Consider the following 72,089-nt stretch of genomic DNA (forward strand, 5'->3'; position numbering starts at 1 on the left):
AAAAGTACCAAAGTTTCCATCACAAGGGAGAAACAGACTCGGAACTACGTGCCCGAAGGCACCCTCACATTCAGAGAGAAAGATACTGAGGCCTTATCTCAGCCTCACAACGATACACTGGTAATTTCTATCATTTTAAATAAAGTTCAAGTTAAATGTGTTCTCGTGGATCCAGGTAGCTCGACAAATATAATCAGATCAAGGGTCGTGGAGCATCTCGGGATGCTTGACCAAATCATACCTACCTCTCGAGTCTTGAATGGATTCAACATGTCAAGTGAAATGACGAAGGGGGAAATCATCCTCCCAGTCAACGTGGCCGGAACCATACAAGATACCAAGTTCCATGTCATCGAAGGAGATATGAGGTATAATGCTTTACTTGAAAGGCCGTGGATCCATAGCATGAGGGCAGTGCCATCAACTCTTCATCAAATGATGAAGTTCCCAACAAAGGATGGCGTTAAAACAGTATATGGAGAGCAACACGCAGCTAAGAAGATGTTTGCAGTACACGACTTGGCACCGGTATCGACACTATCTACATCGGAGGAGTCAAAGGACAAACAGGTCGCCAAATAGCAATCACAGTCCATACCTTCAGTTGAGCCCGAGGGACAGGTGATCAACGAACATGTGGTCGATGATGAAGAAGAAGATTTCCTCACCCCCCGAGCCTTCATTGCCCCCGAGGAATCGGATGCAACAAAGTCCATGGTCGAAGAACTCGAGCAGACGATATTGATCGAGCATCTTCCAGAACGAAAGGTATACCTGGGGACGGGGTTAACCCCCAAACTCAGGAAAAAACTTCTTCAATTTCTTATCGATAACATTGATTGCTTTGACTGGTCTCACTTAGATATGACAAGGATCCCACCGGAGGTAACTACCCATCGACTAAGTGTCGATCCCAGATTTAATCCGGTAAAGCCAAAGAGGAGACATGAGTCCGAGGTAAAGCATGCGTTCATCAAAGAAGAGGTATCCAAACTTCTCAAAATAGGATCCATTAGGGAAGTAAAATATCCGAATGGCTAGATAACGTAATGGTAGTCCCTAAAAAGGAGAATAAACTTAGAATGTGTGTAAATTACAAGGATTTGAACAAAGCATGCCCTAAAGATTCTTTCCCACTGCCCAATATCGATCGATTGATCGATGCTACGGCTGGCCACGAGATCCTTACCTTTCTCGACGCTACTCGGGGTACAATCAGATTCAAATGAACCCGAAGGACCAGGAAAAGACTTCGTTCATCACGAAATATGGTACATATTCCTATAATGTAATGCCCTTTCGGGCTAAAAAATGCAGGAGCCACGTATCAGCGCCTAGTTAATAAGATGTTCGAACATCAAATAGGCAAATCTATGGAAGTTTATATTGATGACATGCTAGTTAAGTCTCTGCCCGGAGAGGACCATTTGACTCATTTGCATGTGACGTTCGATATCCTAAGAAAGCACAACATGAAGCCCAACCTGAGAAATGCACTTTCTGAGTCGACTCGGGCAAGTTCTTAGGCTTCATGGTGTCGAACAGGGGGATAGAGATCAACCCCGATAAAATCAAAGCCATCGAGGAGATCACCGTGGTGAACAATGTGAAAGTCGTACAACGGCCGATTTATCTCGAGGTCATCAAATCGGAGCCATCATTTTTTTTCCCTACTCAAGAAGAAGAACAACTTCGTATGGACTCCGGAATGCCAGCAAGCCTTGGAAGAATTGAAACGCAACCTCTCGAGCCCACCCTGCTCCATTCTCCGAAGGAGGATGAAACACTCTACCTGTATCTAGTTGTGTCCAAGGTAGCGGTAAGTGGCATGTTGGTTTGAAAAGAGCAACGTACGTAATTTCTTGTCTATTATGTGAGTCGGACCCTAGGAAATGCTGAAATCAGGTACCCACATTTAGAAAAGTTAGCTCTTGTATTAATAAGCGCGCCTAGGAAATTAAAACCATATTTCCAATGCCATCATATATGTGTACTAACCACGTACCCACTTTGAAATGTCTTGCATAAACCCTAATTATCGAGCAGGTTGGTTGTCACGACCCAAACCGATGGACCGCGACGGGTGCCTTAATCCTACCTGTCAAACACTCGTAAGCATGAGTTTAGGATATGAACCTGTATAACATCTGTTGAATTACGAAGGTAACATACATGAAGGAAACCTGCCAATAAGGCATATGTACGTATACATGCAGAATACAGTGGGCGAGCCGACAAGGCCACATACAACCCAACTAGACATACTGTCTACAGACCTCTAATAAAAACATAACTGTACAAAGACGGGACTGAGACATGTCATACCCATATACATATATATACACAAACGTATCGTACCAAAATCAAAAGCAGCTCCGGATCAAGTGGAGCACGCCAACTCTCGCTGATCAGGGATCCTAAGAAGGGGGACCGTCAGCTTGTCTACCTGCACCTGCGGGTATGAAACGCAGGCCCCGTGAAATAGGGCGTCATTACGAAAAATGTACTGAGTATGTAAGGCATGAAAATTAGTACGTAAAAGACATAGATGAAACATGGAATATAGAAACGCATCTTTAAATCTGAATAACTTTGTAAATTCTGAAACGTTTATAATGCCATGTACGTGCGTATAAATTGCATGCCATGCGTAAGTATGGGTGTACATAATATCATCAAGCTACTGAGGGCATCCCTATCATATCATCTCGGCCACTGTGGGCAACATCATCAACATATGTCAGCTGATCAGGTGGTGGTGCGTATATAACGCCGTAACCTTTTTCCATACCTCATATACATATATTTACATATATATGCATATATAAGCCATCTACTTATGGGTCAATGCACACGTATAAATGAATGAAATGCATGAAAAAATACGTAATAATCTAAATATTCTTTCCGGATAAACTTTTCCAACTGTGTATTATTCTGAGACCCTTGAACAGAAGTTAATAATAATTCTCATGGGAAATCAAGAATATAGACACCCGTAATATTTCAATTAATAGAGTAATTTATGGAAACTGTGTGTTTGCTCGTTTCTTCAGTATAATTTGGACCATGCCAAAAGAAAGAAGGGAGAGCCTTAACATACTTGGAGTAGGAAAAACTCTGTATAATATCCCTTTGGAGAACATTCATTGAAATTTTGGATGAAACTGCTTCTGCTCCTTTGAACCAAATGAACGAAATAGGCTTCCTCTAATTGAAGAATTGAAATTGGAAAAGTGGAGTATGTTTCGTATTTGTGGAATTTGGACGAAATTTTGCTAAAGAAGGCTTCTGTTTTCTACGTTTCCTTTATATAATTTAGTTTCTAAATTCCAACCTTAAGAAAGGAATCCTTCTTGCACTCTTTTGGAAGGAGTAACGTTACTTGTGTTCTTATCTTCATTAGTAAGACTTAAGTTATTTTAAGTCTTGGTGGCTTTGGGCACATGGCATAATGAGTCCTTATATTGCCACATGGCATGATGACTAATGAGTTATTTTTGTCATGGTGGTTTTTTGTCACATTTTAGATGGGTATATTTATAAATTTTTATCCACTTATTAGTTAACTGGGTAATGTCCTGTTACCCGGTAATTAATCAATTACCCACATAATTTAAAAATTACCCCAAATTACTTAAAATTCCACTTATTATTTTTTATATATATTTTATATATATACTACCATGATCATATGGTACCTTGCATGGTACTAGTTCATAATTATCGAGTATTATCGCTCGACCCATATTTTATCCCAAACTGGCCACTTTTAACGAAACTCGTTTTCTTTAATTCGTGTACCCTTTATCCTTCATGACACTTATTTATCGCTAGTTACATATAGCGTAAATATGTTAATGTCAAGATGATCTTGTCCCCGAGTCTATGTCAATTAACTGAAGACGAAACTTTTAACGTACGAAAACGCAAGATGTAACATCTTTCCCCCCTTAGAAACATTTGTCCTAGAATGTTTAACTCCCCGTGATCTATGTAACTTTGGCAGGGTCGCCTCTGTAACAACACCAATACCAACTCTTCCCGTAGAAGCTTAATAACCAAACGCCACACAGGACCATAATTATGAATAACGACAATGGCCTCACACGACCAATGACAATAACTAACACAAGAATCTATACACGTACCTTAAGGTTATGACGTCTCAGTCGGACCCTTCTCTGAAGGAGGAAATAAGTAGGGATATCTAGACTTCATGTCTTCCTCGGCCTCCCAAGTCATTTCTTCCACATTGTTCCTCCAAAGTACTTTCATGGAGTCTACCTCCTTATTTTGTATCTTGCAGATTTGTCGGTCTAGAATGGCAACGGAAATTTCCTCGTATGACAAGTCCTTTGTAATCTGTACATCATTCGTGGGCACTACTCGAGTAGGATCGCCAACGCACTTCCGTAACATAGATACGTGAAAAACCGGATGGACAGGCTCCAATTCCGAGGGCAATTCTAACTCATAAGCTACTTGGCCCACTATCCGAATGATCCTATAAAGCCCAATATACAGTGGGCTAAATTTACCTTTTTTTCCAAACCTTATCACACCCTTCATAGGTGACATCTTTAAAAATATCCAGTCATCAACCCCGAACTCTAAATCTCATCGTCGCATGTCAGAATATGAATTTTGACGATTCTGAGCTGTCAATAGTCGATCCCGATAACCTTTACTTTTTCTATGGCTTGTTGAACCAGGTCGGGCCCATGTAATCCAAATTCTCCAACATCGAACCACCCTATAGGCGACCTACACTTCCGTCCGTAAAGAGCTTTGTATGGAGCCATCTGAATGCAGGAATGATAACTATTATTATATGCGAACTCAATAAGCGCCAGATGATCATCCTAGCTACCTTTGAAGTCTATTACACAAGCTCGTAACATATCTTACAGTGTTTGAATTGTACGTTCAGCCTGTCCGTCTGTCTGGGGATGAAATACTGTACTAAAACTTATTTGAGTCCCCAATCCTTTTTGGAAGGACCTCCAAAGGTTAGCTGTAAATTGAGTTCCTCTATCCGAGATAATAGATACAGAGACACCATGTAGTTGTACTATCTCCTTGATATAAAGCCTCACATAATCCTCTGAGGAATATGTAGTTCTAAAGGGTAGAAAATGGGTTGTCTTTGTAAGCCTATCAACAATCACCCATATCGAATCCAACTTACGCTGGGTACGAGGTAAGCCTATGATGAAGTCCATCTTGATTACTTACCATTTCCAAGTCGGAATCCCCATAGCTTACAATAACCCACCGGGTTTCTGATGCTCAAATTTAACCTACTGACAGTTAAGACATTGAGAAAAAAACTTTGCTATATCCTTTTTCATTCCGTCCCACCAATACACCTCCCTGATATCATGATACATCTTTGTTTCTCTTGGATGGATAGAATAACAAGAATAGTGAGTTTCTCCCATAACGTGCTGCGCAGCCCTGCAACATTAGGCACACATAATCGTCCTCGATATCTGAGGACCCCATCTTCTGTTTCAAACGATGTCTTCTTCTTCTGAAGGGTGGTATCCCTATAATAAACTAACACAGGATCCTCGTACTGGTGTTCCTTTACTTCAGTTACTAAAGAGGATGTTGTCGTATCCTGAAGAGTAATTCCAACGTCACCTGAGTCTAGTAACCGAACTCCAAGACTAGCTAGCTGATGAACATCATGGGCTATTCCCCTTTTTTCTGGCTGTAAATACGATAGGCTACCCATAGATCTACAGCTGAGGGCGTCGGATACTATGTTCGCGTTCCCCGGAGGGTATAAAATATCGACATCATAGTCTTTAAGTAGCTCCAACCATCTCATTTGACGTAGATTCAATTCCTTTTGCTTAAAGATGTACTAGAGGCTCTTATGGTCAACTTCAGTTACTAAAGAGGATGTTGTCGTATCCTGAAGAGTAATTCCAACGTTACCTGAGTCTAGTAACTGAACTCCAAGACTAGCTAGCTGATGAACATCATGGGCTATTCCCTTTTTTTATGGCTGTAAATACGATAGGCTACCCATAGATCTACAGCTGAGGGCGTCGGCTACTATGTTTGCGTTCCCCGAATGGTATAAAATATCGACGTCATAGTCTTTAAGTAGCTCCAACCATCTCATTTGGCATAGATTCAATTCCTTTTGCTTAAAGATGTACTGGAGGCTCCTATGGTCAACTTCAGTTACTAAATAGGATGTTGTCGTATCCTGAAGTGTAATTCCAACGTCACCTGAGTCTAGTAACCAAACTCCAATACTAGCTAGCTGATGAACATCATGGGCTATTCCCCTCTTTTCTGGCTATAAATACGATAGGCTACCCATAGATCTACAGCTGAGGGCGTCGGCTACTATGTTCGCGTTCCCCGGATGGTATAAAATATTGACGTCATAGTCTTTAAGTAGCTCCAGCCATCTCATTTGACGTACATTCAATTCCTTTTGCTCAACGATGTACTGGAGGATCCTATGGTCCGTATAGATATCAACATGAATGCCATACAAGTAGTGCCTCCACATCTTTAGTGCATAAATCACCGCAGCTAACTCTAAATTGTGGGTCGGGTAGTTCTTCTCGTGCTTTCTTAGTTGTCTAGAAGCATAAGCCACAACCTTACCATGCTACATCAGCACACAACCCAATCCAATGCCTGAAGCGTCACAATAGATAACGTAACCATCGGTCCCTTTTGGAAGCGTTAGAACCGGTGCTGACGTTAATCTGTCCTTTAATGCCTGGAAGCTTTGTTCGCAAGCATCAGTCCATTGAAACTTTGCTCCTTTCTGAGTCAACATTGTCAAAGGTGCTGAAAGGGAAGAAAATCCCTCTACAAATGTCCTATAATAACCTGCCAAACCAAGAAAGCTACGAACCTCTGTCGGTGTTGTGGGTCTAGGCCAGGTCTTTACTGCCTCAATCTTTTATGTATCTACCCCAATGCCTTTACCCAAAATGATATGTCTAAGAAAGTTACAGAGTTCAACCAGAATTCACATTTAGAAAATTTTGCATACAACTTCCCTTCTTGTAGAACTCTGAGCATAGTACGCAGATGATCAGCATGCTCATCCTCTGAACGAGAATACACCAATATATTGTCGATAAATATAATTACGAACAGATCTAAAAAAAGACCTGAACACACGGTTCATCAAATCCATGAATACTGTTAGGGCATTGGTCAGACCGAACGACATAACCTGAAACTCAAAGTGCCCATATCTAGTCCTGAATGTTGTCTTCGGAATATCTTTATCCTTAACCCTTACCTGATGGTACCCGGACCTCAAGTCTATCTTTGAAAAACACTTGGCACTTTGCAACTGATCAAATAAATCATCAATTCTCGGGAGCGGGTACTTATTCTTGATCGTCACCTTATTCAACTGCCTATAATCAATACACATTCGTAAGGAACCATCTTTATTTCTCACAAACAAAATAGGTGCTCCCTATGGCGACGTACTAGGTCTGATAAAGCCTTTTTCAAGTAAGTCCTTTATTTGTTCTTTCAACTGTTTCAGCTCTTCGGGGGCCATTATATAGGGAGGAATAGATATTAGGTGAGTATCTGGTAGTAGGTCAATAGAAAACTCAATTTCTCGCTCTTGCGGGAGATCCGAAAGCTCATCGGGAAAAACATCGGGAAACTCATTAACCACAGGGATGGAATGAATGGTTGGTGACTCTACTTCCACATCCTAAACCCGAACTAAGTGATAAATACAGCCCTTTCTGATCATCTTCCTTTTCTTGAGATAAGAAATGAATCTTCCTCTCGGCGATGCCGTATTACCTTTCCACTCCAAACAGGCTCCCTTGGAAATTGAAATCGGACTATCTTTGCTCTACAATCAACTTTGGCATGACAAGAAGCCAACCAATCTATACCCATAATAACATCAAATTCTACCATATCTAACTCAATTAGATCTGCTACGGTAGATCAACCATGAACTACTATTATACAACCCATATATACCCGCTTAGCTATCATTGAGTCCCCAACAGGTGTAGACACCTCAAAAGGTTTAACCAATTCAGGTTTTACTTCAAAATTACTAGCAACCAACAGAGTAACGTATGATAAGGTGGAAACTGGGTCAATCAGTGCATATACATCATAGGAGGAGACTGATAATATAACTGTAACAACATCAAGCAATGACTCCTGGTCCTATCGCCCTACTAATGCATAAATGTGGTTCTGAGGATTGCTCGACCTAGATGTTCCACCTCTGCCTCTACCACGATTCATTGGTGCTTGTGGACCTTGCCCAGGGGGGCGTACTGATGATGACGAACCAGCTACAGATCCCGCTGGCTGAGCTACGCTTGCATCATCTCTCATCGTACAATCCCTCATATTGTGGCCCGGATAACCACAAGTATAACAAACACCTAATCTCATACGGCACTACCTAGTATGTTGCTTACCACATTGAGCACATAGTGGCAAGGGCGGCCTCATCTGATTTGACTCACCCCTATACTAAGAGCCTGAGGCCCTGAAATTCTAACCAAACCCTGAATATGAGGAACGATCAAATCTCTCACCGCCAAATTGAGAGGGTGCGCTAGCCGATGGCTAGGCTGGATACCTCGGGTACTGTTGCCTCTTACCACCTTGCAACTCACCAGAAGGACCCGAAGACCTCGCTCTCTTATTATGGGACCTATCATTCTCACGATCGTCCCTCTATTTCTGTTTATGCTCCTCTACACCCTGAGCGTATGCCTGAATACGAGAAATATCCATGTCTGGCTGAAGCGAGACCGACATACAATCGTTAAGCAAGTGAGGCTCGAATCCCATCATGAACTGGTGAACCCGATCCTCCATCTTAGATACAATAGTGGGAGCATACCTAGCCAACGAATCAAATTGAAGACTGTACTCCCGAACACTCATGTTACCCTGCCGAAGGGTCAAGAACCTATCAATTCTGGCCCGTTTAAGCTTTGGTGGCAGATAATGATGAAGAAAAACCTCTGTAAACTCCTGCCATACCGCTAGAGGGGCATCCTCACCTCTGGACAATTTCCAAGACTCGTACCAATTAACTGCAACATCTCGGAGTCTATAGGAAGCTAGCTCAACTGACTCAGTTATAGTGCCCTTCATTACCCTTAACGTCCTCTGCATTCTATCAATAAATACCTGAGGGTCCTTGTTTGGATATGCTCCAGTGAATACCGGAGGGTTTAAATTAAGGAAGTCACAAACCCTCGCACTGACGGACCTACCTGCATGACCAATACCTATTTCCTGACGCTGAGTTTGTGCAGCTACTAATCGGGTCAATAACTGAATAGCATCTCTCATCTCCTGACCCGGTATATCTGACTAAGGTGCTGAATGTACAGGGGCGGGCGCTGGAGCTGGTGCCCCTCGGAGCTCTTCTGGAAAGGGTGGGGTATGTGAAGTTTGAGATGGAACTTCATCATGAGACTCTCCCCGAGCCCTGGTAACTCGTGGCGCTCGACTAGTAGTCTCACTAGCCATAGACTTTCTTTTCTGGGCGGCCGTACTCTTTAGAGGCATCACTGAAAATATAACATATCGTTAGGAACATGAATTTTTGTATCGCACGATCTGAGATAAAAAGAGAGGATAACATCCTATATGTCATATAGCCTTATTTTATAAGTGTGGTGCACAACACACCCATAAATAAGACTCTACTAGACACGGTCTATAGACAACTCTAGGATAGAACTGCTCTGATACCATTTTTATCACGACCCAAACCGATGGGCCGCGACGGGTGTCTGAGTCCTACATGTCAAACACTCATAAGCATGCGTCTAGGATATGAACCTGTATAACATCTGTTGAATTACGAAAGTAACATACATCAAGAAACCTGCCAATAAGGCATATGTACGTATACATGCAGAATACAGTGGGCGAGCCGGCAATGCTGTTATAGACAACTATACATCCAATAGCTGAAAGCCGACAAGGCCACATACAACCCAATTAGACATACTGTCTACAGACCTCTAATAGAAACATAATTGTACAAAGACGGGATTGAGCCACGTCATACCCATATACATATATATACACAAACATATCGTACTAAAATCAAAATCATCTCCGGATCAAGTGGAGCATGCCAACTCTCGCTGATCAGGGATCCTAAGAAGGGGGACCGTCAGCTTGTCTACCTGCACCTGCGGGCATGAAACGCAAGCCCCGTAAAATAGGACGTCATTACGAAAAATGTACTGAGTATGTAAGGCATGAAAATTAGTACGTAAAAGACATAGATGAAACATGGAATACAGAAACACATCTTTAAATCTGAATAACTTTGTAAATTCTGAAACGTTTATAATGTCATGTACGTGCGTATAAATGTCGTGCTATGCATAAGTATGGGTGTACATAATATCATCAAGATACTGAGGGCATCCCATCATATCGTCTCGGCCACTGTGGGCAACATCATCAACATATACCAGCTGATCAGGTGGTGGTGCGTATATAACGCCGTAACCTTTTTCCATATTCCATATACATATATTTACATATATACGCATATGTAATGTCATCTGGTCATGGGTCAATGTACATGTATAAATGAGTGAAATGCATGAAAAATATGTAATAATCTCAATATTCCTTAAGGATAAACTTTTCCAACTGCGTATTATTTTAAGACCCATGAACAGAAGTTAATAATAATTCTCATGGGGAATCAAGAATATAGATCCCCCTAATATTTCTATGAATAGAGTAATTTATGAAAATTGTGTGTTTGCTCGTTTTTTCAGTATAATTTGGATCAGGCCAAAAGAAAGAAGGGAGGGCCTTAACATACCTGGAGCAGGAAAAACTCTGTATAATATCCCGTTGGAGAACCTTCGTTGAAATTTTGGACGAAACTGCTTTTGCACTTTTGAACCAAATGAATGAAATAGGCTTCCTCTAGTTGAAGAATTGAAATTGGAAAGGTGGAGTTTGTTTCTTATTTGTGGAATTTGGATGAAATTTTGCTAAGGAAGGCTTCTGTATTCTACGTTTCCTTTATACAATTTAGTTTCTGAATTCCAACCTTAAGAAAGGAATCCTTCTTGCACTCTTTTGGAAGGAGTAACGTTACTTGTGTTCTTATCTTCATTAGTAAGACTTAAGTTATTTTAAGTCTTGGTGGCTTTGGCCACATGGCATAATGAGTCCTTATATTGCCACATGGGATGATGACTAATGAGTCATTTTTGTCATGGTGGTTTTTTGTCACATTTTAGATGGGTATATTTATAAATTTTTATCCACTTATTAGTTAACTGGGTAATGTCCTGTTACCCAGTAATTAATTAATTACCCGTATAATTTAAAAATTGCCCCAAATTACTTAAAATTCCACTTATTATTTTTTTATATACTTTATATATATATACTACCGTGGTCATATGGTACCTTACATGGTACTAGTTCATAATATCGGGTATTATCGCTCAACCCGTATTTTATCCCAAACTGGTCACTTTCAACGAAACTCGCTTTCTTTAATTCGTGTACCCGTTATCCTTCATGACACTTATTTATCGTTGGTTACAAATAGCGTAAATATGTTAATGTCAAGATGATCTCGTCCCCGAGTCTCTGTCAATTAACTGAAGACAAAACTTTTAACGTACGAAAACGCGAGATGTAACATCGGCCAAATGGGTCATCGAACTAGGAGGATATGATATCGAATATCAGTCTCAAACGCCTATCAAGTCTCAAATTTTAGCAGACTTCGTGGCCGATTTCGTGCCTGCATTCGTACTCGAAGTAGAAATGGAACTTTTGTTAAAAACGGGTACGTTATCAGGGGTATGGACCCTCTTCACAGACGGTGCCTCGAATGTGAAAGGATCTGGGCTCGACATCGTTTTAAAACCACTTACGGGCAATGTCATTAGGCAATCTATCAAAACTTCTAAATTGACTAACAATGAAGCCGAGTACGAGGCTATGATTGCAGGTCTCGAACTAGCCAAGGGCCTTGGAGCAGAGGTCATCGAGGCAATGTATGACTCCCTTTTGGTAGTAAATCAAGTAAACGTGAGCTTTTAGGTTCGAGACGATCGAATGCAGAGGTACTTGGACAAACTTCAAATGACATTGCACCGCTTCAAGGAATGGACACTGCACCATGTGCCTCAAGAACAGAATAGTGAGGCCGATGCACTTGCGAACTTAGGGTCATCGGTTGAAGAAGATGATATTGTGTCGGGGACTGTCATCCAACTATTGAAGTCGGTGGTCGAAGAAGGTCATGTAGAGATTAAGTCAACAAGTTTAACATGGGATTCGAGGAATAAGTACATCGACTACTTGAAGCATGGGAAGCTCCCCGCGGACCCAAAAGAGTCGAGAACACTTCGAACCAAAGCAGCTCGATTCTCTCTCGATGAAAATGGAACGTTGTATAGAAGAACCTTTGATAGACCACTGGCAGTATGCTTAGGACCCGGAGATACCGATTACGTACTTCGAGAAATCCACGAGGGCACTTGTGGGAACCATTTTGGTGTAGACTCTCTAGTTTGCAAGGTGATCAGAGCGGGATATTATTGGGACAGCATGGAAAAGGATACCAAGGAGTTCGCCCGAAAATGTTATAAATGCCAAAGATTTGCACCGATGATCCATCAACCCGGTGAACAACTCTATTCAGTACTATCCCCGTGGTCATTCATATAATGGGGATGGACATCGTCGGCCCCCTACCAACGGTGCCAGGTAAAGCTAAATTTATTTTGTTTATGCCTGACTACTTCTCAAAATGGATTGAAGTGCAGGCCTTCGAGAATATAAGAGAAAAAGAAGTCATCGACTTCATATGGGACAACATCATATGTCGGTTCGGGATACCCGCCAAAATAGCATGTGACAATGGGAAACAGTTCATCGGCAGCAAAGTAACAAAATTCCTCGAGGACCATAAAATCAAAAGGATTCTATCAGCGCCTTACCACCCAGGTGCAAATGGTTAGGCCGAGTCCCATAAACTAAACCATTATTCGAAACTTAAAGAAAAGGTTAGATGAGGCAAAGGGAAATGGAGAGAAGTATTGCCCGAGGTGTTATGGGCATATCGAACGATGTCGAAGTCGAGCACGGGGAGACCCCGTTTTCTTTGGTATACAGATTCGAAGCATTAATCCCAGTCGAAGTCGGGGAACCTAGCGCCAGTTTTCAGCATGCCACCGAGGACTCAAATCACGAAGCTATGAACACTTCTCTCGAACTACTCGATGAAAAATGAGAGGCCACGTTAATTTGAATGGCCACGCAAAAACAAATGATCGAAAGGTATTACAATAGAAGGACGAACCTTCGATATTTCAGAGTCGGGGACTTAGTCCTGAGGAAAGTCACTCTCAACACTCGAGACCCAAATGAAGGGAAACTAGGTCCCAATTGGGAAGGACCGTACTGTGTCCTAGGAGTCATAGAGAAAGGATCCTACAAACTTAGCACAATAGAAGGCGAGCAACTACCAAAAAATTGGAATGTATCGTTGCTCAAGCAATATTACTGCTGAGGTATAACCTTCTCCCCTTTCCCATTTGTATTTAAACTAACGCCTTGCAGATGTTCGATTAGAGATATCGAGGCACCTTTCAGCTCAAAGACCTCGAGTTTGAAAGCATGCATTGCACTCTTTTTCCCTTAGATTGAGTTTTATACCAAATGGGTTTTACTGGCATGGTTTTTAACGAGGCAATACCTATATGCTACCGAAAGAACATTCAACAAGTATTCAAGGCTTCTTTTCAATCAACCTCGAATACTGGGTGGCATCACCCTCGGAGGTTACGTTTTTTAGAAAGATACTTCATGCCTAAGAGGGCCTCGATAGGAGAACTTTGTAATGAGCCAAACGGTCAAATGAACCATGTCCATATAGAATAGTCGAGCCCCAGCAGCAAAACATGTATGCATGTATCAATTATTTGAAGAAGCATTCTTATTATATCAAAACACTTTGCGCCTCAAAAACGACTACTATTTTCACATTTAACGGCCTAAGGGCCAGAACCCCGAATACACCCGAATACTCGGGGACTGTCCTCGATAATTGATGCATCAAGTCATCAAACACTCGAGCTTATAAGACCTTAAAGAGGCACACTAGAACTTATAAGACCTCAAAGAGGCACATTCGAGCTCACAAGACCTCAAAGACGCATCCCCTCAATATTAAGGCCAAGGACATCACTCTCGGGGACTAGAGGCTACGGCCATTTAAAGGACTACGGTCATATAAAAGGCTACAGCCGAAATAATGCGGCTCGGAGACGTCCGACTTCCAACATAAAACTAAAAGGCCTTCATATACTTCGAAAAAAGCGGTTAGATTAGGCTACCCTCGGCAAAGGCAAATGATAAAAGGCTTCGATATATTCAGCCCTTGAATAATGTGAAGGCTTCGATAACATCAACGTTCGAAAAAACCTCAAGAGGTATTTGATTAAATGTTGAATATCAAATTATGAACGAGTTTCCAATCAATCAAACCTTCAAAAAATCCAAACGAGTACAAAAAACACATGCTAAGTCATATAAAATTCTCACTAAGTCTTTTAGCCAAAAAAAAAGGAAAAGTTTATAGCCATTAGAGGCCGAATTGGCCCCACCTAAAGAGCCTAAGGGCCAATATTTAAAGAGCTTTAAGGCCGAAGCACACCGTGCTCAAAGACCTTACCCAACTCGGACTCAAAAGTCTCGAGCTAAAACTTAGCTCGAAGATCGAACCTTAAGGGGTAACCTATTAGCGATCGTTGATCAAAATACAAAAATTTGAGGGTCTACTCTACCCCGAATTTGATTCAACGCTCAGAGGTTAGAGCATCAAAAATTTAAACGCTGAAGAAAAATTGAAGGCAAACGGTCAAGGAAACTCCTTTTTATATACATAAAAAGATATTACACGGGGGTCCAACAAAGCAAAAATTACACTAGGGGCATTCCCCCCCCCCCCGAAACCTGTCGCTTCCTCGGGACCAGCCTCTTTCCTGGGGGTAACTTCTTAAGGAAGCCCCCTCCTCTTTATCATCTTCGCCGTCATCATCGTCATCGGAGGAAAGGACAAATTTGGCATCTGCCTTAGCTTGCTTTATCTCCTCAGAAAGATCAAAGCCCTTAGCATGAATCTCTTCGATCGTCTCCCTTCAAGATCGATGTTGAACATAATCATTGCTTCTTTTATCTCGATCGAAAACCTCCCTCAACTCCATCTGAGAATCGGCAGCATCTTTTAAAAAGATGGCCACCATCTTGTCGGCCTTGGCCTGTATTACACAGGCCTCGGCCTTGACTTCCACAACTTCGGCCTTAGCCTTCTCAAGACCAGTCTCGAGCTCAGCTACTCTGCCAGCTTGAACGAAGTTGCTCCCCTGAGCGTTTGGAAATTGAACCTCGAGGGCTGATACCTTTGCCAGCGCATCATTTTTAGCCACAACGAGGGCGTCAATCTTTGCCTTCCATTCATTGCACTCGGTTCGTACTTGATCGACCTCGCCCCGAAGCTGCCCGATCACATCTAGCTTCTGCTGCAGCTGAGACATTGAAGTATTATCCTCCGAAGACGGGAGAGGTAGCCCGTATTTTTTCAGAACAGATGTTACCTGCTTTTCTAACTCAGTCTCGTACTCACGAGCTTTAGCCAACTTCGATCGGAGATGTTTCAGTTCTTCCTCATTTTTGTCAAGGAGAAGCCTAAGTGTTTTCTCCTCATTTGAAGCCTTACACAAATCGACTTCATAATGGCGCAATTCGATCTTCAATTTGTAAAAGGCCTACACAAAGGAAAGGGATGGTTAATTAGATAGAAGAAGAAAAGTATGGCATCGGAGAAATATTAGTGCCACGGAAAACTTACAATTGATCAAAGACGATGAGCCTCCTCAAAGATTGAGCTCGCATCCATTGGGTCGGCCTCATCGACCCCGACAAAATAACCATGGAAGGGGTCGTTTTCACTCAGGCCTCCGTCGAGCTTGGAGGTCTTCACGTTCTAAGCATCCCTGATGGTATCCTCGGGGAAGGCTAGAAATGACGAAGGTTGACCTGCTGTCATGGCCTCGGGGAGATCACCCGAGGCATTCTGTTCAGGTAAAGGAGCTTCGAAGCTCGCTCTTTTTGGGGGTATTTCCAGAAGTCTGAGAAGCAATTGTCGCGTCAGATGATGTAGGGTCTTCATTCCCCTTTTCTTTTAAAGTTCCTTCCTCGAGGCTAGGGGCCCCGATCTCAGCAGTCTTGATAGCCTTGGAGGATTTCCTGGTTCGAGTCACCAGCGTCAAACCCTCCATCTCGTCACCATTATCATCCATGAACTGGTGGGCCAATTCAACATCCACACTGATGACGACGTTTCTCCTACACCTCTGAGCGGGATTTACTTGGCTTTGGGTGTCCTCTCTCTTCGAGGACCTCTTTCTCTTGTTATCCTCCTTTGGCTTTGGAGCCGAAGATCCTGCTTCCTCCTCGGAAGGGGCAGCCTCATCTCAAAGAACTCACCGATACCTGCGACAGGGAAATCAGGTCACATGAAGAAAGATATTCTTGATAAGGAAAGAAACATTATGGCACGAACCATGAAGCTTCGCTTCCCACTTGCCCTTCGACAAGTCCCGCCATTTGCATTTGTCGTATGGTGAAGTATCAGCTAGTTTGCGAACCCAGTCCTTGAGGTCGAGGATCGCATTAGGCATCCACGAAACCGCTGCATAGAGGGGAAATGAGTAACTATGCAAAGTTTAACAAAATTTATGGAAAAGAACTAAAACAATTCCACTCACGTTCGAAATTCCATTCCTCGAGGAACAACAGGAACTTCTCGGGAATAATATCGACGATCCTCACCCGGATGAACCGACTCATCCAACCTCAATCTTTGTCTTCGCCGTTACTTGCAAAGAAGGACTTGGTTGATCGGCGTTGGAGTTTGATTAAACCTCGGAAATGTTGAGGTCGATATAATCGGATGAGGTGGCTAAGGGTGAACTCGAGCTCACCCTTTTCGCTTAAGAACCTCATCATTATCACGATCCGCAAAAAGGACGGATGAATCTGGTCCAAGGTTACTTGATATTTTCGGCAAAATTCGAGCACGAGCGGGTCGAGGGGACCCAACGTAAAGAGGTATGTGTATACACTCAGAAACCCCTCTACGTAATTTTTGATATCCTCTCCTCGAGAATGTATTTGCAGAACGACCTTCTCTCTCTATTTACACTCCCTCCTCACAGCATCGAGATGTACCTCGATGCATGTTCTCGACGACCGGCGACATCAGGAGGGTTCTCGACTATAAAGTCCTTTTTAAGGAAAATTTTCCCGATACGATCTCATGAAGAGCCGGCGATTTACCACAGGCCGGACGGGAAGTAGAAGTAGAGTTCCATTCTTTCCAAGGAACGGACTTGGAAGTTTTTGCCATCAGTACTTTAGAAAAAGAAGGAAGAAATAGATGAACCGGCAAGGTTTTGAGTCGATGCAGTGGAGGAACTGGAGGTGAAAAGGAAATGTATAGAAAATAATAGGTGATGCAAGGTGGAAAAGTCCTTAATGAGAGGAAAAACAAGTATATATAGAGGAGGATGGCGACAGTTCATTAGTATTGATGGACGACCGGCTCTGACGTGCATTATTGCTTTTGGGGAAGAGAACCGATGGGACGCTTCGGTCATTTCAACGCTTACATCATAAGACTGGTGCCATCATAAAGGACTTTGGGAATTCAAAATGTTTCATATCATTTCATTCTAAGAAATGCAGGTACTATTTATATACGGTCAAAATCGAGGAGCCCGATTTCGAGGTCTTAGATTGGGCTATGAGTTCGAGTCCGGGCGGCCCGCAGTGAGGGTCAGACCCGGCTGAAGGGCACACACCTCGAGAGAGAAGATCGAAGGCCTGGCACGACCTACATCGAGGGCAGTACGATCTCGAAGACACTCAAGAAAGAGCGGAAAGTTCTCAAGGACACGTGGATCAGGGCATTAATTAAAGGATAAGATTTGTACAAAATGGTACAGGTCCGTACTAGGTTGTTATACACATGTACCAATAGAATTCTTTACCACAATTAGGAATGTACTATGTTAGGGGTTTCTCCTCCTATATAAAGAGGACCCCAATCATTTGTAAAGAACACATTATTCATTGCAATAGAACATTCTACTCTGCTTTTCTCATTTACTGTGCTCAACAATTGTTCTTCAGCTTTATCATTTTTGCTTTATTGTTCTTAGCTTACCTCGAGGCCCCTGAGATAATCGAGCTCGAGGCCCCTATTTCTCTATCAATACTGGTTTGGTTCATCAATTCCTCTTACTTAAACCTAATATTACTTGTATATTCACTAGAATTGGAATAAATCACATATCTTTAAAATCACAAATTATCTTTAATTGTTACTCTCATTTTTCAAGGTAACCAATGGGGTCATCCAAACCATCATTTGTTGTTGCTGTCCAAACCACATTGAAGGCTATGACAGAGAAATCCTCATCCATTACGATTTAACATGGAGTCCACTTAGGTAAACATATAGTTTATTTCAGTGCGGAAGATTACTTTATCAATTTAGCTCAAGATTATAAATGGACCATAGTTGGAAGGTTCGTCAAGAATAAGCCAGAAATGGAAGAACTAAGGAAGTCGTTTGTTAGTCAATTCCACCTGAAAGGAACAGTTAAAATAGCCTACTACGACTATAAGACTGTTTATATTGACTTCACTAATGAAGTAGATTACAACCACATATACTTTAAGCCATTTATCAATGTTGGATCATATACCATGAAGATTCTGAAGTGGACACCAAACTTCAAACCAGATCAAGAGACTTATATTATCCCGGTATGGATTCTAATACATAAGTTATCGTGGCACTTATTCAGGTAGGATATAACATCCAGAATGGTTCAGTCTATTGGGACTGTTGTAGCCCCTAACCAAGCTACATACTCCAAATCTAGGGGAAATGGGGCTAAAGTCAAGATAGAAATTAATTTGATCAAGGCTAGGCAGCATAAGATATGGTTGGGTTAAAAAAGGCCAGATGAAACTGATGATGGCGAATGGCTAAAAGTGGAATATGAAGTAGCCCCTAGTTACTGTCAATATTGTTGAAGACAGGGGTATTAAGAAGGAGAATGTAGAAATAAAGTTGTTAATCAAATGTCCAAAGCATCTAAGGAAGAACAGAAAAGCATGAAGACTACTCAGAAAACATGATGATGGGTTTAAGGAGGTTACTAGAAAGAAAAACAAACAGACTTATCAAAAGGAGCAAGGTATTATTATCAGAGAACTAGATCCAACAAAATAGAACATGATGAATGATCTTGATGAGGTGTCAGGAAAGGGCAAGAGTGACACTCAACAAGTTCAAAGGGAAGCAAATGCAAATTATAAGCAAAAAAGGGAAGGGAAAAGTGCATCAGATAAAGGAAAAGAAATAGAGAAAAAGGAAAGAGACAACAAACAAAATGCAGAACCAAAAGTTAAGGCTAAAAGAAAAGGAACAAGAAGGTTAAGAAAATAGTCTATTGGGAGGATCAATTAGTAGCAAATGAGAAGTCTGTTGAATCCGTTTTGTAGCTCAAACTCTAGGGTGTGACCAAATTCAAACTAGCTCCCCCTGTAGGCACAACAAAGACCAAAAAAAATCCAAAATACCAATACCAATACAATCTACCATAACACACATACCCAGAAACAAAAAACAAAAAATAACTAGCCAAAAAAAAAAACTGATCCCGATAAAAATAATGCCCAACCACCCAACTCTAGCCATATAAATCTAATAATCACAATAAAGAACCAGCTAAAACAACCAACCACCAAACAAGGAGATGCACAACCATCTACCCGAAAAGAACAGGAGGAGGAGGTGTCAGGGGAAGAAATGTGAACTGATGAAGACATAGACACTGAAGAAGAGGAGGAAGATACAAGTGAAGAAGACTACGAAAGTGTGGAGGAAAACTTCACATCAAGTAATGAAGAAGCAAAGCAGCTAATATAAGTTTTTAATCATGTACCATCAGATCCTGAGGTGGAAATAGCCTTTGGAGAAATTACTGATAATATGAACCTGTCACCTAGAGGACTCTAATCTTCTAGAGGAGGAAAAGCCACAAGAGGGAACAGAGGAGCAAGAACAAAGAGTCAGACAACTGTGACCAGATCACAATCCAAATCATCATCATCCATCCAGTTTTAATGATTAAGTCCATATTTTGGAATGTGAGAGGCATCGGATCACAGGGTGCCTTTGATAGACTTAATCAGCTCAAGAGAAGACGACAACAACAACAACAACAACAACTACCCAATAAAATCCCACATAGTGGGGTCTGGGGAGGGTAATGTGTACGCAGACCTTACCCCTGCCCCGATAGGGCAGAGAGGCTGTTTCTGATAGACCCTCGGCTCAGAAAGACGGAAATAAATAATGGAACCATTTTGTTGGAGATCAAAAATAGACAAGTTTAGAAGAGAGTTAGGGGATCACTCAGCATACTCTAATTGCAATAACAAGATTTGGTTATTTTAGGATCAACAGTTTGACTGCAACATTATTCAAGACACAAAACAACAAATTACATGTTGTTTCAACAACCAAGATGATATTGTTTTGGTCACAGTTGTGTATGTTAAGTGTAAAAGACACTTAAGAGAAACTGTGGGAAGACCTTAGGGGTATTTTAGACAACATCGACTTACCTTGGTTAATTGTTGGGGACTTCAACTATATTTTGGCACCTGAAGAAGAAAAGGAAGGTAGGGCACTCTCAATGGAGAAGAGCATTCCATTTCTAAATTTTATAATAGACTGCTCTCTCATTGATGTTGGTTACATTGGGTCTGGTTATACATGGTGCAATGGCTGGAGTAAAAGTGCAAGAGTTTGGGAGAGACTTGATAGAGCATTCATGAACAACGAGTGGTCACAAAAATTTGTAAACACTGATGTTACTCATTTAGTGAGAATAGGGTCAGACCACTCACCTCTATTGATTTCAGTTACAACATCACAGGCACAAAGCTATTTCAGATTCTTAGACTTTTAGGTCCAAGAACTTGGATTCATGAATATACTAAAGCAAGTATCGGAAGAAGAGGTGGTAGGCTCTCCTATGTGGAGATTCCACCTAAAGTTAAAGAACACGTGTAGGAGATTGTCATGGTGGTCCAAAAACTGTGTTGGAAACATTTTTTGATAACACAAAAAAATGGAGGTCAAAGTGGCGGAACTAGAGGAGAAATGCATTGAGGACAATTCATATATGAATAGGATGGCATACAATAGGGCTAATGCACAACTGATCATGAACTTGAAGAAGGAGGAGGCCTATTGGAGACAAAAATCTGGAATGCAGTAGTTCAAGGAAGGAGATGTCAACTCCAAATTCTTTCACACACTGATGAATGCTAGAAGAAGGAGACTATGTATTAAAAAGATTAAAGTGGCTGACAACACTTGGGTAGAAGGAAATGATGTAATTGCAATGGAAGTTATTAAGCACTTTGAAGCTCAATTCTCTAAAAATAACTCTTTCAGATATTTTAGTTGTCTGCAATGCCTACCTAATGTGATCACTGTAGAAGAAAATGATATGTTGTGTGCAATATCAACAAGGGAAGAGTTGAATGAAGTTGTTTTTTCAATGAGCCCTGACAGTGCATTTGGGCCTGATGGAGTGTCCGGGAGATTTTATCAACAATGTCGGGATGTCATCTCAGCAGAGTTAACTAACATGGTTTGTGACTTTTTTGCAGGTTCTCAGTTATCCAAATCATTCACTCATACATGCCTTATCCTAATTCCAAAGGTGACATGCCCAAAATGTTTCACAGAGATGAGACCAATTAGTCTTAGCAATTTCAGTTGCAAGATCATCTCCAAGCTCCTGAACACTAGATTGGTTGCAGTGATACATAAGGTGGTATCACCCAATCAAGCTGGCATTTTGAAGGATAGGTCCATCACCCAAAATATAATGCTCACTCAAGAGCTTGTTCACAGTATCAAAAAGCCTAATTCAAATGGCAAGGTCATTATGAAGCTTGATATGGCCAAAGCTTTCGATAGAGTTAACTGGAATTACCTTTTCCAAGCTCTTAGGTAATTTGGATTCTCAGAAGAATGGACAAACATTTTATGGAGACGATTGCTAACAATTGGTACACAATCAATATTAATGGAGGCAAACATAGGTTTTTCAAATCCGGAAGAGGCATTAAGCAGGGAGATCTACTCTCCCCCATATCTACTTATTATTGGGGAAATATTATTGACCAAGCTCATGGGACAACTTAAAGAGGAAAGTTTCATCCCATATGCAGTTGACAGAGGTTGTCCTGTTATTATACATTTGAGCTATGCCGATGACACAATTTCTTTTTCATCTGGAGACCCACTGTCAATCATTGCTATGATGAAGAAGCTCTCAACTTATGAAAAATGCTCAGGGTAGCTAGTGAACAAGTCAAAGTCCTATTTCCTACCGCCTCCTAACACTTCACAACCAATCATAGATGACATCACTCATCTAACAGGATTCACTAACTCCAAATTTCCATTCACCTATTTGGGATGCCCCATTTACTTTGGGAAAAAAAGTCATATACTTTGGGAACCTGGTATCCAAAGTTTCGGCAAGCATGCAGGGGTGGTAGTGCAAGATGTTATCATATGGTGGCAGAGCTATTTTAATCAAAGTTGTTCTTCAATCCATACCACTTCACACTCTATCAGTTGCACAGCTGCCTAAGAAAACAATATCCCAAATGAAAAAGATAATTGCCAATTTTTTCTGGAGTGATATAGGGAGCAAGAAGAAATATCATTGGGTGTACTGGAGCAAACTATGTTATTCCACATAGGAAAGAGGTATAGGGATCCGATCAATACAAGACTATAGTGATATCATTGGTGCTAAGTTGTGGTGGAGTTTTAGAACAAAGAAGAGCTTGTGGAGAGATTTTATGGAAGCCAAATACTGTCCAAGAGCTCATCCAATAGCAAAGAAATGGACGTCAGGTCAGTCTCATACATGGAAAAGACTCCTTAAAGCTAGGAAAGATTGTGAAATATTCATTTGAAAAATTGCATTTGGGAATCTCTCCTTTTGGTGGGATAATTGGGTTGGGATTGAACCTTTAGCTAAATTCTCTAATCACAGCTACAAATCCAAAAAAATCAGAGTTTTAGAATTCATGGATAGAGACACAGGGAATCGGGGCAAGCTACAGGAGGTCCTCCCTCTGTTAGTGGTTTCACAAAGTTTTGAACATTGAGATCTGTAGAATTTTTTGAAAGACCAAAATTAGGAGAATTTTCTGTGTATTTCATTGATGTGAAACTTTGGTATTTATACTAGTATAGTAACATGCCCACTACCTATTGTCTATTGAATACAAACAAATTACAGCTATGTACTATGTATAACTTTGTACAATATTTATATACAACTATGTTTTACTATATTTATATAGTAACATGCCCGCTACCTAATGGTTTCCAGATGGGAGCAACTATGTTTTGTTTCCAATTGGATAGCTATTATGGTCCTCATCAGCTTTTAATCAGTTTTCAATCTAACAGCTTTGGTGTTCCCACGTGTCCTTTGTCTAGAATCAGAATTTGGGCTTGGGTCTTCAACTGTTGGACCATTTTTCTCTTTCTGGACTCTATCCCCAAATCCATTTGCCACTTTCCTCTTTATAGCAAACTGGTTTTCTTTCTTATGAGAAGTGAAAGAAGAAGGAGGTAACTAAGGCTTCATAGATGAGATTCCAACACCCCCCCCCTCAAGTTGGAGGGGAGTGTAGCGACGCCCAACTTGCCAAGAATTGAATTATGGGATGGCCCAGAGAGCGGTTTGGTGAAGATATCGGTTAATTGAGAGGATGATGGCACAAATGACAGAGAAATCAAACCACAGAGAAATTGTTGCCTCACAAAATGGCAATCAAGTTCAACGTGCTTTGTTCACTCATGGAAGACGGGGTTCCGAGCGATGTGAATTGCAGCTTGTGAATCAGAGTGAATAGAAACCGGAAGAGAAGGTGGTGTAGCTAGATCTGTCAAGAGTCGAGTTAACCAAGTGACTTCAGCAACTACTCGCCTCATAGATCGATACTCTGCTTCGGCGGATGAGAGCGATACTGAAGCTTACTTCTTTGATTTCCATGAAATTGGAGATCCGCCGAGAGTGACAAAATACCCACTTATAGATCGTCGTGTATCAATACAAGATCCCCAATCCGCATCACAAAATGCAAGTAGTGTGAAGGAGGGATCAGAGGACATGAAAATACCCTATCCAGGGTTGGTTCTGAGATATCTAACCACCCGTAGGGCAGCATTAAAATGAGGCACACGGGGCTGCTGCATGAATTGACTGAGGTGTTGTACCGGATAAGAAAGGTCCGGTCTTGTGTGAGTGAGATAATTTAATTTGCCTAGGAGTCGGCGATAGACAGTTGGATCAGAAAGAAGGTCACCAGATTCACCACTAAGCTTGCATGAAGGGTCCAATGGAGATGTGGCAGAGGGCAAACTACTACAATCAAATTCTTCAAGAACTTCCAAGGTGAATTTCCGTTGACTGATGATTAAACCTTGTGGCTCACGAAGAGTCTCCAGACCAAAAAAAATAGTGTAAGTCACCTAGGTCCTTGATCTGAAATTCCTGGTGAAGAAATTGTTTAGGAAGAAATTCCAATGTGAGTCACTCTTATTCTATATGAATTAGGAAGATTTACCATTAAAGGTTTTGGAAGAGGTTTGATTGTGGAAAAAATTGTAGGGTCTGAAGACATATGTTCAGAAGCTCCTGAATCCAATATCCAAGAGGTGATTATGAAATTAGAAGATTTAGAAGTTGAACCATTAAAGGCTATACCTGCACAGTTGGCAACATTTGCAACAACATCTGAGCTTGAAGACACTGTCTGACCACCCTTCACCTGTTGAAGAAGTTGAACTAGCTGAGAAACTTGACTTTGTGTGAGTTGTTGATTTCCATTGCTTCCATCAACAATGCTCTGCTCTCCTACTTCACTGTCAGAATATGCTGCATTGCTCTTAACAGGTGCTTGGAACTTCTTTGACCTTGTGAACTTGAAGTCTGCTGGAAATCTAATGATCATGTAGCATTTATCCACTGAATGCCCGGGTTTTTTACAGTAAGAGCAGCTCAAATTGTTCTTCTTTCCCTTGAAATCAGAGTTTCCAAACTTCTGACTTGGATGATTTTGATTTGCAGCCATGAAGGATGAAGAATCTCCAGGGAATTGAGAGTTGACATAAACTTCCCTTTGCTTCTCATTTTGCATCAACAGGGAATATGCATGTCCCACAGTTGGAAGGGGTGACAACATCAAGATACTACTCTTCACTAAGGCATAGGTGTCATTCAACCCCATGAGAAACTTAATTAACCTCTCATCCTGGAGTGATTTGGACATTTTCATCTTTCCTCCACAATTACATTCACATGAGCAGTTGACATGTGTATTCAAGGTATCTAGCTCATCCCATAACCTCTTAATCTTAGTGAAATACCCTGCTATGTTGCTTGACCCCTGAACCAAATCACTCAACTCTTTTTGTAAATGATACATTTTTGCACCATTTGATTGACCAAATCTATCTTCCAAATCATCCCATAGATGTTTGGCTGTTTTGGAATAGATAACACTTTCACCAATCTCTCTGGAAAGGGAGTTCAACAACCAAGATATGACCATGTCATTACACCTATTCCATAACTTGAAGTCAGGTGTTTCTGAGCTTGGTGCAAGGCAGGTTCCATCTATGAACCCCACCTTGTTTTTGGCAGAAAGAGCAATAAGAATGGACCTGCGCCACCCTCCATAGCTTCTACCATCAAAGTTTGTGTTTACCAAGTTCATTCCGGGTGAATCTGAGGGGTGAAGGAAGTAAGGATGACTTGAGTCCTTCATTCCACCTCCATTATTTGCAGAAGTGGTGACATTTGCTGAACTGACCTCAGTTGTTTCAGGAATAGAACCCATTGAAGACAGGAGAGTGAAGATAAAAATGAACAGAAAAAAAACTGAAGGATCGATGCTTTAGAGCTACTGCTCTGATACCATGTAGAATTTTTTGAAAGACCAAAATTAGGAGAATTTTCTGTGTATTTCATTGATGTGAAACTTTGGTATTTATACCAGTATAGTAACATGACCACTACCTATTGTCTATTGGATACAAACAAATTACAACTATGTACTATGTATAACTTTACACAGTATTTATATACAACTATGTTTTACTATATTTATATAGTAACATGCCCACTACCTAATGGTTTCCAGATGGGAGCAACTATGTTTTGTTTCCAATTGGACAACTATTATGGTCCTCATCGGCTTTTAATCAGTTTTCAATCTAACAACTTTGGTGTTCCCACGTGTCCTTTGTCCAGAATTAGAATTTGGGCTTGGGTCTTCAACTGTTGGACCATTTTTCTCTTTCTGGACCCTATCCCCAAATCCATTTGCCACTTTCCTCTTTATAGCAAACTGGTTTTCTTTCTTATGAGAAGTGAAAGAAGAAGGAGATAACTGAGGCTTCATAGATGAGATTCCAACAAGATCTTTGATGAGGACGAAGATTTTTCCATATGGACACCAGATCAACATGGTCACTTTACTTGTAAATCTACAAGGAAGACTCTGAGGAAAACCAAGGTACCTACTTGTAACCAAGGATTTGGCTCTCCATCTGGTAGCTAAAAACTTTTTGAAGAATGACATTAATGGTTGGCCAAGCTTTGGGATTAAAGCACAGACAAGACACTTTTCTTTTGATTATGGATAATTGTGATATAATAGTTATTCTGTTCATAGCTTTTCCGGTACAATATAATAGAGTACATAATGTAAAGAAGTTGTACTCCTCAACATAACCTCTTCAGACGCATGTATGTAGTAATCCTTATCATCAGGCATTGGAAGCTAAGGTTTACGTCCTCTTGCATGTTCTTTTCTTTTGTTATATAAACAGGTAGGGGTCCAACCTGACCCTACACCGATAAGGTGACTTTTTATGAAGATAAAAAACTCTATGTAAAACTAAATTGTGAAAAAAATTCCATTTGATATTAGAATAAATTTGTGAAGTCCAACAGCTTCTTTTCCAAATATTAAGATGACATAGGATACAAACAACATGTAATGTAGTCATCAAAACTTTTAAAAACCACTCCAAAATAAATTTAATTATAAAGGGAGTGATATATAAGTTCAATGAACTAACATAGTTTGTTTGATATTTTTTTCTTTAGAATTTTTTATAGTTGAACTCTAACACTAGTTTATAAAAAACAATTATACTTCAATACTTTTTTTTGCAAAACTAACAATTATACTTCAATACTGTTTAGAGCATAGTGTTATTGGGCCGACATGAGCAGTAGCATAATAGAGCATGTTGGACAATGAGCTATATGGTATAAAAGATGCACAACGGCAACCATTGGCGTGACAACTATCACCAATTTATCTTATAATTTAATAAACTTATAGTGGAGGTTTGCATAGCAGTAGCCGAAATAGATAATATTTCATCGTCAACAACTGCAAGATTCAGTGATGAAGATGAATCCTATGAGCTTTTCAAAGTGTATGCCATTAGCATTTGTTTGTTGTCCTTTGCCCCGTAATTGACACAATAAATATTATGTAATTATTTTTTTCATATATGTAACAACAATTAAATAATGATGTGATTCATTTTAAACGCAATTTGTGTTGTACCAACTCCGTAATCCAGTTGCTTGCACATAGAGGGGATTGATTAAGATTGTCGAGTTGTATCTTGTTACCAAACGGGAAACTGTGTATGTAAAATTTGTTAATAAATAAAGTGAAAGTGTTATTCATATGTAGAAAAAGTAAAGATCATGGTCTTACCACCACGGTATTTGGTGGTAGCTATTCGATTCGCAAGAATAACATGATATTCTTGTAGTTGCATCACTTGCCTCATTATCTCAATTCCTTCATTGCTTGCCAAGTCTTCCAATATAGCGAACAAAAGAGGTTTCTTCCTGTACATTTATGAGAATTAGCTAGATATTTTCTTATGTGATAGAAGATTAAGTGACACACATGTTGTCCATAACTATGACCTCTTGAAATCTCTTAGCCTGATTAGTGATGTATTACATTACCCCACAGTTTGCCACCACAGCTAGTAGATCTGTTGTTATGAACAAAGAAGAATATAATCAGTGTTTTAAGATCCACAATGAGTTCTAAGTAATCAAGCTGTTATAAGACATAGACTAGTTGGAAACCGATAAAGATGTCTAAGGAACCACCTTTTAATATCGTCCTACTCTCTTCTAGGGAGAGTTAGAAAGAGAAACATTCCTTTCTCCCATAGTTTCCATTCATCAGTTTCGGTATCTCATTCCATGCTCCGGAAATAGCCGTTTTTGTTAATTTTGCATTGGGTCTTCTGATAACTCAACCTTAGCATATCTTGACTTTAAAGATGATGAATAGAAGTTAAATCATTTGGAAGTGAAGCATGAAAGAGTTACGCTGAGAATAGCTAACCAAATTCAACATCACAAGGCTGTTGTTCGGTATCAAGGAAGGAAATCCTATTTAGTCTCCTCGGAGGGGTAATAGTGTCTCCTTTTCATTATTCTTTGGAACAGTCACAATAGTGAACCTGTCGACGACCCATTCAAACTGGTTGATATGTATTAAATATGGTTGTGGATCTCTAATTTTGGCAGTTGAAATGAGATACGTCTCGAAATGTTCGAACAACTTATCACATCGTCCAATGTCATCACCATACAATATTACACAAATTTGTTCCTCCTACAATTTTGTTAAAACGGATAATGCACTAATTATTGGAAGAGTACAAGTTAGAAGATTTTATGTTACAGTTATAGTTGTAACTCCACTTACATTTTCATCTTGAACAATTATTGTCTGAAAATGAACTCGATGATCCCTGCTTTTCTCTCGGCCAAAATTTGTCCACGGGATGAACTTTGAAAGTCCATTCTTTAGTCGATGGTGTAATTTCATTGATCTTCAGTTTTTGCTCCATTCTATCAGTATAACTTGTATATTAATAAGAGTAAAATTGTAAGAACAAACCATCCCACATTACAAATATAAGGCAGCAATATATACCGGCAAAAAAGTGGCAAAAGCCATATGACAGTAGATTTTTCATTACTTCAAAAAGATAAATCTTGAAGAAGAAATTCACACACAAATTAAATTAGCAGCAATCACTTACCTGACGCCAAAACAATGAGAAAATATTACAAATATGAAAAAGAAAAAAGATAATTGGGCACCTAAATTGTCCAGGGAGTTGCTCTTCTAGTCTCTTTAAATGCTTCACCAAAATATCTCCAGCCTATCTGTGACCAAGTGAAAGCACACCCATAGGTAGAGGCGGATGAAGAGTATCGCCACCAGTTTCATCTGAACCCAACACTTTTGTCCCGGAACATAAATTTATGTGTAAAAATTTATTAAAATTACAACAAATGGTATATTTGAACCTATAACTTTAAAAATACAATGGGTTCAATATTAAAAATCTTAAAAATTGAATCCACAAAATTTAAATCCTGAATCCGCCTCTGCCCATAGGTACTACATAACCTCACTTATGGTTGTCAACTTTCCAAAATAAATAAGTAAAAAGCCATTTGCAAATTTTGTAGTAGTGTTGTACTTGTTTTAAGTTACGAAGTCTAAAAATCAATTTATGAAGTTCAATCTTTTAGGCTTATTAAGAAACAGTATGAAGAAAAAAAATTGATAAATTTTAGGTCAGAATAAATCTATTAATCACTTCAATAAGCTGAACACATGTTTAAAAAATTAGATTTAGTGAAAGATTATATCAAACTCTCCCCGGATGAAAGCTCGATTCATTGAAGCATTTTGCCGAGCACCTAGCAGTCAAATTAAAAACAAAGACGTCTTCTAACAATTTACTGATACAACCAGACAACACATATAAGGAATATCACAAAGATTCCAAGGCACTACAGCCGCTCTGTAATGTTGTAGAAACAATTTTCTTTTAATCTTATTTTGCCATGTTGCTTCTTCACTATGTTCTACGCTCTTCATTTTCCAAGACATAACCCCACAGTATGTGCCAGGTATGGAAATTAGAGGTTTTTTTTATAGGTAGGATATTAGTACTTTGTATTAACACAAAAAAAAAAATATCCTAACCTACTAAAAGCCGGCAAATCAATGGTTTTGTTCAGGTATCCCATTAAAGAAGAGAAGTTTCAAGGAGACAGGTTAAAACTTTGGTTAAAAGGGCACTATAGCCTCTCTGTAATGATGTAGAAACATTTTTTCATGGTACAACTCTTCTGAATGAAAGCCCTTGCTACACAAAACTATGACAAGGAAGAACATTTACCAGAGGAAACCACCAAAGTGAAAAGATAATAATAATATTTTATAATAATAATAAGAAGAAGAAGAAGAAAAGGGAAAACAAACGTTCTTGGGAGGAGAGTATTCGGAGCGTGTATAATTTTTGAGGTAGATTAGCGACAAAATTACTTCCCAGCTGTCAAAAGTAAAAGTCAATTTGCTGTGCTGTCAATACAGTGAGTCAGCAGAAGATGTAAATCATGTAATCCTTCTTTTTCAAATTCGTTGAAGTAATTTTCTTTTTAGTCTATTTTAAAATAAATGACATATTTTTAAATTTAAAAATAATTTAATTTTAAATTCTTCATTTTATCAATTTTATTTTAATTAGAAGTTTTTATAATCACATAAATGTCATGGTTCCATAAAGCTTTTACCCCTTAAATTTTTAAGACCAGTAATTTTAAAAGTTTTTTTTCCTTCAACTCTGTGCCAAGTAGGGCTGTTTATCGGGCGGATTTGGCGGTTATTTACTCTTAATGGTTTGGCTTATCGGCTATCGGCTTTTAAATGTATTAATCCGCTAGCCACCCGATAAGATATCGGGCGGATTGGTATCGATTTAGCTCTTATCGGACGGTTTATCGGCCTAATTCAATTTATATTGTGAGCATTAATTATTTGTTGTAAGATTCGCGAGTTGTGATTAAGCACTGGAGCTCTCACAGCGTCACAAATGCCATAGTGTTTAAAAAATCAAAGGGAAGGATGTATGCACAAGTTAATAACTGCGAAGGAAAGAAAAGAAGCTTTGCAGAGATACAAAAACAATTATAAAATTCTTCTAAGCTTATTCATCCCATACAATAAATTAAATTTTATTAATGTGAAGAATCCATGGTTTTATGTCTGTCCATGTGAAGGAACCATGGTTTATGTCTATCCATGCTCTGACATACTTGTGTAGAGGTTTTATCTTAGTTTTCTTTTTTGATTTCAGAACATTGTAAAATATGGATTATGTGAACCATGTTACATAATGTTGGAAAATATTACAAGCACAATAGAGGAGTAATATAAACTTCTTTAATTTTAGGAATGACCCCAGGAAGCACCTAACAGAGTTGATACAAATAGTGATTAATTGAACTGCGCTTGAAGATACAAACTGAATAGCTTAAAGTTGTACAGTGTTCTTAGGTTCTCTAATGCCAGATATTATCCCAAAAATAAAATTATCATAATATTCTATTATGCACTTGATGTAAATGTTATTTGGGTATGGTCATTTATTTTCATTTTTATATGGAGCAGTCTATTGATACGTGAAACTCAAAAGGAAGCTGAACACTTCATATGTTGAGCCCGTGCCAACCTCCCTCCAGTATATGTATGTATATGTATTCTTAACGAATTATCTGTTAAGAAAATTAAATAATCCGCTCCTAAACCGATAAGCCGTTAATTAAAAAAATCAATCTGTTCCTCATCCGTTAAACCATTAACCTGATACCAATACGATATAAGCTTCGGTTTTGGTTCGATTTTCGGTTTCGATTCGGTTTTGAACACCCCTAGTGCCAAGCTAAACTACCTCATCTAAATTGAAATGAAGGGAGTACCTTTTAGAGCTGTAATATGAAGTAGCAGTAAAAGCTTGACTGTCAATTGTAGCAGTAATAGCAATCTAAACTGTGAAATTCTTATATTACCCTATATTCTATACTATGGTTGTCCAACAGGACGGGACGGGACGGGACGACATTTAAGCGGGATGGTAGCGGGACGGGACGAAACGGGACGGGACAAACGGGACGAAACGGTCAGCCCATCCCGTCCCGCTAACAAACGGGATGGGACGGGACGGGTTCGCGGGACTTAAGTGTAGTTTTTTTTTAATAAAAAAAACGTCTAGTTTTTTGAAAATGACTAAGTTTTTAAAGTTTACAATGGCTAGTTTTTGACTTATTTAATAAACTTAAATGTTAAAAAGGAAATTAGAAAACTAAGTAAAGAATTATAAAATATTAAAACAATAGACTTGTAATGAAATATTCTAGTAATTGTAAATTTAAAATAGAGTTATAATTTATTTAATATAATTTCAAAGTATTAAGTAACTAAGACAATTCATAAAAAAAATTCAACGCTTAGAGCTTGTTATTTTATTAATATAACTTTAAAATCTCACATACGAATATAATTCTTTTGAAGAGCACCTATTCTACACAGCCACCTTCTAGGAAGGTTTTTGTTTGAATTAGGCCTCTATGATCTCCGATTTGAAATATTGTTGCACTAAAAGCATTCTCCGATGCTAAGAATCAAGTTCATCATCAATAGAGGAATCAAAACATGTTATATAATTCATATCTTCCTATAGAACTTCTACTCTAGACTTAGAAGTAGAAGGATCAGTTTCACTACATGTTATTTCCATAGATTTATATTTATCAAACATTGATCTAGATTCTAGCACAAGAATATATGTTAGCTTGGAAGTTTTTGAGAGATGGTTGTTCATTTTCTTGAATTGCTAAATTTTGATAAATTTTACGAACAAGTCCCTTTGTACCTCTTAATTTTAAATATGGTTTAAGTATTGTAGAAATTAAATAAACTTGGGGAATAGAGAAAAAATACATTTTAAATTTTGCAATCATTTCATTAATGGTCGGTGCATAAGTTGAATTTGTTTTATACTTACCAAATACAACAAAAATTCCACAAATATACCATAAAAACTCATGGGACAGACGGGACAGGACAGGATGGGACGGGACAAGCAGGACAGGCGGGACGGGACGGGACGAAACGGGACGAAATGGGACGGGACAAACGGGACGAAATGGTCGTCCCGTCCCATATCGTGTCCCGTTTAATATTGACTCATCCCGTTTAAAATAAAGTGGGACGGGACGGGACGGGCTGTCCCGTCCTGTTGGACAGCCATATTCTATACAGACGCATCTATGGAAACAAAGTGGGCTTTGAAGATGCCTCAAAAGTTTGCTTTCTTTACTAAATTGTGTGATGGCAATTAACGTAATAATATTGAAAAATAGAGGAAAATATATTATGAATAAAGTTGGCATGTCAACTGCGAGAAATATGACACGGGAAAATTATATTATTGATGTGTTGACAATGATATAATGAGTCATATATATAATACATGTTCTACTCCTATTACATATAGGATTAGAGTTATTTATATGTAACTATTTAACTACCAAACTAACACTCCCCCTCAAGCCGGTGCATATAAATCATATGTACCGAGCTTGTTACATATATAACGAATACGAGGACCGTGAGGGACTTGGTAAAAATATCATCAAGTTGATCATTCGACTTCACAAATTTTGTAGCAATATCTCCTGAGAGTATCTTTTCTCTGACGAAATGACAATCAATCTCAATGTGTTTAGTCCTCTCATGGAACACCAGATTTGATGCAATATAAAGGCAGTTTGATTATCGCACACAAGTTCCATCTGGCTGATTTCACCAAATTTCAACTCCTTGAGTAATTGTTTGATCCAAATTAACTCACATGTTGCCATAGTCATTGCTCGATATTCTACTTCTACACTAATCCGAGCAACTATATTATGTTTTTTGCTCTTCAAAGACACCAAATTGCCCCTACTAAAACACATAACCAGACGTAGAACGCCTATCAGAAAGTGATCCTGCCCAATGAGCATCTGAGTATCCAACGATCTGCTCATGGCCTCGATCCTCAAACAATAACCTTTTGCCTAGAGACGATTTTATATACCGAAGAATGCGGACAACTGCATCCCAATGACTATCATAGAGAGAATTCATAAACTGACTTACAACGCTCACAGGAAAGGAAATGTCAAGTCTAGTCATTGTGAGATAATTTAATTTACCAACCAGTCGCTTATATCTTGCAGGATCGCTAAGTGGTTCCCCCTGTCCTGGCAGAAATTTAGAATCTAGATCCATTGGAGTGTCAATCGGTCTACAACCTGTCATTTTTATCTCCTCAAGAATGTCTAAGGCATACTTCCGCTGTGAGATCACAATACGTGAGCTAGATTGAGCGACCTCAATACCCAGAAAATACTTTAGTATGCCCAGATCCTTAGTCTGAAAACCTTGAAAGAGATGTTGCTTCAATTTAGTAATACCATCCTGATCATTGCCAGTAATAACAATATCGTCAACATAGACCACCAGATAAATACAGAGACTTGAAGCAGAATGCCGATAAAACATAGAGTGATCAGCTTCACTACGAGTCATGCCAAACTCCTGGATAACTATGCTGAACTTACCAAAACCAGGCTCGAAGAGATTGCGGTAGACCATAAAGTGATTGGCGCAAGCGACATACAAGGTTCACGAGACTCCTCCCCCCCCCCCCCGAGCAATAAACCTAGGTGGTTGCTCTATATAAACTTCATCCTCAAGGTCACTGTGTAGAAAAGCATTCTTAATGTCCAACTGATAGAGAGGCCAATGGCAAATAGTAGCCATGGATAGGAAAAGGCGGACTGATGCTATCTTAGCCACGGGAGAGAAGGTATCATTGTAATCGAGCCCAAATATCTAAGTATATCCCTTGGCAACAAAACGGGTCTTAAGTCGATCAACCTTGCCATTCGGACCGACCTTGACTGCATACACCCAACGACAACCAATAGTATATTTGCCTAAAGGAAGAGGAACTAGCTCCCAGGTACCACTCGTATGTAAAGCAGACATCTCGTCAACCATAGCATGTCGCCATCCTAGATGAGACAATGTTTCACCTGTAGACTTAGGGAAGGAAACAGAAGATAAAGAAGATATAAAAGCATAATAGGGTGATAACAGACGATGATAACTTAAACCGACATAATGATATTAGGATTAAGTGTGGTCTGTATACCTTTCCGAAATGCAATCGGTGTACTAGGAAGAGACAAGTCCGCAGTAGGAGCATGGACAGGTGCAGGACGTGAATTAGTTGGGCCTGATGTTGGCGCAAACGACGATGATAAGTCAAGAGTGGTATTCCTGTGGCTAGGATCTAAGAGGAGCCACACTAGACTCCTCAACGGTTGGAACGGGTAAGACTTCTGTGGCGGAAGGTGAAAGAGGAGCTATAGTAAACTCATCAAAGGTCGGTATAGGTAAGACCTCAGATATATCAAGGTAGTAAAAAGAGGTAAAAAAAGGTTTAGACTCAAAAAATGTGATGTCAGCTGACATAAGGTAGCTACGAAGATAAGGTGAGTAACAACGATATCCCTTCTGAACACGAGAATAACCAAGGAAGACAAACTTGAGAGCACGAGAAGCTAACTTCTCTTTCCCAGGAGCTAAGTTATGAACGAAACAAGTGCTCCCAAAAACACGAGGGATAAGAGAGTATAAGGGTGACTGGGGAAACAATATTGAATACGGAACCTGATTCTGGATGAGAGATTAAGGCATCCAATTAATCAAATAACAAGCTATGAGAACTACATCACCCGCAAAATGCAACGGAACATGAGATTCAATGAGAAGTGTGCGAGCAGTTTTAATGAGGTGCCTATTCTTTCTCTCTGCAACCCCATTTTACTGAGAGGTATAAGGACAAGAGGTCTAATGAATAATTCCTTGAGAAGTCATAAACTGCTGAAATTGAGAGGATAAATATTCTAAGTCATTATCACTACGAAAAGTGCGAATAAAAACACCAAATTAATTTTTGATTTCAGCACAAAAATTCTGGAATATAGAAAACAACTCAGAACGATCTTTCATTAAGAAAAGTCAATTACATCTTGAATAATCATCAATGAAACTAACAAAATAACGAAATCCCAAGGTTGAACTGACTCTACTAGGACCCCATATATCAGAATGAACTAAAGAAAAAACAGACTCTACATGACTCTCAATACTACGAGGAAAGGAGGCTCGGGTATGTTTTCCGAGCTGACACGACTCACAATCTAATGTAGATAAACTAGACAAACTAGTCACTATCTTCCGAAGCTTAGACAAACTTGGATTTCCTAAACGTCTGTGAATTAGGTTTGGAGGATATGTAACTAGACATGCCTTGGAGGGATTGAGTGAGTTAAGGTAGTAAAGGCCTTCTTATTCAAGCCTTATACCAATCATTTGTCTCGTACTGCGATCCTGCATGATAAAAGAATCATCAATAAAATATATACTACAATGGAAGGCAGGAATCAAATGATTAACAGATGCAAGACTAAAAGGACAGCCAGGGACATAAAGAATGGAATCTAGAGTGACTGGGGGTAGGGGATTAGCTTGTCTAACTCCTTTTACTTTAGTTTGAAATCCGTTGGCTAAAGTAACAGTAAGAGACTGCGAATACACAATATTTGACAAAAGTGAGTTATTACCAGAGATATGATCAGAAGCACTTGAGTCCACGACCCATTGTCAAAGAGTACTAGACTGGGAAATACAAGCAAAAGAATTACCAACAATAGAAGTATCAATCTGAGCAACATAGGCTACTTGTGGAGATGTCTACTTACTTGCTCGGTACCGGAGGAACTCATTATATTCCCCTTTAGATAAAGAAAATCCCTAGTTACCTGTAGTCTCGGTCTAAGCAACATAAGCATTTTTGGGTGGTCGACTACGTAAAGAATAGCACACTTCACGAGTGTGTCCAAGTTTATAACAATAAGAACACTTAGGTCTAGTTCTTCCAAAACGACCTCCTCCTCGTCTATTCTCCATAGTTTGAGATGCCTGATTTTCCACTGTCTGGGATGCGAGAACAGAGGAGTCAAGTGTTTGTGATGAGATCACTCGATGACTTGGTGCTGCAGCAAGGCGAAGTAATCGAGAGAATAATTCATCAACTGTAGAGACAGTCGGACTAGCCAAAATTTGGTCACGTACTGAATCAAGGTCATTAGGATGTCCAGCTAGTGTAAGAACTGGAAACATCTTCTGTCATTGCTTTTGTTGCTTTTCAATACTAGCAGAAACTGGCATCAGCTTCTCAAATTCTTACATGACTGCTTGTACTTATCCCAAGTAAGTAGACATATCTGATTCATATTTCTTCAAGCTTGTCATTCGCGATATCACATCATAGAAACGAGATATGTCATTAGTGTATAAAGTGCGAGCCTTTTCTCAAACTAAATACCATGCCTGGAATGGGCAAAACAAAGGCATCAATTTGGAATCAATAGATCACCATAAGATACTACATAACTGAGCATCGATCTTTTTCCACTGTGCTTTGGCCTTGTCATCTCTCTCACTAGCCTGTTTGGTTAAGTAATCTTGAACACCTTGACCTTTACACCAAAACTCAACTGACGAGGCCCAAGATAAATAATTGAAACTCCCAAGTAGGGGTTCAGAAGTAATCATCAAGACTGAATTTCCAACGCCAATGTTTTTAGAACCAAAAGCATCAAGTCCGAGAGACATGGTTAGAATAAAGAGATGGCTAGCAATTATCAGCAAAATAACAGAAGAAATCTGGATACTTTAGCCAGAAAAAATACTGTAGCTGTCGGAAAACTATTTTAGTTGTCGGAAAATTTTCAAAGTGCTCGGAATCAAAAAAATAAAAGCACGGGTAGGCTCGGAATTACAAGTTGGTCCGACTGTTCTGAAGAAGGAATTTCAAAAAATGGTCGGAAAGGGCTCCACGCGTCGGTGCATGGAGCAAATCTCACCGGAAAAAAATTTCTCCGGGCAGCGTGGCGGCGCGTGAGAGGTTGTCTGCCGGAGGTGTTTGTTGGGCTTTGGTCGCCGGGGGTTGGGGGACCTTGCGGGGGTGTTGATTTTTGCACAACACCAATGGAAATTATTATTTTTTTTTCGAAAAAAGCCCTAAAAGGTCACCGGAATTGAAGTACGACGACTGTTTTGGCTGGATTTTCTTTTCCGGATGTTTTCGCACTGCCGCTCTGATATCATGTGAGAAATATGACATGGGAAAATTAAATTATTGATGTGTTGACAATGATACATAAGTCCTATATATACAATACATGTTCTACTCCTACTACATATAGGATTAGGGTTATTTACATGTAACTATTTAGCTACCAAACTAACATCAACGAAGACTAGTTTACTTTAACATAATAATATTGAAAAATAGAGGTAAATATATTATGAATGAAGCTGGCATGTCAACGAAGACTAGTCAGCTTTGACTGATGCACTCACTCTTCTATATAGGTAGAATGTGACCTAAAATTAGCCTAATCATCAACAAAGATTGTTTTTCCGAAATAAAAAGAAACTATAATTAGCAATACTTATCTTGAAAAGACTATCAATCGAACCTCACGTTTATTAACCCAATTACTTTATGTAGACATTATAACATTATTCTTAAAGTAACTACGCTTTAGATACTGACATACATTTTCTTTGGTAAGTAAAGAAGAATTTTTATTTACCACAAAACTGACATATATTATGTAAATATTATGACATCAAGCTTAAAGCAATCTGCATTGCACTTGTTAACAAACAGAAAAGGAGGCTAAAGAGTCATGAGTTGCTTCGGAGTGCATAGTTACCTGGAAGAAGAAAGAGACGATTGGGAACTCATATGAGTCTGGGCGTCCTACCATAACCACCGTTGAGAAGTCTTCATCTATCCTTTGAATGATTGATCGAGGAAGTAATGTTGGTGGATCCATTGGACGTTCCAAACTTAACTCCCAAGTCAAACTTAGCCGCAAATGCTAAAGTTGACTGAAGAGCCTTTTGAATTGAGCTTGGTTGTGTATTTGCAAGGAACGGTGTCTTTGAGGAGCTAGCGATACCCATACTGCACTTTTGTGCAGACTGATAATTTAAAGACTGCCCAGCTGGAAATAGGGAACTCGACTGCCTAAACGGCATTTCGTCGGAAGTTTTTTCTGCTGCACTTGGTCTCCTTTGAATGGGCGATGAAGCACGGTTGAACTCATTAGGACGCGAGATGTCTTGTGCCGCTTTCTCCGCCGAGAGGAAGCTTATACCCCGAGGTGCGGAAGCATGGGGAGTTCTAGTCGACATTTGATTCATGCTCCATAACGAGGCACTTAGGTTGGCTTGATTATCGTCCTTGACACTGCCATCCCTCTTGGCACATGTTGCAGCTTCTATACTATTGTTCATGCCACCGGGCAGCAACTTCTTAACTCCATAATCCATATTAAACAAGCCTGAATATGTGTCGCCACTGGGCTCAGCTGAAGGTGCTTGACCAAAGGACAGGAAGTTTATTCCTTGTGGTGTCCTCGGGGAAACTCCTTTCATTAACCCAGCCTTTTCATGCTTATTATGGATCATTTGACAGCTAAGTTTTCCAACATCATCTGCCTTGGAAGATAACCCAGCCTTTTCATGCTTTCTGGCATCACCTTGCAAAGACTTACCATGAGATAAGAACGTTACACCTTTAGGTGTACATGCAGCTGGCTTTTGCACAGGCTCTAATACAGTCCGCTCAGTGCACTTACCCGGAACAAACCCAGCTGAACCAGATGAGGAGTTAACGTCTTTATGCGACACCCCATATGTGTTTATTTGCATCAAAGAGTTCGAGTTACTTGGAGCTGATGGTGACATCAGCTCAAGGTTTGAAGCAGTAGGACTTGTCACTGCTGCCATCTTAACAGTTATCTGAAACATGCCAGTGAGACAAGAAGTTAAATACCTCGAGACACAGAGGAAGAAGCCCTCCAAAGAGGTAAGAAAATGAAAATTTGTGACCTAAAAAACTAGAAAACATGAATCACAGGTAGGGACATACCTCATGTGAAAATAAACAATCAGCACCTCTGCTGCAAAACCCGATGGACGCATAGTTATTGCACGGATACTTGGAGAGTTGATGATCAAATGGGCAATCATCACCTTTCATGCAAGATTGACGTGCAAAATGACAACATGGCTGAAGAAAAAAAGAAATTTACAAAAATTAGAAGCCAGAACAGGCTAGAAGCATGGATATTATTCCACATGATAGAAATAAATACTTGTAAAAGCAACAGTAAAGGAAAGGGGGTATTAAAAAATTGTTTCTTTTCTGATCAATTTGATAGTGCAGCAAGTTACAAACCATAAATTGGAACTTAAACAAGCACACGAGATTTTTTCTTGGACATTATGAAAGCAAGCAGTAGCCTCAAACTGCTGCAAACATTTTATGCCTTGGTGTGTTGCCTTCTCAATAAGAATCTAAGCATAGAGCAGACATAAAATAGATACTCAGTTCTATCTCTATAACCTGAAACTGTCCTGTGCCTATCCTACACAGACTAATTTTAATCCACAAGAAAGATATAATATATGGAATTTAAAGCATAGCCTAAAATGTGGAATATAGTTTTACATTGTGAGGTTCTTTTCCTCCCGTTCCCTGCCCTCCCCACCCCTCCCCCTTCCCTTTTAAGTTGTTAATAATATCCAGAGTGAAGAGAGCATATAAAACTTTACAGGTTTGACCTTCATGAATATTTCTAGTTCTGTGTCTTATTATGACAAAATAATTGATAGCAAAAAAGGTGTCAGCAACTGGTGATGATTGAAGTGCTAATAAACATTCAAACTCACCTGAGTGCTATTTCAAATAGGCTATAGCAATTCTCAACTAGGAAACAAAGTATTAATGCCACAATTTCACATCAAAGCCTTCAAATCTCCTAACGTGCCGACAGCTTACAACAATATGATAGAACAAAATAAAAGAAGCATAAGCAGACCTTTGACTTTGTCAAGGGGGTGGTATCATGAGAGAATTTGCACTTCTCACCCTGTCAAAAGAAAAATGAACAAGGTTAAATCTCTAAAACATTGAAAGATCTGCTAAATTGAATTGCCTTTTTTTTAGATGAAATTTTAGCTTACCTCTGAGCATCTTCCTTTGAGATAATGGCGGCAATATGCCACAACTTTTGGTTTCACCACTGGTGGAAGCTTCAGCCTTTTAACTCCAAGCTTTCTGTTCTTTTCAGCTCGTTTAATTCTTTCTTTGGCCTACAAAATATATTAGATTCTTTAAATAAAGACATATGCTTAAGAATGAGCAACTTGATCCTACGAAATCAGAGCATAAGCATATTACATTACCAGATTTAACATTCTTCTGTTAGAGCAGGGTAAAGGAAGATAAACTCATTCACAAATAAATGAAAATGAAGGGAGAATGAGAGACACCTTTTTCTTTGCTCTCTTTTCTTTGGTTAAAGGACCTCCCTTCTTTTTCTTTTTACCGATATCAGCATCCTGCCACAAGAGGAACAGAATCAAATATAGCGATATTTGCAGCTGATGAGAAACACAGAAAGTGAGACTGCATGTCAGAAAAACTGCAAACTATACTTTATCCATCTATACCATCGTACTGACTTGCAGACGCAAATACGAGTTGGGATGTTCAATTAAGAGGCTAACAGAATATAAAATATTTCAATAACCCAATTTCTACTTTGTCCCTTCCCTTCCCTCCTCAGCTCAAGCAAGATCATCAGGTAATGCACTACGTATAAAGTATGCAGATGCGGCATGCCAGCATCAGTAACTTTAGAAACCTGCTAAAGTCCTACTACCATTTCTTTTTTCCTTTTTCAGGAGGAGAAAGGGAGGAGAATGAATTAGAGTCAAGTCTTGACGATTTTGATAGAAGTCAACAAGCATGGTAAATGATCTGGATATTCTATGCATTTACGAACACCAACTAGAGGTTCAGCTTTCTTTTGTTGAATTTGGGAATGTCTATAATAGGGAATAATCGCACCAAAAGTGCAGATGGGCATATGTGAAGTTTATCTCTTTGAAACAGCAAGTGAATTCTGTTTACTTGGATCAATAGCAGATCGGAAGAGCTTCATAGAAGCATGAGAATGTACCGAGTCCAAGACAAGTGAGATTGCTGGACACTTATTGCACTAGCCATATCTAGCGACACTGACAACGTTTCATCTGATTATGCGAGAGAAGTCAAAATATTCCTAAGAAGCCATTCACCTATTGCATTCAAACACCGGGCAAACTGAAAAGAATCCGAATTAACCAGAACAGACATGAAAGTTGCACATAGTGGAAAGTGCAATAGTTAGAATGTAAATTAAGTGCAAATTAAGTGCTACAGTAAAAGATTGAAGGGAGTGATCATACCTCTGCAGCATCTATTAAGTGTTTATTTTCTTTTGCCTTTTCTGCGGAGGTTGCGCCAAATTGGAAACCAGCAGGATGATCTAACTTCATGTCTCCACCAACTTGTTTAGCAACATTCCCACTATCCAAAATGCTGTCATACACACGGACCTTTCTGGTCCCAACATCCTTTGAGCAAAAAACTTTTTCAACATTATCTTTCGGCTCTTCTCCAAATTTTCTTATGAATTTTCCCCCCAAAGAGGTGTAATCCTCATCAACTGCATCAATGGATGAAGAGGCATATGCGTCCCTTTTTTGTGGTGGATTATCGCGAGCATCAAAAGCAAAATCTTCTCGATCAACAATGTCAGCAGGATACTTCTCTGCTTCAACCTTCTTCTCATCCCGAACATCATTAACTATGTCATAATCTGATTCATCAAAAACCATAAAATCCCCAGAAACTTCCCCTTTCTCTATTTCTTCACCCATGGGAACATGGACGGACAAATCTGTTGCTCCAGCAGAAGATATCAAAGTTTCCAATTCCATCTCTTTTAGACGCAAGCCATGCTCCATTTCTTCCGTCAAATGTGTCATAGGAACAGGGATTTCCTCTCCAGAGACCTCTGCAGGTTGTGACAACTCAGCAACTGTATCCGCACCAAAACATGACTCTATAGTTGCACAGACATCATCAATGCTGAGTTCTTTGTCTAATTCTACCGGTCCGACAGGATCAGACTCCTTCACTTCCGATTCATGAGTGCTACACCTATTCCCAGGTTCCTCGACCATTTGATCGTTAAAACTACGAGTTTTGTCTACCAAACGATTCATATCATCAATATCATTTGTTCTAGCATGGCCTCTGTCGCCTTGTATTGCATCACTTGTACGATTTGAGAGATCTAAATCTACTTCCATTTGTGCACTGGTAAAATCTCTGTATCCAGAACGAGAGCTCCCTTCATTTCCATCACCCGAACCCTGTTGCACTACCAGATTGTCAGACTCCTTATGAGCAGGACCATTAACTAACAAATTATCAGACCTGATGAGATGATGATCAACCAACTCTTCGACTTCATTCTCTTTTCCCAATTTACTGCCATTGTCATCTATACAAACATTTTTTACAAATTAAAAAATGGCTTTGTCAATACCAACATGTTACTATAAGTATAACTTGTATTTAGTATCTTCTCCAAAATTGAAGTCATGTCATAATTAAAAATTAGCGTCGGAACCATAGTTGTGCATATAGATTGTACATGTGTAATCACATGATTATCAAAAGCATACATAGCAGAACACTAACACACATTGAGATACATCTGTTGCATGTAAGATACACACACAAAAAAATATATATATGTTATATATATAAAAGACAATCACAATCGGTCATTCGACTTTATTGCCATTTCAAATTCGAACAACCTAAACTAAAGGCATAGGGATGGCTGAGTGATTACCAAAAAATAAAAAGGAACCTACTAATAGTCATGCAACCACATTGATAAACACATAAACTTATACTCTGAGCTCTATTTTCTGTTAATTCAGGCAAAGAAAATAAAAGTTTAGTAATTTTACCTGGTTTTTGTATCTCAGTAGTAGAGTCGGTGGTGGGGCAATTATAGGATAGAATCTGAAGGAGTGTAATGTAGGTTTGGCTCATTAGGGGTCGGCGGCGATGAGGAGGGAAAGGGAAAGGGTTTTGCAAGGGATTTAGGGCGCCGATATGCGAATTCTCCATTGTTGTTTCTGAAAGGAAGGTCGAAAAGTTTTGAGAAAATCGTTTTGAAATTCGTCGGAGTTTATGGAGTCGTCGTGAAATTGTGGCGGCTTAACTATGGTGGGAAAGGGATCAGTTTTTGATGTACATTTCTGCCCTCCTACTTTTTAGTTTTGTGACATAACTCCCTTCAACTTCTAATAACAGCTTGTTTGGATGGTTGTTTTATATCGGTTCATAATGTATCGTATCTTGTATCGTATTGTACTGTACCGTTTGATAAAATAATGTTTGGATGGATTGTGTCGTTTTGTCGCCGTTTCATGTTATCACGCACCAGTAATATGATGAGCTTGCAATATTATAAAGAAAAATTATGATACGGTATATAAAAAGGTAGGGTAAATGATAAAATAAAATTATTTAATAATAATGAAGGGTGAAATTGAGAAAAAAGGACAAGGTAACGACGCGAGCACACCAAATCGGTCGTTACATAAAGTGGCACATTTCTTCATTACGTAACGACGAATTTAACGATACGATACGATAAAATTCAAATAACAATCAAAACAAACATTATATTTAAAGTAATAATACGATACAATACAATAGGTAACAACCATCCAAACAAGCTATAAGTGACAACCTTGTGCAAATGTTTCCTTCTTTTCAGTTCTCATACAAATTAACCGATCATAGCCACAAGAAAAAGCGCACACGCACACACTTTTATGAAAAGAGGAGAGTAAATAACTTCTATCTTTTCTTCTTCAACTCGTCTTTCCCATTTTGACTAATCTAAGTTTTTTTTTTTTAATATCAAATATACCACTAAGTTGGTTGCTTAGTGATGTTTTTTATTAATAATATCCAAATAAAAATACAATATGCCAGGAGGTCTCACAAAATAAAGAAAATTAACAAAAGATGGTACATCAAACCTATTACCAAAGCTAAGTATTATACTCAACTTTGGTAGTACATAATGAACTATGAAGGAATGCATACCCTAATCAAGCATAGCCAAACGACTACATGACCATTGTATGTCCAAAGTGAGCATCCCATGCTGCAAAGTTGCACAATCCAAACTGAGATTGAGTACTTCAATTCCACATGAATATGAATCTTCAATTGGCACCTGGAACTTGCATTCAACCATGATATAGCCCAGAAGTAAGCAAAACCATACGCAATCAAGTGCATTCTCAAGGTCCAGCTTAATGTCACCTTAGTGAACTTGTGTCTTTGCTCCTTTAATACGTGATTGTGCATGTTATATATGGATAAAAACCAACTGAATGTACCTTCCTCATGTCTGATACATGTAGCCTGTGCTTGCCAGTTCCTCCAAATAATCGTCAAGCAGCCCACAAATTGCTTCAAAATCCCATGCCCACATTTTCCAAAATTGGACTGTGTATGTTTCATGCGTGTTGCTTTGAGCATTGTGCATTCCCAACTAGTGGTATTACCTATTTGTATAGTCTAATTGGCAAGGTAATTTGCCAGTTTATTCCGTTCTCTCATCACATGTACTATTTGAAATACACCTCTAGCCAGTAGTGTTTTGATCTCCTCCACCTGATTGACAATGCTCCATGGTGGTTCTCAAATATCCTCCAGCATATTTCTCATCAATAGTGAGTCTGTTTCAATCAAACAAGAAGGAAATTGGGCATGAACTATATACCTTAGTGCCTCCAGAATTGCCTGAGCTTCTGCTATGTTATTGGTAGTGTAACGACCCAACTGGTTATTTTGAGCAATTACGTTCGGTTCGGTAGTTTGAGGTCACGAGTAGCTTCATATTATATGTATCGACTTGCGTGCGTAGTCCGAGCGTGAAACCGGAAAGCTTTTATGTGAAAATACGAAAAATATAGTAATTTCTAGAGTTACAATTTGGTTTTTAGTTGACTTTGGTCAACATTTTTGGTAAACGAACCCGGATCTATGTTCTGATAATCCTGGGAGGTCCATGGTAAAATATAGGATTTGGGCGTATGCCCGAAATTGAATTCCGAGGTCCTTACCCTTAGAAAATAATTTTTGAAGAAAATTGTCCTGCTAGTTTTTAAAGGAAATGAATTAATGTTTGAACTCATTGGTATCGGGCTCGTATTTTGGTTCTAGAGCCTGGTACAAGTTTTTTATGATATTTAAGTCCTACCTGTGAAATTTGGTGAGAATCGAAATTGATTTGACGTGATTTGGATGTCCGATTGAAAAGTTAGAAAATCATGAGTTTTGAGGTTAAATTCATAGTCTTTGATATTATTTTGATGATTTGATCACACGAACGAGTCAGTATGATGTTTTTAGACTTGCGTGCATGTTTGATTTGGAGCCCCGAGGGCTTGAAGGAGTTTCGGATAGGTTTAGGCTATGTTGCACTTGTTTTTGGATGCTTCTTCGTCGTTTCTTCAAGAAAAAATGATACTACATTAAGAAAATGAGATCCAAATTTCATTTTTATTGAACCATTAGATCCGTATCAAAATTACGGAGCCATAGGAAAAAGAATCATTGAATTTGAACATCGTATAAGGAAGTTATGCTCATTTGCGTGTTGGGAAAAATTGCTGGTTTCTGGTGTGGTCGCAAATGCGAACTTTTTCATCGCAATTGCGATGCCCAGTTTGCAAATGCAATCTTTTTGTTGCAAATGCAACTTTTTCCAGCCCCTTATTCGCAAATTGCGAGGGTTCGCAATTCGGTCGCAAATGCGACATTTGAGGCCTGTTAAGTGAGATTTTTGACGGGATTTTCACCCATTTTTCAATTTTCTCAAAACCTAAACCTCCATAGGTGATTTTTCAAAGACTCAAACTTCTCCAAATCATTGGGTGTCTCTAATCAATTTTCAGCTATATTTTGTGATTATATCTTAGATTTAATATCAAATTTATGAGAATATAAAGGAAAATTTGGGAAAAATTGTGAAATCTTTCAAAAATGTAAAATGATAATTTGAATGACCAAATGGTATCGGAATTAGATAATTTTTATATGGGTGAACTCGTAGCGAAATGGGTGTTCGGTTTTTATAAATTGTGTCGGGTTCCGAGGTGCGGGCCTTGGGAGTTGACTTTTGTTGACTTTTTGCAAATTGTATAAGAATCATAGTTTTGTCAATTGAAATTGTTTTCTCTTGCATTGTTTGATGTATTCAAGTCATTTTTGGCTAGATTGAGCCGAGCGTTGATGAATTGGTAAAGGAAAAGTTAAATTGAGTATTGAATTGGCCGGATTGAGGTAAGTATCTTGCCTAACCTTGTGGGGGGACTTCCCCTTAGGATTTGAGTTTTCTATGCTAATTGTAGTCCGTGCATGCGAGGTGACGAGTGTGTGCTCGAACTTATTTATGGGAAATTTGCCTCTAGGGTTCTTAGGTCCTTATGCTCATTATGTGGAAAGTATCCCGTCATGATTGGGTTTCCTAATTGCTTAAATTGCCTCTATATGCTCCATATGATATTGTTAGCTTTCCTCTAATTCTTACGTGTCACTTGACCCTTAATTGCCTTAATTGAAGTGATTGCCTTCCTTATTGTTTTGATACTTCTTGATTGTGATTTCCTCTATGACTTCGTGCAAATATGTTACATGTCCAATTGTTGTGGTTACCGGTGTAGTTATCACGTGCTTATTATGTCTTGTTGTTTTGTTGAGGTTATCGTGCTTTTTGGTTTTTCCGTGATCCTTATTATGTACTATTCCTGCTTAAATTGACGATTATTCATGTTGAATAAGACTTATGACATTCTCTTGGTAATTGTCCATTGTTGAGTATTGACTCGAGTTGAGATCTATATTGCGAAGCTAACTATTGAAACAAGATTAGTTATTGTTGATTCCCTTGTCGGGAGGTTATTGTTTCTATTGTTGATTCCCTTGCCGGGATGTTATCGTTTATATTGTTGATTCCCTTCCCGGGATGTTATTATTTCTATTGTTGATTTCCTTGCCGGGATTTTATTATTTCTATTGTTGATTTCCTTGCCATGGTATTATTGTTTCTATTGTTTGGGTGAGGAAGAGTGTAAAACACGAAGGGTAATGTCGTGCATGATATTGTGAGGAAGAGTGTAAAGCGCGAAAGGTGATGTCGTGCATGATATTGTGAGGAAGAGTGTAAAGCGCGAAGGGTGATGTCGTGCCGATATTGTGAGTTTAAAAGCACGACGGGAGATGTCGTGCCACATTATTAAGAGTAAGAGCACGAAGGGTGATACCGTGCACATTTTTATTTATGCATATGGTGAGGAAGAGTGATAAAGCACGAATGGTGATGCCGTGCACTTTCTGTTTGTCATGTTTATTTGTGGTTATCAATTCAAGTGTTTTAATTGTTCAGATTCCTTTATTGATGTGATCCTTGTGATGGAACCCCATAGTGTTTTCAATACTTCGTCATACTTATATATATATATATTTCAATACTTCAAATTTCAATAATTGTTTCATTTTTAATTCAGTTAGTTACTCAATTAAATTCCCTTAAACCATCTGAGGTTGTATTTTACTTAAAATGAAATTTCTGCTAAGTTAATTTCTTAAATCCCATGTTAAAGATAATACTTCATTCGATGTAGTATTTTAATTGAAAATGGTACTTTCTTTATTCAAATGATTTCTAAAAATAATTTCATCTTTTCTTGTTGAGTTCCTAATTAGCTTAGAAGATACAACAACAACAACTACCTAGTAAAATCCCACAAAGTGGAGTCTGGGGAGGGTAATGTGTATGCAGACCTTACCCCTACCCCGATAGGGCAGAGAGGCTGTTTCCGATAGACCCTCGGCTCAGAAGGACGAAAATAAAAACAAGAAAAGACAATTCATTAGTAACTCTAATAGAAACCGCAATAGTAACAGAAGCATAACAACCAAAAGATAAATGACATGCAACAACAGTAACCAATATCCAAGACCTGGGGCTAAGATAAACAACAAGGATAGTGTGGACTCAATATAAACTGCAAGCCATCTAGATCAACCCTAATCCAACCCCGCCTTACCCCGGGTATGAAGTAAGGAAAGCTCTACTACCCCCTAACCTACAACCCTAATGCTTGACCTCCAAACCTTCTTATCAAGGGTCATGTCCTCAGAAAACTGCACTCGTACCATGTCATGCCTAATCACATCTCCCTAATATTTTTTAGGCCTCCCTCTACCTCGTCTCGTACCCACCACGGCCAACCGCTCATACCTCCTCACCGGAGCATCAAGGCTTCTCCTCCGCACGTGCTCGAACCATCTGAGCCTCGCTTCCTGCATCTTGTCATCCACAGGTTCCACACCCACCTTTCTCCAAATATCTTCATTCTTAATCTTGTCTATCCTAGTGTGCCCGCACATCCACCTCAGCATCTTCATCTCTACTACCGTCATCCTCTAGATATGGGAGTTCTTAACCGGCCAACACTCTACCCCATACAACATGGTCGGTCTAACCACAACTCTATAAAACTTACCTTTGAGTATTTGTGGCACTTTCTTATCACACAAGACTCCAGATGCAAGCCTCCATTTCATCCAGCCCGCTCCTATACGGTGAGTGACATCCCCATCGATCTCTTCGTCCCCCTGAATTATCGACCCAAAGTACTTGAAGCTATCTCTCTTGGGATGACCTGTGATCCAAGCATCACGTCCCTTCCTACTTCCCTCAACTCAGCGCTAAACTTGCACTCCAGGTACTCCGTTTTAGACCTGCTCAATTTGAAACCCTTAGACTCGAGGGTCTATCTCCAAACCTCTAACCTCTCATAAACACCGACCCTCATCTCATCAATTAGGACTATGTCATCAGCAAATAACATACACCATGGCACATCCCCTTGAATATGGTATGTCAGTGCATCCATCACCAAGGCAAATAAGAACGGGCTAAGCGCAGAGCCTTGGTGTAATCTCATAACAACTGGGAAATGCTTTGAGTCGCCTCCCACAGTCCTAACCTTAGTCTTAGCTCCATCATACATATCCTTGATCGCTCTTATGTAGGCTACCGGCATGCCTTTTGCCTCAAGACATCTCCAGAGCACCTCCCTAGGAACCTTATCATATGCCTTCTCCAAGTTAATAAACACCATGTGCAGATCCTTCTTCTTATCCATGTACTGTTCCACCAATCTCCTAATAAGGTGGATAGCTTCCGTAGTGGAGCGACCCGACATGAACCCAAACTGGTTGTCAGATATAGATGTCGTCTTCTTTACACTCGCCTCCACAACCCTCTCCTATACTTTCATGGTATGGCTAAGTAACTTGATACCCCTATAATTGTTACAACACTAGATATCACGTTTGTTCTTGAACAACGGTACCACTATACTCTACTTTATGTTATGTAAATGAGACTCCTTGAACATCTTAATTGCATTGGTTATGGACCCTATGTACTGAGTAACATGAGAACATTATTGTGCAAAGAGAGATAGAAATATGTGCGCACAAGGTGCCAGGTGTGCTAAAAGTTTGGTAATTGAGGTTATTATATGAGACATCGAGTTTGAGATGGCTGGAATTGTGCATCAGAAACGATATGATTTATTGAGCGGACAGCGCCTTCCTTGTTTGAGTGCATTTTTACTTGTCTGTGTTCCAGTTACGCTGGTGTTAATTTATTTGGTTATCTTTCGTTTCCATCAGTGTTTCTTTTTATTGTTTCTACTGATTGTAGTTTGTTCTTTCCCTGCTATTGATATTACTTTGTCATATTTAGGTTGATAGTTTATTATCAAATCCTGTTCAATTTATTTTACTAGTAGGTGTCTGGACTGTTCCTCGCCACTACCCCACCAAGGTTAGTCTTGATACTTACTGGGCACCGCCGTGGTGTGCTCATACTATACTTCTGTACATTTTTGTGTACAGATCCAGGTATTCGATCGGTAGTAGATGTGCGGGTCATTGCGGTGGAGACACAAGGTAAACCTGATGTAGCGTTCGCAGGCCTCGGAGTCACTTTCATTTGTACTTATTTCCATTTGTTCCTTTGTTTCGGAACAGTGATGTATTTATTTTGTATAACTATTATTAGAAAGGCTTATGACTTGTACCATCGATTTTGGGAGTTGTAATTTGTTAAGAATTATTTAATTTAAAGCTAGCAAATGTAAATGTCATCTCAGTTAATGTTAGGCTTATCTAGTTTAGAGACTAGGTACCATCACGACTCCTTCGGAGGGATTTTGAGTCGTGACAAGTAGCATCTTCAAGTTCATCTGCCTGTGCATATATAAGATCTCCAACTCCATCCCTAATACAGAATGCATATGATGCTCCACCATTATCCCCTCTACATGCACCATCTGTGTTTACATTTGATCCACACTGGAGGAAGTTGCCATACACACTTTTATATACTTCAACTTAAGTACATGTTGCATTAGTTTGTCATGCAAATCTGGCTAGTTGGTTTTGACTCCTGAAAAGCTTGGTTTTCTCACCTTTAACAACATATGTATATCATTTGAGATTATAAAAATCAACTTGTTGATAGATATACTCTTCCCATGTATTCTTGAATTGCTTCTCTTCCAAAGATGTCATACAATTAGATATGGTATGGCATGGTACACTGCTTTCAAACTTGTATTCACTGGCCTTCTCCACCATTCATTAATGACTTGTACTAGCTATTTTCCTTCTATGTTGATCCCTCCAGGTGAAGAGAAGTATTTTCAAAGAAATCTGGCTACGAGAGACCTGAAAAACACATGGGGAAGTGTTTCTTCTTTTGGAAATCCACATCACCAACATTTGGAAGTTATAAAATAACCTAGCCTTAAGAAGAAATCATCTAGAGTCAATTTAGCTTTCCACAATCTTCACATAAAGAAGCAAACTTTAAATTGCAACCCTTTCACCCAAATGAATTTATATAGCTTGCTTTCCTGCCTTCTTCTCCTTGTATATTGCCAAGCAGATTTTACTGTAATTGTCCCTTAGTTTCTAGTTTCCACCATGGCCTATCATTCATATAATGACATGAAGGTGGTGCAATGGATTCAAGAACATGATCATCTATCTCACCTGGCAGCTGGCAGTAGCCCCTCAACAACACTTCATTCCGTTCCCCATTCTCCACAACTTCATTTATATGTATTATGGATTCATCATACCAGTATTCTAGCCCAAAAGCATGATAAAAATCTCCAAGTCCAGTCCAATTGTCACACCAAAAGTGAGAATTATCACTTTTCAATTGCCACCAAATTTGATGCTTCACTTGATCTCTCATCTGAAGCATCTTCCTCCATACATGACATCCATCTCTCCAAGGTACCAACATTTTATTAATCTTCTTGTAGTACTTGTTCCTCATGAATGTAGTCCACAATGTATGTTTAGTTCTATAATTCCACCAGATCTCTTCAAACAGTGCTTTGGATACATTATGTAGGGATGTAAAACCAAGACCACCCTCATCTTTATGTAAGCACAAAGAATCTCAAGCAGCCCAGTGTCTTGCCCTACCATTTCCAGAGTTACTCCAGTAGAACCTAGCAAACATCTTACGTAATTGAGTAATGATATATGAAGGTGGGATCACAGCTGACAGGAGGTGAATTGGCATGCTCTCAAGCACATGTGAGATTAAAACAGTCCTATAACCAATAGATAACAACTTACCTTTCCATGATTGTAATATCTCATGTGCTTTGAATATGATGGACTTATAAAAATCCTTCTGCCTCAGATTATATAATATTGTACCTCCCAAATATGTGAAGGGGAATTGATGCCTTTGAAATTCAGTGATGAGGTGCACTATACTGGCTTCATCTCCATGAGCATTTTCAAGCATAGAAAAAGCTGATTTCTCTTTGTTCACTTTCTGACCTGAAGTTGCTTCATATTCCTCTAGTACATTCATGATCAACTGGATTGCCCCATAGTGAGAAGAATTGAAAATAATAGTATCATCAGCATATGAGAGGTAACTGATATTGTAACTCCATTTTGGCATTTCAAACCCTATGAAATTAGGGTTATCAAATAAGCATCCAAGGCCCTACCAAGCACCTCAGCAGCAAATATAAAAATGTGTGAGACAATGCATCTCCTTGCTTTACACCCTTTGAAGATTTAAAGAATTCATTTGCCTGACCATTTAACAAAACTAAATACCAATTGTTTGAAACTAACCTGAATACCATATCAATGAATATCTCCCCAAATCCTATCTGCCTCAACACTTTTGTCAGAAACAACCATGAAACTCTATCATATACTTTGGCCATATCTGATTTTATCACCACATTGGATGGCTTGCCTCTCTTCCTATGTTAGTGACAATCTCCTCTGTTAATAAGATGTTTTCCATTATACTCCTTCCCTTAACAAAGCCTGCTTGGTATGACGAAATAAGAGTAGGCAATAAGTCCACCAATCTCTCATGAATTACCCTAGAGATGATCTTGTTTGAGAAATTGCTCAAACTAATTGGCCCCATATCTGAGAAGGTTGCAACATTCTTCTTCTTAGGTAACAACATAAGACTTGTGTGTGTAATAAATTTTGGAAGCTCAGCACCACAAAAGAATGCCCAAACCATATTCAACACATCATCACCATAATATCCCAGTTAGAATGATAAAACTGTCCAATGAATCCATCAAGACCACTAGCACTATCTCCATTTAAGCCAAAAACTACAAGCTTGACTTCCTCCAATGTTGGTTCTGCCCAAAATGGTCAATGAAAGAATTTAGTGTTCCTATCACCATCTTTGAACCACTGCATGCCTGTTTTTTGCCTCCAAAATTCCTCTTCTAAATGGTAATATCTAGTGAAATTAGCCTTCAATTTGTGCAATTTAGCTCTATTTTGAGTTGTTGGATGAAGCTCAAACTCAATTTCATGAGCTTTGATCATATCTTCTAAGGCTGCTATTTGTTTGAAAATATCATCAAATGTTTGTTTGCTCCGAGCTGCCAATGTTATCTTCACCTTCTTCATCTTATTTTGAAATACTATAAATGGATTGCCCATACAATAAGTGTGCCAATTCTCCTTAACCACCTTCAAGAAAGTATTATGATTTGTCCAGAAGTTAAGAAACTTGAATTATTTTTTAACTTGGACATTGTTAACATTACAGGATAACAAGAGAGGAGCATGATCTGTCCCATACTTGATCAAATGCTTAACCTCCAGAGCTAGGAATAAATATTGGAATTGTTGATTAGCCTAGAACCTATCTAGCATGTTGAATATACAGTCAATATCCGACCTCCCATTCCATCGTGTATAAAGACTCTCTTTGAAGCCAAGATCATAAAATGCACAAGTGTCTACACAATGAGCAAGCCTTCAACTTCACTTGGGTAGATTAGAAGGCCACCATACTTCTCTTCCTCTGATAAGATGACATTGAAAACACCTCCTACAAGCCAAGGAGATTCCATGTCAGAAGCTAAATGGTACATTGAATCCCACAATTTAATTCTCTCTACTGCATCATATTTAGTATATACAAGGGTAACAATTAGTTCCTGCCCAGGCTTCTATGAAACAACTTAAGGGTCATTTGTTGCTCCATATCCATAATAATGTTCACATCAATATCTTCATCAATAAAAGCCCAAATCTTGCCATTCAAATTTGAATAAGCAGAATGGATCTCAAACTTTCTATGAAGGACAATGAACCTTTGGAAAGCTTTTTATGTGTTAATAGACCACACATTCCAAACTATAGCATTATCCATAAGATTATTTGGACATATAGATCCCACTTATCTTTGGTTATACCCTTCCCAGTGCAGTCTTTTCCTTTTGCTTTCTTGTATATTTTCGAGATGATTTCTTCTTGTCAACACTCCTGGGAGATATGTCACCGTCCCTAGTTTCTTGTTGAAAATTAGTAGTCATTGATTCCTACTCAATATCCTCTCCTAGGTCTTCATGTTCACCCTTATCATCATCTATCACCTGGAGGGACAATGGATTTGGTTCATGATTTTTGGTTATCATTCCAATTTATTTTGAACCATGTTGTTAATAAGAATGCCTTTAGCCAATGTTCCACTTGTAACACTAAAAGTTTTCCCAACTAAGATTCTAGGATCATCAATAATAGGAGCAGCAATTTGAATTGCATTGTTACTCCTAGTTTCAAATGTACATGCCTTAGTAGCAATTTTAATTTGATCATGTGTATTCATTACCTTCTTTAACACCCCAGAATTCAATTCCCTAATACTCATTGCCTCTCGTATTTCCTTGAACTGAAGATTGTAGACATCACCCAAACTGGGGTTCACTATAGCAGGAAACGTAGAAGTTACTGTTCCATTGCCTTTTGATACCTTACCTGTAGTTGTTTTATGAGGTGACATCATTGTATTATCTAGTACCTCAACCTAAAAATCCCCAACTTGAACTCCACCTAAAAGCTCCATCGGATCACCTCCAACTTTGGCCAATAATTGGATAGTACCACTAGGGTTTACTGTTCCATTGGCCTTCTTCTTATCTGAAGGCTCAACTGCTGATCAACCACTGAAACTAGCCTCTTTATGTGATCTTTTACCATCTCCAAGTGATAGTTTAGCTGGTAGTGTGCTAGCCCCTTCATAAAAGTCAACCCTAGTTTGTGATACATTAGGGTTTACTATAGCATTAGGGCTCAAAGTAGTTGCATGTTGCTCATGCTTGTTGCCTCTTTCCTCCTTGCTCTTGGGACTAAATTTTGTAGATGTATTACATCTTCTCTACTTCATCACTCCATAAAGCTCTACCAGAACGTACCTTATTATTTGTACCATTCTCCTTTGAATCATCATATGTTTGATGGAATATCATGACATGAGTGATTAATAATGACATTAAGTTCCTAATCCTAGTGCAACTATAGGTTCAGTTTTTTTTAGCAAATATACCACTAGGCTAGCTTCCTAGTGGATAATGTATAAATAATAATCCAAAAACAAGGACCCAAAGTTTACAATTTGTCCAACACTAAATCTAAAAGATGCTAAGCTAAAGCTAAAAAAACTATAAATGCTAACTATTACAGTTGATATTATAGACAACTCCCAACATATGATGGTGTGTGTATCCATAAGCCAAGGGTGAAACCTCAATGAAGCACATTTATAGCTCTCATCAAGAACCAAGTTTTGCATTTCAAAGGACAAGGCAAATGTGAATCCCCAGGCAACACATTCAACTTTTGGGGATGACCAAGCATTCAAGCAGTATGCATATGCAATGAGGATGAGCATCCACATTCTGAATTGCAGTCTGCTCTTTCTTATATCTCTGAATGTCTGCAGAATAGGCCAAGAGATATGTAGGTTGCAGCATGAGCTGCCAGCAGCAGCCTATATAGAGATACCATTTCTACATTTCAATAAACTAATATGTCCTGCCATGACATCTGCAGATTTGGCATGAAAGCATGCTAATACCACTAGCTAATATCAGAACAGTACACATATGCACAATAGAAGTAACAGACCTTGTGAAAACATTGGATCCCAACTTTGGAGCTTTAGACACCATTGATATAGTAAAGAACTATGAACCAACTTATTATATAATATGTAGCTAATACATATCTAGTAGCCAATGCATATGACATACAATGACCTAAAGCTAGACATTAGGACGCCCTTATATGATGAACTATCCATTTCCTGCTTGTATAAAACCTCCATATACCATTAGAAAACCACCAGAATGAGTATGATAGCATGCTAATACCACTGGAAAATACCCTAACAGTATATAGAATATAATAATAACAAGATAACAAGCAAGTACGGGCATTGACAAACCTAACATACTCATAAGTCAGGAGCTTTTCTTTTGGCAATCCTAACCTTAAGATTAGGAGTTTGTGACTTCTCAAGGTTGATTAATCTCCTCCCTGCACTAGGCAGTTTAGAGAAGGAATGAAACTGAGTTGTACCTGCAAAAGAGAAAACAATGTTAGCTAAAAAGTGTGCGACTCTACAAGGCCAAAGACGATATGAAGCGATATGCTCCAAACATTGCTAAATAATGTATATTGAATTCAGTGTATAGTCTCCATGAGTGACTTGACCCTTCTAAAGCTTGTATACTTTTAAGTCTATAGCTCTACAGTACCCAGGTTGAAAGCATGCCCTCATATCTCTTATATTGTATCTCTTATTTACATGTTTAGCCTTACATACTCAATATATTTTTCGTACTAACACCCTTCTCTTTGGTCGTTGTCTTCATGCCCATAGGTGTAGAAGGACCCGGTGACGCCCCTCCACAGTAGGCGCGCAATTTAGTTGTTGATTGTTGCTCTCCACTTCTCTTGAGTAGCTATTCAAAGGTCGATATATACTGAAGCGTGTGTTCTAAATATTTTGGGTACGATGGGGCCTTGTCACGACCATGTTGTGTATATGTTTAGCTCTTTTCATCCTCTTAGAGGCTTGCATACTAGAGTGTGGTTGTATGTAGAGAGGTGGAAGCATGACCTATTATAGTTATAAATATGTATGAAATGTCAATGTTCCTTTTGCCAATCAGTTATGCATATTATAATTCTGGTATTGTTACTTGGAGGCCTCAGTTGCCTAGTATTGGATGAATACAAAGATGTAAGAATAGACGTCGGTTCATACGGGCCTACGACCATCGTGTGCATGTCGCACCTCCCAAGGTTGGGGTGTGACAAATCGGTCCACATATATTCCTATATATAGGTTGTAAAATGGCAGGGGATTTAATGTCAACCTTCATTGGTGATGATCTACTGATCATTCGCCTTGTAAGAAGTATCACAAGAAAATTAATCATTTGTAAGAATCTTCAGGTTCTTTAATAGATGCCCTTTTGAAATTTTCAATGATTTGTATCATCATTATTCTTTTGGTTTAGGATAGAGTATGTTTCAATTGTACTAATCTTTGTACAGTATAAGCCAGAAGACAAAGTTGGTAATTTTTCTATAATATACTTCTGGCCAGAGACATTCTTTGCAATACAAAGATATTCAACATTCATTTCATCTATTGTCTCAACGTGATATCCATTCTGATGGATATCTTTAAAACTCAACATATTTATTTGGGGACTTGGAAGAAATAATATATCATGTATAATAAGTTTTGTTCCCTTAGACAAAAATATAGTGGCTCTTCCGAAGCCTTCAATCAAAATTATATTCCCAAAATTTATAAAAATATTTGCCTTTTCCCTATGCAAATAAGAAATTTATTTCTGATATTTTAGTATGGCATGGGTTATTCCACTATAGATCACACAAATATCTTCATGATTAGTCTTTAATCCAAATATAATTTGAAAAATATCCATATTATTCTCAATAATATGATATAAGTAATAGATATTATAGTAAATATTATTATTAAAATATGACTTATACTTTATTTGCAAGAATTGCATTAACATGAGCACAGTAGATAATACAAACAATAAAAATCAAAATATTCAAGTTTCTACATATCCATAGCAAATCAAGTGATTTATTCTCCTTCGGGGAGTACAAAGAAATCAGCTACACCAAATGCATGAATTCAACATTATCTTCAGAAATAAAATTTGCTTCAGCATTTTTTCTGTCTTCTTTAGGAAGGCTTGATAAAGCTCAACCAGATGTTTTGGCCACGACCTTTTTTCACGCTTAGCCTGGTGGAAGTTCGTCTTATTCACTTCTGAGAATGGAGTAGAACTAGTAGGTCAGTTCTCATGGTTTCTCACTCCCGTTATGTTGCTCGACTGCAAGAAGAAGTGCAATTAATTCAGAATATTTTCTGAATTCCATCTCTCGATATTGTTGCTGCAAGAGATTATTCGAGGCATAGAATGTATAAAAAGTCTTCTCCAGTATATCATATTCAATGAGATTATCTCCACATAGTTTCAATAGCAAAATAATTTTATACATAGTAGAATTATACTCATTGATAGATTTAAAATATCGTAGCCTTAAATGAGTCCAATCATAATGTGCTTGTGGCAGAACGATCATCTTCTGGTGGTTATATCTATCTTTCAGATTATTCCACAACATAAGTGAATTTTTAACAGTGAAATATTCTATATTTAAACTTTTATCGAGGTGATAACGTAGGAATATTATTACTTTGGCACGATCTTGATTTGATACCTGATCTTTATCTTTGATGGTATATGTCAGACTATCGCAATAAGATGAATTTCAACATCAACCGCCCCAAGATAGGTATGTTTTGCCCGATACATCCAAGGCTACAAATTCAAATTTAGAAAGATTTGTCATTATTTAAGAAAAAGAAAGTCCATACCTTTGATGCTATCAAAGTATTTGCTCGACTTCTATAAAGAGTGATATATTATTCTGTTAGACCATCCGCAACGGAGCAAGCATACAAAGCAGACATCAAATACATGTACACTAGACAACGCAATAATAACGAGATTAGAAGCACTAACCTCTTGAAATAGTTGCACAAGCCTTCCAGACAACAAGAATCCAGAGCTGCAGTCTTCTGCTATTTGCCTAGTAAAACTTTGGACGATTTTGCTATTGGGTGAGCAAGAACAATACAACTGAAAGGTAAGTTATTAGGTGAAACTAGTCTTCCTTTAATAGACCCGAAATTAAGCCACAATAAGGGCTCAAAAAACGTGTAGGATTCTGCAAGTAGAATCCTACTCTAACTCAAAAGGATAACTTTTCTCCCGAGCTACTTTTTATCCAAGTCTGTCCAGATTTTTACTAGGTATAGCAGGGACCACGGAAATAATAAGAGGCTACTAATTATAGTATTAATTCAAAATTAGCATGAATTAATTCTTACTATAATTAATTGTAATTTATTCCACTAAAAAATTGCAATTGAACTCCTCAATATGAATTTCGAAAATTCATTAACACTTATTTTAACTCCCCTTGTTAAGATTTCAAATACCAGTTAATTAAATTAAATCACTGAAAATCTAATTCAATTAACTAATTAAATCCTTTATAATTCCGCTTAAACGATTTCATGTGACGGATACAAAATCCACTGGCCGTGTTTTCACATGAAAACTTATAAGCTTACATAAAGGGTATCATCTAACTTAAAACCGAGTCATGGATTCCATCAACTAATTATTATTCACAAATGTTATTCGTTATTATCCAATCTATTAAGCATATACTAAGTCTAAATAGAGTTGTACCTTTTGATAAATCAAAACAATAAATAAATTACATTGATCATAATAATTATATCAAGATTAGGAGTATAAGCTCATTTAATGAATTAGAAAAAATATTTTATACATTCAGTACAAAAACATATTTTCTCTACTTGGTCCATTCAATATACACTGAGTATACTAGCACAAGAAGTTGGAGTAAAACTACTCTCATAATCAAGACAAATTATACGATAATCTTATGCTACAATCATCAAGATATTTTTTCCAACAATATCTTTGATTGTGAACATAGTTTATTAATTATGAGAAGCAACAATTTAATCTTCTGTGCATGAGCTAAGACTCCATATACTAAATTGTCTACTACATAACTAAAAGGACACACATGTAACAAATGATCTATTTAAAATAGTACTTTATTGAATTGAATAAATTAAATAAACAATTGTTCCATAAAGAATAAAATATAATACTATGTCTAAACCGCATGGTTAATAGTATATCCCAATATATTCAACTTCAAACTGATATATAAATGAATTATTTTGGCTCTTTATTTATAGAAGAAAGGAAGTTGATGCGAGGCTTTTTACTGAAAGGCTTTTCTGGAGTTGCTTGTAAGTTGCTCGCATGAACTACTTGTAAGTTATTTGCATGAGCTACTTGCAAGCTGTTTGCTTTAATTAGAAAGCTGCCACAAAATTTTTCTAGAGCTGCGTGCAAGTTGTCTGTATGTGCTACTTGCAAGTTGCTTGCATGAGCTAATGCAAGCTACTTGGTTGATTGCAAACTTCTTCAAATAGCTTTATGAGTAGGAGTGGACATCCATAATATAGTGTATTCATAACAATAATCTTATATTTTTATGTAACTGTCATGTGTAAACATACTCTTATTAACATATCAAGGGGAAAACACATCACGTGTTTAGTTGTTCGCAGCACGTACCACACAAATCTTTTTTTCTATTGGGTGTGCTTAGCATTGTACAATACAATGCACTACTCATTAGTGACAATCTCATAAGCAAAATAATTAAAAGCATAAGTGTAATGATCCGACCGGTCGTTTTGAGCTTTTGCACTTTGCTCGCCAGTTCTCGGATATGACTTGCCCTGTGTGGTGTATTATAACTTATGTAAATCGTTGGTGTTGAGTTTCAGGTTAATCAGAATGAATTTGGAAGAACAGTCTCAGTTGAAAGCTTAAAATTTGAAATGTTTGACCAAGATTTGACCTTTTTTGTATTTGATATCGGATTGGAATTTTTATGGTTTGGTTAGCTCCGTTAGGTGATTTGGGACTTAGGAGCATGATCGGAATGCATTTTGAAAGTCCGTGGAAGGTTTAGGCTTGAATTGGCGAAATTGAAATTTCGGCATTTTCTGGTTGATAGGTGAGATTTTGATATCGGGGTCGGAATGGAATTCCGGAAATAGGAGTAGGTCCATTGTGTCATTTGTGATATGTGTTCAAAATTTCAAGTCATTCGGATGAGGTTTGATAGTGATCAAATTCGGAATTCTGAAGTTTTGGAATTCTTAGGCTTGAATTCGAGAGTGATTTGATGTTTTGATGTTGTTTTGAGTGTTTTGAAGGTTGGAATGAGTTTTAATTATGTTATGGGGTGTGTTGGCATGTTTGGTCGGGGTCCCATAAGGCTCAGATATGTTTTGGAAGAGTTTTTAGAAGATTTTGGCGTTTTGAGCATAAGCATGTAATGATCCAAAGGTCCATTTTTAGTTCTAAAATCGAAATTTGATTTTGAGACTTCCGAAATTTTGATAATGAATTATAGGAGTGATCTGGAAAGTTTGGTCTAATTTCACCAAGTCGCGATTGGGTTTTTGACGTGAATCATGAGTTAATTGTTTAACGAGCGAAATGGATATCGCACTAAGCAAATGAGCTCTGAATTGAGTTTTGATTGAAGGACTATGTTCGTATCATTATTTGTGACTCATAGGAACAAGAATCATCGAATTTCGAGTTCGTATGATGGAGTTGGAGCCTTTTTAGTGAAATTAAAGATTGCTTGTGCATCAGATCTGGTGTGTGTCGTGCCCCGTTTTTCTCGCGAAATCGGGTTTAGGACATTTGGGAGGACAACTTGTTCCCTTTTGGGAATTGGGTTTGAATTTGAGAGTTGCCACCTAATGATTAAAGTGCATTAGGACACTAGGAAGGAATTGATCTAGAAAACCAGAGATTGGGTAAGGGCTAGAAATTATCCCGAGGGGAAGGTGTTAGGCACCTCTCAAAATCCACTAGTGTGGTTCCCGGCATGCTACAATTGTGACATTAAGTAACAATTAGGCAAATAAAAGTTTCAATATAAGGGGTTTTCACGTAATGTTTGCAAATAGATTAAAGTTTAAAGAAAACAAAAGGAAGCTGAATTTTTGAGGAAACAGTTTGAAAATTCTGAAAAATAAACAAGTAAAGGGAGATGGGAGTCCTAGGTTTACAAATAATATGGATCACCCCACACAACATCCGGTAATCACTCCTCAAAGAGGGCTACACGAAATGTTATCGTGTGGTCATCATATCCATATCTACCCTTTCCCACCTGCTTAAGGTATTAAAGCACGGAATGGTTTCGTTACTTATTGCATGCTACTACCCGCCCCATTCCTATCAGTCCCGAAGGTACTTGAGACTACTAATCCTAAAAGGAAAGGGGTATGAGGTTTTGCAGTTTTAAAGGACAAAATTCTAAAGCGACAATCAAAACATATATAGCAAGTATTGGGAAAGCATGTAAATAGATACGACTCAAATAAACCTCCTTAAAATCAAAGAAAGCATATAGCTTTAGCATGTTTTACACGTACTGATTAGGGTCTGATTAAACTTAAAAGGTAAAAGTAGGCTGATTTATCATATATTTTCAGATAAGAAGTCAGAATTAGACCTGCCCGCTGGTTGTAATTATCAAAGACTAGCTCAGTTATAACTTTTACCCTAAAGCTTGCCTAGGTGTTAGGCGAAACCTATAGTCATGATATCTATTAGTTTCAGAAATAAAGCAGTAAACTGATTACAGGAAGGTTGCAAGTTTTTTACCAAGTTCTGCAGATTAAACTTAAAATGAGCGAGGCGATTCAGATTTGATTGATAGTTCCTATAGGCATATTTTCTAGCCATTGTTAATTTAAAACACTGTCATCGACGTACAGGAATCCTATAGGCAAGTCATCTATATGAAGTCGATTGTTTAAGCCTATAAACTCATTTGCCTAGTGATAGATGGAGGTGCAAAATGCAGGAAGTCCTATAGGCATATTATCTATATGATAATGCAGCAGTGCAGAAACCTATAGACATGGTCTCTATATAATGTACAAGTGCAGAAACCTATAGACATGGTCTCTATATGATGCAGAAGTGCAGAAACTTATAGACATGGTATCTATATGAAATGTAGAAGTGCAAAAAACTTATAGACATGGTATCTATATGAAATGCAGAAGTGCAAAAGCTGAAAGCAGGATACGTGAATGCAGAAGTATAGTAATCCCCTATGAACATGGTATCTACCCATTTGCATGCACGATTGACCCTCCCTTTTTCACTAACAGCCCCAAAAGTTATTATAAATTATTACAGCCCAGAATGAATAAGAAAAGCAAAATTACATCAGAAATTAAAGTACAACCAAGGGGAGCCTAATTCAGACTCCAGGTCTGAAATATGAGATGAACCAACTCCAAAGATCAGTATCCCAAGCCTTTCTCTTATTTGGATGTTTTAGAGTTCCCTAAGAGCCTCAAATGGACTCCGAGCAGTGCTCACACTCAAACACATATAGGATTAAGAACATAGTGCAGTGTGGAAGGGCCAGCCCTCAAGTATCCAAGTTCAGAGAGAACTCAAGGTCCCAAGGCAAGGCTTATAGAAGGGGAGGGGAGCTTAGAAGCTAAGAGTAAGTGTAAGTGCAGAGTTTGGAAATGGGAAAGGGGAAGTGGTAGAAAAACAGGGATAGGCTAGTGGGCATAAGGAAGTGCTGGCACACCCCACAATCCTGTTAGAACACATTATTTTAGGAGTCAGGATCCTCTAAGGGATCAAGTCCAGACATGAACAATAACTTGCATAATGTCATGTCATGAACTACAACTCAAATCACATAGAGGGGAATAGGGGTACAGGGATTCATAGCAGAAACAAGTAAAAGAAATTAACATGCTAATTAAACATTCAACTCTATATAGACAGTAAAGTAGACATGGATGTAAAGGCTATAAGTGAACACAATGGGATGATGCTGAAGCTAAAACTAGAACATACCAGTCTCAAAGAAACAAGTGAAAGAAAGCAGTAGTCTTGCAAAGCCAAAGTGCAAACAGGCAGTCAGAATGCTAAGATCTTAGAGAAGAATCGTGAGGTTGTAAGGGTGAAGTATGAAGTGTAAAAGTGTTGAACTGAAGGTCTGTTAAAGTGCAGAAGGGTCGTGCCCTTTTATAGTATAGAAAGCAAGCAGAAATAGGTATGAAAATAGTTTGAAAATCAATTTCACAAGGTTTCCCCCTAATTAAGTGATTCTGACTTCAAACGGGCAAAACTAATTAAGGAAATGGATTCATCAAACACTTTTTCAAATCAGCATAAAAGGGGTAAATACATAAAGGTCTATTTAAGGACAGAGTTTTGACAGCACACGGTTTGTGCAAATAAGGAAAGGAAATCAGTTAACAGCCAAGAAAATTGAAAATTGAAGATTTCGTATGAATGAACCAAGTCAGAAAGATGGGAAAGATTTCAACTTAAGGAAAATCAGTGCCAATCAATTAGACTTATTAAAAGGAATTCTGAATCAGTCACCAGTTGGAAAACCATTCTGAAGAAAGATTTCTCATATATAAAAGCATACAGACACGTTAAAATGAAGAAATTTGTCATGTTATTCAGAAGAGTCTAGTGTAGGAGAATCAGAATTGTATGCAAACAAAAGAAGTTCACACTTAGTTTATAGACCCAGAAATAAGTCTGAACGAGCCAAGGGTCCTCAACAGAACCCTAGTTTGATCATATGACCAAACTCGGAGGAAAACCCCCCCAAATTCTAAGGTTTCCGACTCGAGTCAAATACAGTGATGAGGAGGCAATAGGCTCAGAGATTTCCTTTCAGAATCTCATGAGAAGACAAGCAGATACAAATAATATTCGAAGCAGACAGAGCGTAGGAGCATAATGAGAGAATAGTCACAACAGTAGAAGAAACATGTTTAAGAAAACCATTTAGAAAGGACTTAAACAGAGTTCAGTAGAAGGCAAACAAAACTTAAGAACTCAGTAGGAGATACATACAGTAGAAGAACACAAAAATACCGGAAAAGCATAGCAAAAGATCGTATAGGAAGATACAGCAAGATAAACATACGAGCATAGTACAAAACACAGTAGAAAAACGAAGCACAGAAGAACATGCATGATAAAGGAAAACATAAGAACATGGTAGAAGAGCATGCGTGGTAGAAAAGAAAACATTAGAACATAGTATAGACAAATACACACAACGAAAAGAAGAAGAAAAGTCAGAGAAACATTTTAAGCTTTTTAGAAAAACCCTAAATCGGAAAGAAGAAATTTTTGAAAGAAAAATTAGGAAAACGTTTAAAAAACTCAAGTAGACCACAGATATAGAACATATTTAAGAAAACAATCATAGAAAACCTCGAATAGCTAGGGTTTCAGAGGAACCCTAAAGCGAGAAAGGCTTGGAAAATGTCTGATCTGAGTCGAATAAGTCAGAAATAGGCTCATAATGCTTGGATATGCCGGAGCAAGGACGGAGAGGCCATAGAACCTCGAATCGGAGAGGATCTGAATGGACACCATTGAGGTCAGACCTCAAAACTTCGAACACCAAGTGTTTAAGAGCAGAGGGAGATGAGTTTAAGCTATCCATGGCCTGACAGGCCATGGATTCCAGCGAGCTGAAGGTAGAAGACAGTAGGAGATAATTAGGGTTTCAAAAACCTTCGAGAGAGTTTGAGAGATGAGAGGATTTAGAGGCGGCAGTTGGTGAGAAATGGGATAGGGTTGGGTGATGTTTGGGAATTAAAAAGGAAAGGGGAAATTCTGGTCGTTGATCGAAATGATCAACGGCCTGGATCAAAAGGGGAAACCAGGCGGGTTGGATAAGCGGGTTAGGGGCGGGTCATTTTAGGAATTGGGCTGACCCATTTGTATTTGAAATTGGGGTTAATTGGGGCTGATTTTAGGCTATAATTGAAATGAAATAGGGCTAGTATTTAAATAACCACTTTTCCCTTTTATTTTTATAAAAATAGTAAAATAATTTTTGAAAACAAATTAAAAGTACTAAATTAATTAATAATGTATAAATATTAATCCAAAAATACTAGAATCAATTTTGTAATTATAAACGTAATTAAATCCTAAGATAGGCTAAAATTGTAATTATATGCAATTTAGCTTTAAAATACTAAATAAATTTGTAAAAAATGCGTAAAAATTACCTTAGCTATATTTTGGTATAAATGTGAGAATAAAATAAGTTATTCACCAAAATGATGATTTTGTACGGCTAAAATGTGCAATAAATTAATTAAAAAATCTTTTAAAAATTAGGAAAAAAATACTAAAACACTTGGGCATACTTATATATTCATATATATGCTATTTTGAAAGTATTTTGCATATATAAAATGCATAGGGAAAAATTGGGTATCAACACCTGCCCCTCTTTACCTAGGAAGGATGAAAGAGTTGTCGGGTAAAGATGTGATGGCCAATTTGACCGAACGAAATGGTTTGAAGAGGTTGACTGTGCTTTGGTTCCTGAGCTGCCTACATATCCCTGGTCTTACAGGAATCAGGCCATATGTAGTTCAGGATTCTCAGCGGAATATGCCGATGGAGATTTTTCAAGAACGGACGAGATATTCGGGTTGGGATGGAGGGTAGAGCTGTGGGAACTGGAGCGGGGTCGCTCCTGCTGAGACGGCTGTTGCTCGCTGATTTACCTACAAATAAGCAATACAAGTGTATATTGTGCGTAAATTTAAACATGATGCAAGTTCCCGTTGGACCATGAATGTTGTCTTTGGACGGTTAGGATGTCGTCCTTGGACCATGATGTCTTGGGCCATGAAGCGTATTATAAAGGATTCACGGGCCATGAAATGATGTTCTCAGGCTATAAGAATGATGCCTCTGAACCATGATGTCGTTGAATAATAATATGCAAAAGATAAAAGGGGTCCTCAGGCCATGAAATGGCGTTCTCGGGCTATGAAAATGGTGCCTCTGAACAATGATGCCTTTGGATAATTTGGCGATCTTTCAGCCCATGAGATGCAATAGGTGGAGATCTTTCAGCCAATGCAAGGTATAAATGAAGTGGCAATATTTCAACCATGCAAGATATACATGAAGCGGCGATATTTCAGCCATGCAGATGTAAATAAAAGTGGCGATCTTTCAGACATGCGAGATAGAGGTAGAGCTTAACCTCGGAAGGCAGAATAGTAGCCTTATGCAATGCAGAGAATGCAGATGGAGACAGAACTTAGTCTCAGAAGGCAGAATGGTAGCCTTATACAATGCAGAGAATGCAGATGGAGGTAGAGCTTAACCTCGGAAGGCAGAATGGTAGCCTTATACAATGCAGAGAATGCAGATGGAGGTAGAGCTTAACCTCGAAAGGCAGAATGGTAGCCTTATGCAATGTAGAGAATGCAGATGGAGGTAGAGCTTAACCTTGAAGGCAGATGGTAGCCTTATGCAATGCAGAGAATGCATATGGAGGTAGAGCTTAACCTCGGAAGGCAAAATGGTAGCCTTATGCAATGCAGAGAATGTAGATGGAGGTAGAGCTTAACCTCGGAAGGCAGAATGGTAGCCTTATGCAATGCAGAAAATGCAGATGGAGGTAGAGCTTAACCTTGGAAGACAAAATGGTAGACTTGTGCAGGAAGTAAAATGGCAAATGGCAATAGAGTTTTCTTAGCTGATAGCGGATTACGATATTGCGAATGCTGGGGATACTGTGTCTGCTGGGGACACTGCGTGCGGATAGTAGCTGTGAGTAAGTGCAACGGTTCTGAGAGTTGTATTTCTGAGCAATGTGAGTCTCGTGAGTGTATAGTATATTTGATGATTTTGCAACTCAAGTGCCTGCATCCAAAGAAAAATCATGAGTTTTAAAAAAGGGGAGGTTAGTTCGTATTCCCGCTGGCTCTGCTTGACCCGCTCGGCTCTGTTCTGGTGATACTGTACGTATCATTGGGGTATCGTTGCTAAACAAGACAATTTTAGTAATGAACATGCATGATTTAGTAAAAGCATAATATAAGTGCATAATTAAGAATAATTTTCTTTAGATGAACCAACGACTGCGATGTGGTTCAAGACATTGCAACTTCGCTTGCTCCGGAATTTTGAGGGTCCTCCTCAAAATGCTGCCCGAGTTTACTGGGTTGCTGCTTCTGACGGCTGCTTGTGGTGAATGGGTGAAATCACTTCGGAATTTTGAGGGTCCTCCTCAAAATTCTGCCCCAGTTTCTAATTGCGGGGGGAAATAAAAAATTTATTGAATTATGACCGAACCCATAGGGCTGCCTACGTATCCCCTCTTAAACGGGAATCAGGTCAGGCGTAGTTCAAATTACATCATATAGGAAAGCATAAAAATTACACATGGTAACGCTTGACTACATCTGAATTAATTGGCTTTGGCCAGACTTCTCCGTCCATTTCTGCAAGTATGAGGGCTCCTCCTGTCAGTACCCAGTGGACCATGTACAGACCCTGCCAGTTGGGAGAGAACTTCTCTTTGGCCTCGTCCTAATGCGGGAAAATCTTCTTTAGCACCAGCTGCCCCGGTGTGAATTGTCTTGGCTTGACTCTTTTGTTGAAGGCTTTGGACATTCTGTTCTGATAAAGCTAACCGTGGCAAACTGCATTCATTCTCTTTTCGTCTATAAGAGCTAGCTACTCATAACGACTCTTCACCCATTCTGCATTGTCGAGTTCTGCTTCCTGTATGATCCTTAAGGAAGGAATTTCTATCTCGGTAGAAATGACCGCCTCTGTACCATAAACCAGTATATAGGGAGTCGCCCCGGTTGATGTGTGGACTATGGTGCGATACCCTAATAAAGCAAATGATAACTTCTCGTGCCACTGCTTATGCTTCTCTATCATTTTCCTTAGTATCTTCTTGATATTCTTATTGGCGGCCTCTACGGCTCCGTACATCTGAGGTCTGTAGGCTGTAGAATTCTTGTGTTTGATCTTGAAGGTTTCACACATGGCTTTCACCAAATCACTGTTGAGATTGGAACCATTATCAGTAATGATTGATTCCAAAATTTCGAAACACAACGATACGGTCGTGGACAAAGTCTGCCATAACTTTCTTAGTCATTGCCTTGTATGATGCTGCTTCAACCCATTTGGTGAAATAATCAATTGCCATCAGGATGAATTTGTGCCCATTTGATGCGGCAGGTTCGATTGGTCCGATAACATCCATTCTCCAAGCGGCGAACGGCCATGGTGAGCTTGCTGCATTAAGCTTGTTTAGAGGCACCTTTATCATATCTGCATGTATCTAACAGTGGTGGCACTTCCGGACATACTGGATACAGCCTGTTTTCATAGTCATCCAAAAATAACCAGCTCGGAGTATCTTCTTGGCTAAAACAAAGCCATTCATATGTGGCCCGCAGGTCCCAACATGGATTTTTTCTAGTAATTTAGATGCTTCATTTACGTCCACACACCTTAGTAATCCCAAATCAGAAGTCCTCATGTATAGGATTCCTTCGATGTGAAAGAAATTGTTGGATAACCTCCGAAGCGTGCGCTTCTGAATAGCGTTTGCGAGCTCTGGGTATTCTCCTTTCGCCAAGTATTCCTTGATATCATGAAACCAAGGTTTTCCATCCACTTCTTCTTCGACGTGAGCACAGTAAGCTGGCTGATCGTAGATCATTACTGGAATAGGGTCAATGAAATTCTTATCTGGATGTTGTATCATGGATGATAGGGTAGCCAATGCATCGGCAAACTTGTTTTGGACTCTGGGAACATGCTGGAACTCTATTTTTGTGAACCTCTTTCTCAACTCCTGTACGTGATGCAGATAAGGGAGTATCTTAGAGTTCTTGGTCGCCTATTCTTCTCGGACCTGATGTATAAGCAAGTCTGAATCCTCGATCACTAGCAACTCTTGAATGTTCATGTCAATGGCCATCTTGAGTCCCAAGATGCAGGCCTCGTACTCAGCCATGTTATTGGTGTAAGGGAATTTGAGTTTGGCAGACACCGGATAATGCTGACCGGTTTCTGACACTAGGACTGCTCCTATGTCAACTCCTTTGAAATTTGCTGCTCCATCGAAAAACATTCTCCAACCATCATAGGATTCTGAAATGTCTTCTCCTATGAATGATATCTCTTCATCAGGAAAATAAGTCTTTAAGGATTCGTATTCTCCGTCCATGGAATTCTCGGCAAGATGATCTGCCAAAGCCTGTCCCTTGATTGCTTTCTGAGTTACATAGATAATGTCGAATTCACTCAGCAGGATTTGCCACTTGGCTAGCTTGCCAATAGGCATGGGCTTCTGAAAGATGTACTTCAACGGATCCATCCTTGATATGAGATATGTGGTATAAGCACAGAAATAGTGCCTCAACTTCTGAGCTACCCAAGTCAGAGCACAACAGGTGCATTCTAATAGAGAATACCGGGCCTCGTAAGGGGTGAACTTCTTGCTAAGATAGTAGATGGTCTACTCCTTCCTCCCCGTTTCATCATGTTGCCTAAGAACACAACCGAACGCTCCATCTAGCACTGCAAGGTAGAGTAATAGGGGTCTACCCGGCTAGGGCGGGACCAAAACTGGCGGTGTGGACAGGTACTCCTTGATTCTGTCGAAGGCCCTCTGGCAGTCATCAATCCATTTGGTAGCGGCGTCTTTCTTCAACATCTTAAAGATTGGCTCACAGATGACAGTAGATTGAGCTATGAACCGGCTGATGTAGTTGAGTCTCCCCAAGAAACTCATTACTTCTTTCTTGTTCTTTGGCAGTGGAAATTCTTGAATAGCTTTGACCTTTGATGGATCCAGTTCTATTCCTCGGTGACTCACAATGAACCCAAGTAGTTTTCTGGCAGGAACCCCAAATTCACATTTTGCGGGATTCATCTTCAAGTTGTACCTTCTAAGTCTATTGAAGAACCTCCTCAAATCTTCCATGTGATCAGTGGCTTTCTTGGATTTGATGATGACATCATCTACATACAGTTCGATCTCTTTATGTATCATATCATGGAAAATGGTAGTCATGGCCCTTATGTAGGTGGCCCCATCATTCTTTAACCCGAACGACATCATCTTGTAACAGTACATTCCCCACGGCATAATGAAAGCAGTTTTCTCAGCGTCTTTTTCATCCATCCAGATCTGATGATACCTAGCAAAACAATCCACGAATGATTGCAACTCGTGCTTGGCGCAATTGTCAATCAGGATGTGTATGTTTGGCAAAGGGATGTCGTCTTTTGGACTAGCCCGGTTGAGATCCCGGTAGTCGACACAGACTCTGACCTTCCCTTCCTTCTTCGGCACTGGC

The 72,089-nt window shown here is 38.8% G+C and overlaps 1 protein-coding gene across 11 annotated transcripts; it reads right to left on the reverse strand.

Moving 5' to 3' along the window:
* Positions 1 to 27,972: 27,972 nt before the first annotated feature.
* Positions 27,973 to 44,446, reverse strand: LOC107763042 (uncharacterized). 11 transcript variants are annotated; one of them, XR_012696711.1, is made up of 10 exons: positions 44,173 to 44,444; positions 42,592 to 43,694; positions 41,632 to 41,700; positions 41,323 to 41,451; positions 41,178 to 41,228; positions 40,226 to 40,366; positions 39,003 to 40,095; positions 29,005 to 29,150; positions 28,206 to 28,276; positions 27,973 to 28,124 (listed from the first exon to the last, which is right to left on the reverse strand). XR_012696711.1 is itself a non-coding variant. In XM_075225426.1 (7 exons), the coding sequence occupies exons 1-7, from the start codon at positions 44,333 to 44,335 to the stop codon at positions 36,565 to 36,567; spliced, it is 1,698 nt and encodes a 565-aa protein (XP_075081527.1). In that variant the 5' UTR covers positions 44,336 to 44,446; the 3' UTR covers positions 36,198 to 36,564. The 11 variants fall into 11 exon arrangements, 2 of the variants coding, with proteins under 2 accessions (XP_075081527.1, XP_075081525.1); XR_012696710.1 differs by lacking the exons at positions 27,973 to 28,124; positions 28,206 to 28,276 and adding an exon at positions 28,839 to 28,911; XR_012696708.1 differs by lacking the exons at positions 27,973 to 28,124; positions 28,206 to 28,276 and adding an exon at positions 29,406 to 29,547 and having other exon boundaries at positions 28,839 to 29,150.
* Between the last annotated feature and the right edge of the window lie 27,643 nt (positions 44,447 to 72,089).

The sequence above is a fragment of the Nicotiana tabacum genome, chromosome 11 (genome assembly GCF_000715075.1).
Source record: "Nicotiana tabacum cultivar K326 chromosome 11, ASM71507v2, whole genome shotgun sequence".
Lineage (NCBI taxonomy): Eukaryota > Viridiplantae > Streptophyta > Magnoliopsida > Solanales > Solanaceae > Nicotiana > Nicotiana tabacum.

Coding starts and splice junctions, on each gene's coding strand:
- LOC107763042 (XM_075225424.1), bottom strand. CDS start 44,335: ATGGAGAATTCGCATATCGGCGCCCTAAATCCCTTGCAAAACCCTTTC. Junction 43,695..44,172: donor TACTGAGATACAAAAACCAG/GTAAAATTACTA, acceptor ATGTTTGTATAG/ATGACAATGGCAGTAAATTG. Junction 40,367..41,177: donor CCCCCTTGACAAAGTCAAAG/GTCTGCTTATGC, acceptor TTTTTTCTTCAG/CCATGTTGTCATTTTGCACG.